The sequence below is a fragment of the Helianthus annuus genome, chromosome 17 (assembly GCF_002127325.2).
Source record: "Helianthus annuus cultivar XRQ/B chromosome 17, HanXRQr2.0-SUNRISE, whole genome shotgun sequence".
NCBI classification, from domain to species: Eukaryota; Viridiplantae; Streptophyta; class Magnoliopsida; order Asterales; family Asteraceae; genus Helianthus; species Helianthus annuus.
This window is the reverse complement of record NC_035449.2, coordinates 57,194,364-57,247,157: the sequence shown is the minus strand read 5'-3', so window position 1 is coordinate 57,247,157 and position 52,794 is coordinate 57,194,364. Positions and strand designations below refer to the sequence as shown.

General features: G+C 38.9%; 2 protein-coding genes and 1 long non-coding RNA gene across 11 annotated transcripts; all 3 read left to right on the top strand.

Annotated features, from left to right (window-relative positions):
- Positions 1 to 24,565: 24,565 nt before the first annotated feature.
- LOC110922161 lies at positions 24,566 to 27,194 on the top strand. Of its 2 annotated transcripts, none has more exons than XM_022166474.2 (5): positions 24,566 to 24,697; positions 25,259 to 25,426; positions 25,557 to 25,797; positions 25,876 to 26,199; positions 26,968 to 27,194. In XM_022166474.2, exons 2-5 carry the CDS (start codon positions 25,261 to 25,263, stop codon positions 27,152 to 27,154), a joined length of 918 nt encoding a protein of 305 aa, XP_022022166.1. In that variant the 5' UTR covers positions 24,566 to 24,697; positions 25,259 to 25,260; the 3' UTR covers positions 27,155 to 27,194. The 2 variants fall into 2 exon arrangements, with proteins under 2 accessions (XP_022022166.1, XP_022022167.1); XM_022166475.2 differs by lacking the exon at positions 26,968 to 27,194 and adding an exon at positions 26,342 to 26,967.
- Positions 27,195 to 30,607: 3,413 nt separating this feature from the next.
- On the top strand, positions 30,608 to 35,694 carry LOC110923415. 8 transcript variants are annotated; one of them, XR_002584068.2, is made up of 5 exons: positions 30,608 to 31,006; positions 31,324 to 31,736; positions 31,845 to 31,930; positions 32,116 to 32,151; positions 35,644 to 35,683. It is a non-coding gene; the product is annotated as an uncharacterized LOC110923415 (long non-coding RNA). The 8 variants fall into 8 exon arrangements; XR_004887118.1 differs by lacking the exon at positions 35,644 to 35,683 and adding an exon at positions 35,027 to 35,054; XR_004887119.1 differs by lacking the exon at positions 35,644 to 35,683 and adding an exon at positions 33,230 to 33,254.
- Positions 35,695 to 46,909: 11,215 nt separating this feature from the next.
- LOC110921969 (miraculin) lies at positions 46,910 to 47,659 on the top strand. The gene has a single exon (XM_022166291.2). It carries the CDS (start codon positions 47,015 to 47,017, stop codon positions 47,609 to 47,611), a length of 597 nt encoding a protein of 198 aa, XP_022021983.1. The 5' UTR covers positions 46,910 to 47,014; the 3' UTR covers positions 47,612 to 47,659.
- The last annotated feature ends 5,135 nt before the right edge of the window (positions 47,660 to 52,794 follow it).

Sequence of the window (52,794 nt, the reverse complement as noted above, 5' to 3'; positions counted from 1 at the left end):
TGGATCCAGATCATCATCGAACTCGTGGTCAAACTCGTACTCGTGTGCGGGAGCAGGTGCAGCTGATAACGCCATGTCTGGGTCTGTTAGGACCGGTTTGACTCCGAAACGATTGCGTATGAACTCGTACGACGTGCGGAATCCGTGTACGAGCAAAACCGAAACACACGAGACGTACTATTAACGTGATTCTTTGATAGATCTGAAAAGATACAAGAACCGTGAATCACCTTTTGCCTTTCTCTCTCTACTTTCTCTCTCTAGCTTCTCTCTCTAACCTCTAAGCTCCAAAGATCAAAAAGGCAAAAAGTTTCTAACTAAAAGCCTAAGGCTTCTATTTATAGGCCAAAGGTGATAAGGAATCTTTCCTTATTTACAATAATGCCACCTTGCCTTTAGTAACAAGATATTACATTGTAAACACTATAGTTCTTCTGTTTCAGCTACGAACTGAGATGACGGAGGCGATAGACATTAATGTACCAACAGACTCCCCCTTGGATATTGCCGTAGTCAATCTCAAATCTTCAGACTTGTAGCTTCTTTTCTTTTCTTTTTCTCACTTTAGCTTGAATAGAATCCCGGTGGATCTGTCTTCAGCTTCAGCTCCCCCTTTCGGTAAACTCTTCAGGCTCCCCCTTTCGTCAAGCTTCCGTGCTTTGGGATCGACACCTGGCTTTCCAGTTACAAGTTCTTCCAGGAACGATACCTGGCTCCTTACACGCTTCCGTTAGCATTGAGCTCGTCTTCAGACTCCCCCTCAGACTCAGCTGTCAGGATCGTAGTCTGGAATAACATCTGCAACACTCATACGTTTATAAGTGACAGTGTTTTGAGATTATCTAGAAATCGTAATCTGGCTCTTTAAACTTTCTAAATCAAGATTCTGGCTTTAAGATATAATAATATGAATATATCCATGATTATCTTGACTCTCTCCCCCTATCAAAATGCTTTATAGATTTGACATCGTTAAAGAATCCAAATCGAAAAACTGACTCTTTTAAGATTTTAACAATATGAGCATCCAAATCCTTCACGGTTGATCATCCAAGTCCAAATTAATGACCTTGGAGATATCACAAACTGTTTTTGAATTTTGATTTTAAATTTAAAAACTTCAAGTTTCAAATTAATGAACTTGATTTATTTTCAGAAACACGATTAGCATACTTCGATCTTGAAACTTAGCACTCAGACATCGGTTGTCGAAAATAAAGCATAAATCAAAATCTTTTTGTATTTTTCTGAAAGTATAAAGCAGTAAAGACATATGTACAAACATATCTACAGACAATATTTTTGTTTGAGTTCGTGTAAGAGGATCATATCAGTTTTTGAAACAAATCACTAGCACCGTTAAGCTTTAATCATTTTAAGTTCTAAACGATTCACCTCGATTGACGATATAGTTGTCCTCTTAAATTTTCACACATATTTCAATCTATTCAGGATACGTTTTAGATATATTAGGAACTTAGCTCGATTTATGTGTCCCACCTCTTGAATATACTCCCGTATCCAGAATCTCAATATTCAGTCTTACAGGCAAGAGTACTACAAAGATGTCTGTACATAAATTAGGGGTTAAATGCGAGAATTGAGGGATCTCAGGTCAGAACTTCCGTTCAGCAGAGAGATATCAATTTCGACTTTGCGGTGTGTCCCCTTTAGAGAATCTTTTAGCTACAACAGATGATTATCAATTTTATTGTCTAATCACTGAGGGCTAGAATGCTATGTTTCAAGCATTTACTGCAAAGCATTATCCAAGGACTAGGTCAGAACTACCGTTCAGCAGAAGTCCCGAATAATACCCCAGACATCATAGAGTATAAACACCTAGTATATCAGAATACGAGACCTTTCAAACGAGATTTCAGGGGTTACCTATATATCCAAGTAGTGTTCCCCACAAATTTCGCAAGTTTGAAATTTTAGGTTTATATCCCAAATAAATCTACTAAATGTACGAAAACCTATCGTCACATCATCAGTGAGACCATTTATCACATTTGACATTACATTTCTTTAGCGTACTGTGATAGTCCACTGATGTACTATCATTTCCTCTTTTATCAACAAAAACTCAAATTTTTGAATTTTATCATGTTTTTGGCTTTTTCAAATTTTCTAATGTTTTTGGATTTTCTGACAATAATATCTCTTACTCCCCCTAAAATTCAAAACCATTTAAAGAAAATTTGACAACCTGATACTGATAGCTTTGTCTCGCCATCCATTTTCTGCATCTCATGCATAGATTTGCAGATGTACCCCCATGATTTACAACACATTGATCTTTTACAGTTTGAAAACCTTTTTTTTTAATCTTGTGAAATTAATCATGTTTGTTCAGCCGTGAGGGTTTCGGCGTATTCAATCAGAACATCCCCTTATAACAAACTATTTTCCCATTATGATTTCAAAACACTTAAGTTTATTTTAATCAAAATGGTTTTTCCGGAAAATAAGTTTTGTTTAATGCACACACGGGGTTTATTCATCACCTTGTTCTTTCATCAAATAATTCGAAAGTTAAATCAAGTACAACTTAATGTCCTTGATAAAACATTTCTCAAGAAAGATGCCGATTCCTACTCCTCAATTACCAACCTGGGAGTTCCGGCAGATTCAAGTAACATATTTTTTTAATTTTTGCATTTTTGACAAATTTAAAAACAAACATATTTTTTATTTTCAAATTTTTGACAAAATGAAAACATATTTTTGGTTTTTTAAATTTTTAAATTTTTAGGGTTTTGAAAATATTGTTTATTTATGTACAGAAATCAAACAAACTCCCTGTTTAACCGTTGCAGGGATCAGCAGCCTCCGGTGCCAGGCTGCTTCGTTTCTCCTTTGGTTGACATTCAGTTTTCTTCAGAAACACCTGCACATTCAAATTTTATCAAATACGACCCAATAATTTTCTTTTCATTAAAGATGGATGCCGATTCATGCTTCGCGATAAAGGAAGCTCCGGCAAATCAAATTGTTCAATCAAACATTGTATCCACCCAAGCCTCATCAGCCTTGGGTGTAACCTTGACTCTAGCAATCTGAATTTTAAAGTTTTCAGCCTTAAGTGGTGGAAAATTTGCATCATAATCAATCGAAATTGACTCCTCAGCCTTTTTCACCTCATAAGTTGAACTTTCTGTTTCTGTTTTCGATTTCCAGATTTGTTTTTGTTTCTCATTTTTAACCAAATCAACATGTTTCTTAACACTCCATGTTTGACCTTTTGGAGTCCCACGTTTGTAAAAATGTGACTCTTTTTGAACATTTGGACTCTGAACAACATCTTTTGGTTTCCAAAATTGGTTTGATTTTGTTGCATCAACAGTTGTTTTCCAACTTTGTGTTGTTCTAAGTTCGGGTGTCACTGGTTTCCAAGTTTGTTGTGAGTCAGCCTTTGACAATTTTGGCTTCCAAGTTTGCTTTGATTCAAACTTGGTTGACTTTTGATTCACAACTTCATATTTCTGTTTTTGAACATAAACAGACTTCTTTTTCTTCTCAACACCAACAGGTTTCAGATTTGGACATTTGTGAGCAAGATGTCCTGTTTGATCACATTTAAAGCATGTTCTCTTTGAAACATCTTTGACCTGTTGTTGTTGCTTTTTCTGGGCCTGAAACTCTTCATTTGACTGTTGTCTAAATTTGAGTTCTTTCTCTTCTTCTGAACTTGTTCCGTGAACGAAGTTCATTTTTGCCTGAAAATTCGGAGTTTTATTTTTATTCCAATTTTGTTTCTTCTTATAACCCAACCCAGCCTTCATGTTTTTCTTCTTGTAACCAGGTTTGTTATAAAAAGTTTTGTGACCTTTACCAGCAAATTTTGGAATTTCAGATTTTTCAATCTCAACCATCTTGAAAACTTTGTCAATCTTTTCTGAAATCACATTCTGAATCGGGAAAACAACGTCTAAGAATAATTTGTCCGATCCAATCATGGTATAAACCAATCCCTTTGAATCATCATTCAAACTTTTCTCAGATTTTGTGTTCTTCAGATATGCATCATGAAGATTTCCTTCATCTTCATCATGTGATTCAGATTTACCTGTATGAACCGACTCTTCGTTCAAGACACTTTCAACGACTTTACCTACCACCTCTGAATCATGAGAATCATCAGATTTGGAATAGGTTATATCAATGTTGTCTGGCAATTGGTCTACCATGTTGAAAGCTTTTTCGACCTTTTCTTTATCATAAAATGCAAACTTTTCCGGTGGTGGAACTTGATGAAACTCTGAGCCAATGCCTTTCTTGTTCTGCTCAGACTCACCATCACCCGGTTTTATATTGAAAATTCGTTCAAGCACATAGGACGACACATGGTAACTTTTTAACTTGTTGTTTTCCTGTTCTAAATCAACAATCTGTTGCTTTAGCTTAGCAACATCCTCAATATAGGAATTAACAACATCTTGTTTTATAGCATACATTCGTTTAAGCTCTTTTGTTGTTTCAGACATATAATTCATTCTTGATTGAGCATATTTCATTTCGTCTTTCACTTTTTCATATGACTCTTTTATAATCTCATATGATAATTTCATTGAATCATATTCCTTTTTCATTTCTTGACAAGCAATTTCTTTTTGTTCACATTCATTTGTTATTTTCAAAACGTTTTCTTTCAAAACTTTATTTTCTTTTTCCAATTTGTTACATCTTTCAGAAAGTTTTTCATCATTTTCTTTAAAAACCTTTTCTTTTTCTAACATTTCTTTGCATTTATTTTTGAAAATGTTTTCGATTTTTGTGAATTCAAGTTCTTTTGTTCTGAATTGCTCATCTTTTTCAGTACAAGCTCTGCACTGTTCCATGCATTTCTTGCACTGTTCAAATGGTTTTAAGAATTCATAATCAGAATGTACCTCAGTGTTTGGCACTTCGGTGTTTTCAGCTTCCTCTGGCTGCTTCATCTCAGCATCATTCAGCTTTTGTTCAATACTGACTTCTTCGCCAACATCACCAACATCTGACTTGACATCCTTCATTTCTTCTTCTTCAATTTGCTGTTCTTCAACTTCTTTCACAGCTTCAACTTTCATAACTTCTGTTTCAACCTCTTCAGCAACTTTCTTCAGATTAACCACCATTTCTTCAACACTCTTCTTCATTTTCTCTTCATCCCTTTTTCTCAAGCATGACAGCATAGCATATCGGATATCTTTCTCGTATTGTTTAACATATGCATCATCTTTCGTCACTCTTCTGTAATATTCAGCTCTCAACGGGACAGCAAGAAGAACATCATCAAAGATTATATCTTTCTTTGGAACAACTGGTTCTCCTTCTCTGTTGTAATAACACTCTCTCTTCTTGTCCCATCGTTTGTTGCTGACAGCATTCTCATATTCTTCCTGCATCTCATCCATTCTTCTGTAAACCACATCTCTTTCTTTATGTGTTTTCTCACTCAAGATCTCTTCTCGAGTTTTCTCTTTGTTCTCAATCTTTTCTTCATGGTTTTTAGCAGGTTCTTTTTCTTCTTTAATTTCAGCAACATTCGCAAACTTTCTTGGTGCTGTCGTAGCTTTCCCATGAGCTGTTTTGCGAACAATATCATTTCGATCTTCTTCTGGACAAATTTGAGACCAATCATATCCTTCATCAGGATATATGACAGGACAAGCTCTTGAAGTTGTTTTTGGTCTATCTTCAATCAACTTTGGCTCTTCTCTGCTTCGATGGTAGATCGCCTTTTGATAATAATCATCATTGAAAGGACGTTCATTTCTTTCAGCAACTTCTGCATTCTTACACTCTCTTTTGAAATGACCCTTTTGCTTGCATTTGAAGCAGGTCACTTTTGACTTGTCAAAACCGAGCTTTGTTGATGGACCACCAAGAGATTGTTTCCCAGTAATTTCCATGTATCTTTGAGCTCTCCGAATGCAGCTTGCTAAACACCAACGAATATCAATAAGTTCCATCTCCTCTGGATCAATCTGGTCGTAGTCTTCTTTCGTCAGTTCAGAATTACCGATTTTTCCAGCTACCAGACCTTCATATGATTCCAGTACAGATGCAAGAAAGCTCATTTGCTGCTTCGCTGCATTGATACTCATTGCTGGAGAATTTTTCAGTTTAAGAGCAATGTTGCATAAAATTTCATCTGTGTCTTCTGAATTTGTTTGTGAAGATGAATGATATCCAGAATGATGACTTGTTGACGTTGTTTGAGATTCATTCATCTTTTCACCAACGAATGCTGTTTTTGGTGAACCAACGCCTTTTTCTGAAAGTACACTACTTTTGTAATACAACCCGACATTCTGTTGACGTGAAGACTCTGTCATCTTGCTTTGCTTCTGCAGCTCTAGATCATGACTCTCAATCTTTTCAAACAATGCATCAAGAGAAATTGTATCATATGAATCATCATTTTTCAAAATAAACACAAACGTTTGCCACTGATCAACTCGTGGTAACGCTTCAATCACTTTATCGATGATTTCTTCTCTTGTTTTAGCAATTTCAAATCTTTCGAGTTCGATTTTTAGGTGACAGAATCTTTCTATCATTTGTCTCACCGATTCTCCTTTTAAACTATCAAAAAGATCAAATTCCTTTTTAATTAACGCGATTTTGTTCTTTTTAATTTGTTTGCCACCCTCAGCTTTAATACGTAAAGCTTCCCAAACCGATTTGGATGTCCCGCTATGATTTAATAATGCAAATATATCGTTTCTAATTGCTGACTGTATCAATGCGATCATCCTTTGTTCGGCGGCAAATTCTGCTCTGTCGTCTCTGGAGAATTTTTTGAACTGTAAATCTTCACCTTTATCATCTTTTGGCTTTTCGTATCCGTACTCAAGACAAAACCAACTTTCATGTGCATACGCTTTTGCCCAATTAATAAATCTTTCTTTCCACCAAGTGTAATCTTCAATGCTTTCAAGCGTTGGTGGTTTAGAATGCGTTCCGTAGAAATTATCATGCTTGATGTTCTCATTGATTGCCTTCGTGATGGTTTTTGGTGTAACAGTTGTAACTTCGGACGATTCGGATGTGAATGCGTTGAAAAACGTGTTATAAAATTCCTCAGCCATAGTTTTGAACTTTGAGTAAACACCTGAATGAATTATGTAAACAACGGATTAGTTCAAAGAATTTTAACAAACTTGATTTTGGAAATTAATCGATTTGATATGATTTTACAGATAATATGCTCCAAATCAAAAACAACCAATTATTCAATTTGATTTTTGTCAACCGATTGGATGGGGATGGTTATTAGCCGATCGAGTAGTAATGGATGCTAGCCGATCGAGTAGGGAGGGATGCTAGCCGATCGAGTGGGAGGTGGTGCTAGCCGATCGAATAGAAAAGGTTACTGTTCGATCGAGTAGGAAGATATTGCTGTTCGAATGGGACTTTGCTAGCCGATCGAACAGCTGTTCGATTGAAGTATTGTAGCAGTGGTGCTAGCCGTTCGGCTAGGAATGCTGTGCTGTTCGATCGAACAGAGTCAAAAAGTCAATATGCTGTTCAAGTGAATGACTTTCTAGCCGATCGAACAGCTGTTCGATTGAAGTGCACTAATATGCTGTTCGATCAAGAGTTTCTAGCCGATCGATTAGCACTTTGCTAGCCGATCGGTTGGGAATGGATGCTGTTCGATCGAACAAAAAGGAGGTGAGTCCTAGTCGTTCGGCTAGGTCAACAAGTCAACGTTTTTAATGAATGTCTGAGGTTTCTATTCGATCGAACAGGAGGTGCTAGCCGTTCGATTAGGCCAACCGATCGAACAGCTGTTCGATTCAAAATTCCTGTTCGATCCAAAATTCCTGTTCGAGTGATAACTTCCTGTTCGAACGGTTAGCACTTTGCTAGCCGTTCGACTAGCCTAACCGAACGGTTGGTCTACTCGATTCAAGTAGGACTTCTGCTGTTCGATCGAACAGAGTTTGACATCAACATGACGAACAGTTTCAGCTCAAACGAACACAAAATCACTGATTTCTCTCAAACGGCTTGGAATTTTGACCTGAAAATTTGTAGGATCATAGATCAGATATAGGCGCACAACATATCAAAATTTCATCCAATTTTAACCGTAAAAACACTGTTAATTTTGCGATTTTCAGATAAAAACGTGAAGAATAAGAAAGTTAAGAAGAATTTGACAAATCTGAGTAAATTTGACTCTGAATCTGAAGGATTTCTGTGCGTATTCGTGCGTTTGATCTGTGCAATCGAGCTCCTGCTCTGATACCACTTGTTAGGACCGGTTTGACTCCGAAACGATTGCGTATGAACTCGTACGACGTGCGGAATCCGTGTACGAGCAAAACCGAAACACACGAGACGTACTATTAACGTGATTCTTTGATAGATCTGAAAAGATACAAGAACCGTGAATCACCTTTTGCCTTTCTCTCTCTACTTTCTCTCTCTAGCTTCTCTCTCTAACCTCTAAGCTCCAAAGATCAAAAAGGCAAAAAGTTTCTAACTAAAAGCCTAAGGCTTCTATTTATAGGCCAAAGGTGATAAGGAATCTTTCCTTATTTACAATAATGCCACCTTGCCTTTAGTAACAAGATATTACATTGTAAACACTATAGTTCTTCTGTTTCAGCTACGAACTGAGATGACGGAGGCGATAGACATTAATGTACCAACAGGGTCGGCGTCATGAGAGTGATGCTGCACTCCCAGGTCGTGCAAAGATGCAGACGCCACAGACTCGAATGAATCTGGGATATGTGAACCACCAGGAAGCTCCTCTATAGGGGCCTCAGCAATGGGAAGAATGACGTCTGCAACAATAGGGGCCTCGCCCTCATGGTCGGCCTCAGGTGGATCCGCCTCGAATAGATCAATGTCGTCGTCAGAAACGACATCGAGTGGCATATCTACGACTGGAAAAGCAGCAAGCAGTATAGGAGCAGGGATCACTGCAAGTGGTAAATCCCCGGCAGGAAGGCCATCAGCAGGCTCAACTCCGACGTCAGAAAGCGCGAAGGGCTGAAAATCGTCGTCATCAGTGCTGGTGGTGTCTGATGTGTAGACCTCTCGCTCTGACGGAATCTCGTCATCTGACATGATCGCTATGGGATCTAGTGTGTCCGATACTCCTGTGTCTGAGGATGATGGCATGATGTTTGTAACACAACCACACATATGCACAAATATCAACATAAAATCAAATAATCATGTAAGTCACCATAAAGCAAACAAATAATTCTCCTAGTCTCTCTAGACTACCCTCCCAGCCTCTCAGACTGAACTTCCTAGTCTCTCAGACTAACTCCCTGGCCTCTAAGACCAATCTCCCAGTCTCTAAGACTAAACCTCCCCAATCTCTAAGATTGAACCCTTCAGTCTCTAAGACCGAACCTCCCTCAGCCTCTAAGGCTGAACCTCCCCAGCCTCTAAGGCTGAACTCCCTTAGTCTCTAAGACTGAACCACAAATTTTTGAAAAAGAGTTTTTGTACCTTTTATTTGTAAAAATGTTTTGTACTCTGGATCTGGACGTTTTAGTGTATGCAATGTAAAAATATTTTCGTGAGAGCCCTAGTGATCATAGTCTAGACTCGAGAAAGAATCCTAGTTCGCTATGATCAATGCTCTGATACCAAGCTGTCACACCCTGGCTTTGCGGAAGCGTGGGTTTATTTGGTGTGACTTCTTAATACCATAGCATAATCACAACAATGCTATATGAAAATAAAACCATGATGTTCATCCATTCATTCAAGTTTAAAAAGTTAACACAACAACATTGTTTTTAAAAGTCGACACAACAAACCAAATACAACTATGACATAATGAGAACATGTTCAACGACATAACGAAAGACATGAAATAAAAACACAGTTTAAGACTTGTGACCCGTCCAGGAAAAGGTCACACTTCCTAAACTCGGATGACATCATTATTCCTACGCAGCTTGACGAGAATGCATACCGTGCCAGATCCACTAATTTCCTGAAATACATGTAGTTTGAAAAATCAACAAAAAGTTGAGCGAGTTCATGTAAAAGTGAGTATGTATAAATCTTTAAAGTATGTATAAAAGCCCCTGGTATGTAGCAATAAGGAAAAAGAGATCACCAATAGGTTGCAAAGCCACTGGTATGTGTGAGAAAGTGTAGGGAAACTCAAACCTAGCAAATTTGTTACCGGGCTTCGGCTCAAACCTAGCAAATTTGGTATTTTTGTAGTAAAATTCATGGCGAAGTTTATTTCGAAAACCAAGTTAAAAATGTATTTGTAAACGCTTGTTAGAAAAATATTTCTAAGTGTCGTAATTCTAGAAAAATTTCGCCAGAGTTTCCTCTTTAAATGGAGGTGTCCATGCTTTTAGCATATCATTTTCTTTTGAGAAATCATTCAAACAATCAATAATCAACAACATACAATCTTTAATCTTGACAAAATAAGCCTAAATCATAAACTCGTGAACTTGAAGGTTTATAAAAATATGTAGTAAATTACTAACATACTTAGTAGGTCTTGTTATCTTTAAAAATATGATTAGTTTCTTGAAAGCTTTATTTTTAAAGAATTTGAAGTTTCACAACTTCTAGTCATGATTTACAAAAATATTTCCTTGTTAAATTTTCTTGTTACACAAGTGTTCACACACATGTTTACTTACTAAAAATGCTTTTAGTTCATACAAGATCCGGGTTTTAACAAAACTAGTATTTTTCACTTGGTTCTTCCGAAAAACCACTTGTGGATCTTTAGATCTACTAGTTTACATCTTTATTTTTCAAGAAAAATTACATTTATTCAAGTTCAAGGTTCATGTATGGATGGTTTCATCATCCCTCATATCTCTAACATTTACATCTTACTAGTTCATGTTCTTGAACATCTCTAGTATGTCTAGATGATGATCCATCCTACTTCTACTAACTAACAACATCCAAATATCATAACTACACAAGATCTACATGATTTAACCATACATCTCTTCTTTATCCACCCTTTATCACTTTATGTTCAAGACTTAGTTTATGTTCATTAGTGTTCTCAACATTTAATCATTCTATCATCTATTAACCACTAAATACAAGAACAAGGTGAAGTTTTAGAACACTTACTACTAGCACAGGGCTAGGGGAGAAACAAGGCGTAAAAGTGGTGGATAAAAGAAAACAAGAGTGGTCCTTGAGCTTCCGAGTGCACCAAGCTTGTTTGTTGAACCTCTTGCACCTTTGTATGTATGGAAATGGCTTGAACAAGACTTGAAGGTGGTTGTAGGGTGGTGTGGTGGTGGCGGTCGTGAGTATGGAAGAGGGGAGATGAGGAGTTGTTTGTTGAAGTGTGGTGTATGAGAGAAGATGATGAACCTTTAGTCTTATTTATAAACCAATTCTCTATTAACCATCATACAACATGTTTCTCTAACCAACAACAATAACAATTTAATATTCAAAAGAAATGGGGGGTTGTCCTACCCCTTGTAACCGTCGGCTAGGGGGGTATGGGGTTGGGTGGTGATGATCTAGTTACAAGTTAGTTATGTTCGAATGATATAGTTAGTATATTATAGTGTGTAGTATAATATAAGGTGTGTTAGGGTGTTCGGGGACCCTAACTAGCTCAGAAAAGTAAAAACAATGTGTTTGGCAATATTTTTATGTTCCAAGTAAAGTCCGGTTGTTCGGTTGGATGCTGATCCGTTAAAGTGTTAAATAAAGCTTTAAATTGTCTTTTATATTGTTTTTAGTGATACAATAAATTCCCAACACTTTGGAAAGTGTCTAGAACTATTTTGCCAAGTTTTTGCACTTTACTAGCATTGTTAAATGCTGAATTTTGTTTATTCAGTGCAGAATTCTGTACTTTAAGTATGTTTTAGGCACTTCCGGGCATTATAACTATCACCTAGTGACGCAGTTTTATGGTTCTCACCTCCCTACACTCCCTACTAGTGTAGTATTCTATCTCTGGCTCATACTGGCCTCAAAAACATTGTCTGTCTAGGTGTTGGCATTGTCAGCATGTTTTCTGGGTTATCCGCTCACTGTGCTAACTGTGCTTTTGTGCATCAAGTTTGTCACTAATGTTTGTGTGTAATAAATAGAGTGACAGTAATAAAGTGTGATGCATGAGTATGTATGTATCAGAAGACAGAAAGCAGTTTAATCATAATTGTAATCAAGCACAGTAATTAAGCACTAATTAAATATTAATCAATTTGTACGGATACCTGGATTTGTGAGGGTTGTCACAGATTATAACATGCTCAACTTGTCCAATTCAGTTTAGGGTCTTAATCTATGTCAAAAGTCAAGCAGTTTGACTATTGATTTAACTTTTGATTATGACTCGTTTGGTCAAGGTTTAGGGCTGTTTTAAAGTTGTTTTAGGACCATGTTATTGTTAAGCATAACTCACTGAAGTTACGCTACATGGTCAGTTCATTTGATAGGTTTATTGACAAGTCGCAATTATATTTTCATAAATAACCACAATGCCCTTATGTGGTCAAATAAGTTAATCAAATGGTTTTGAATCAAACTAAGTTATAATCTGACTTTATATCAGTAGATACTTCAACTTACAATGTATTTTGATACTAAGACTTGTCGTAAGCCCATCCGACCTTCCGAACCCGTTTTTATGCGCGTAACTAGTTATGCGAACCTAGTTCGCATAAACTAGGTGTAATGGGTCAAAATTATTTTAAATCATTCCAATCAGAATGTTGGTCTAAAATACCTTTATCCAATGAGTCCTTACACTCGGATAGGTATAAACCACGTTCTAATCGGTTTACGCTTAATCTAGCGATTAATCTTATTCTTACGTAACGGGTCGTGTCAAAGGAACTAACCTATGACCCATATACATTCTATCAGATAGCTAAATCTGTTCATTCCGGACTATAGAACCCCCCAGATAATCGGATTGAATTTAGTTCTTGTCTATACGACTTTTACTTTATTTGAAAACCGGTAATGGTTGGAAGCTAGCTAAAAGGTAAATATTCTAAACTTATTTTGTTTTTAAACTTGGGGTATGGCGAATATGCCACTTGGTGCGGGTATTACATAAATGGGTCGCATATGATAACCCATAAATGTAAGAACTCGGTTTAATCCGTATTATTTGATAAATGAAATGATTGGGGGTTATTGGTACAGTGTCCGAGCGTCCTGACTCATATACTGTTATGGCCATACCGAATAGTGTGCAAGGGTAGGCATACCGACTGTAAGACACGTTTTATTTAACTTTGGCGAGTACCATATATTATTATAGCACTGAAAATGACCGTCTTTGATATCTGGTTCCCATCATATGACAAATATATAAATCTGGTGACAAGAATAAATCCCAAGAAATATTAAATGATTACCTCTAGGTTTTCTCTATGTATTAAAATCATTTTCGAAAATCTATTTTCAAAAACTCAGCTAATTGTATTTACCAGCGAAAGCTGACGTATTTTCAAAAGACTAAACTGCAGGTACCGAACCTTGACTGTTAGGCTGGGAATCCGGGTCCGATATGATAAAAGCAATGGAATTTGCAACTTCTAGCTTAAAGGCTATGATATCTAAGCTTATTTTCGTCTCGATCCGCCTGTGGGCTTTATTTGAATAATTTGGATAATCTTTGTACTTTGGATAATTAAACATTTTTGAATGAAATGAATGTTTATTTTTACTTTTAATATTTCTGCTGCGTTGTTATTGAATTAACTTGGGATTGTAACTGGTATCCAACCGTCACGGCTAGACCATTCCGGGCCCACCGGAAATCGAAGTGTGGCACATTCTCAAAATATAACACAAAAAGCTAGTGCACATAAAAGTATGTACAAAAAGCAGCCTAAAAAATATAGCACAAAGACTTAGTATAAAAACACAGCATAAAATATTATATAAAATAGATATACAACATATTTTTTGTGTTTTTTATAACAATATAGTACTTAAATTAAAGATAGAAAGATTGATTTTATTATGCAATTTAAAAACAAATAATTTCATTAAAAATATATAAATGCTTAAAAAATAAGAGGAATTAAAATTAAAAAAAGTCTAGTGGATATTCCACAGTATCATTATAACTCTTTTTTTTCCAATTTTATTTTATTACTCTAAACAAGCAACAAAAATATGCATTGGAACTTGTACATTGTGCTTTGGGGGTTTTTTCAAAAAAAAAAAACTTGATTTTTTATTTTTAACCTAAAGGTTTTTACCTTTTGTAATTTTAACCCTACATAATTTGTTTTTTCAACTTTAACCCAAAACTTTTCATTACTTTTAACCCAAAGGTTTTTACCTTTTGCAATTTTAACCCTACATAATTTGTTTTTTAACTTTAACCCAAAACTCTTCATTATTTTCAATTTAACTTCACAACTTTTGTCACTTATACTTTTCATCTTTGTCAAATTTCGGTTTACGTATAGTTCTAAATTTTTCGAGTTAATACGACGCAACGTACGAGTGTGGTTCAACTTTTTTATGTTTTGTTTCAAAATTTGCAAGTTAACACGGCGCAACGTGCATGTGTGGTTCAACTTTTTTACCTATATTTTTTCATGTTTAACAGGTTTGTCGCAACACGCAGATCCTAGGTCGAGTCAGTGTTGGTGGTCGATAACGATTGTGTGACATTAGTACTATTTGACACCGTTTTACGGCCCGCCGCAACACGGGGTGTGCTTTGGGGGTTTTCCAAAGAAAAAATAGTTATGCATATAGTTGTCGTAACCTTGGCTTTGGGGGTTTTCCAAAAAAAATGATTTTTTTTACTTTTCACCTAAAAGTATTTCATAAATTACTTTTAACCCAAAACTATTTGTTTTTTACTTTTAACCCAAAAATTTTTATCTTTTGCAATCTATCCTCACAACTTTTTTTTACTTTCAACTTTGGTCCTTTATAGTTTTCATTTTCCGCAAATTTTTTGCTTTATGGTTGGTTCTAAATTTTGTGACTTAACACATCGCAACGTGCGTCTTTGGTTTAACGTTTTTACGTTTCGTTCTAAATTTGGCGACTTAACACGACGCAACGTGCGTGTGTGGGTGAACGTTTTTACGTCATCTATTTTTTCCCCGTTTGACAGGTTTAACATAACGTGCGGGTCCTAGATCGACTGCGTCTTTGGTTTAACGTTTTTACGTTTCGTTCTAAATTTTGCGAGTTAACACGACCCAACGTGCGTCTGTGGGTGAACGTTTTTGAATCGTCTATTTCTTCCCCGTTTGACAGGTTTAACATAAAGTGCGGGTCCTAAATCGACTTAGTTATAACTAAAGAATCCCCGCCGCATTGCGGCGGGTCTCAATCCTAGTTATTAAAAAAGTGAAAGATTAAGAATATTTTAACTTAACTTTTTATTTGATCATAATTCATTCTTTTCCTGTGTTATACATATAATATAAGTTGTACATAACTTCAATGCCAAATTATGTTAAAGAGGAATTTTATATTAAATTCATCAACGTCAAGTAATCGGTGATCCCATTCAGAAACCAAAAGAATCATGTTAGGATCTGAGTTTGGATTGATTGTGATTTGTGTTTGAATTTAAATGAACAAATGAAAGAGTAGTGCAGCGGAATTTAATGGAACCAAACTTTTCACAATCAAACAGAAGAAATGCTATCAATCATACATTTTCAAACACTGAATCAAATGATTAAATTTATTTTCAAACTCTGATTACAATGTGTGTATGATATGCAAACTCCCCCTCAGCCTGAGCTCAGTGTTTGTTCGTGCAGAAAGAAGATGGTGAATGAGCTAAACAGAACAGTACAGTACAGAGTACTGTTCTATTTATAGGCACTTGCAAACCACTGAGCATCAAAGCTGACGTCACCATGAAAGTGACATCTAACCTCCTAACAAACTCTAACCTCTGATCTATACAAACACTGCTATGCTAACTACTGATATTACATTTCAATGCATAAACCAAATATAAACTGCTGCCGCATCCTTCCACTGCTGTGAACCCAGCAGTACTTGTCATGATCAGCAGTGCTTGATCCAAGGCAGTAGATTGAGCAGCAGAGCTTTAGTTCTTCTATCAGACTTTGTCTTGGTCAGCAGTTGTAGGTCAGCAGATTGCATGATCAACAGGTAGGAGGTCAGCAGATGTTGAAACCACTTTCAAGGGGAGGGACTTGCAACCAAACATCTGCTTATTCTAAATCTACCGCTGTGATCCAGTTTTGGCTTTTATTATCTGTTCCTTTGGTAGGGTTCAATCCCAACAATCTCCCCCTGGAACAGATAATGCCAAAACTCTCCATTATTGTAGATTTTTATTGCCTCAACAACAGTTCCCTTATTTGCCCTTTGAATTGTAGTTCAAAGGTTAAGGCATCTGTATCATCTTCATCCCTGCTAAGTGGAAGATCAAGGAGATCCTGCAAATCTTCAAGTCTCAGGCCAAGAGCTTGTTCCCTTGTAAATTTCTTCACTTCGCCATCTGCCCTGACCATAGTCAATACGTGGTTCTGTTTATCAGTTTTCCACTCTTGTATTTTTAGGCGAGATGGGTTTCTTAGGAGATTTTTATTTGTTGAGGAGTTTGGTGAGGCTGGCCTATTCATAACTGGCTGAGCAGTATGTGCAGATTTTTCCAGGTCAGATTCTTCTTTCAACATTAACAACAAGCCCTTTTTCACAATGGCATTTCCAGTAAGAATCTCTTGAACTGTTTCAGAACCTAACTGGCTTTGTCTCCTTCTTTTGTAGATGGCAGTACCAGCAGGAGCAGTGGTTCTTTTGGGATGTGGCTTTGATGATCCTTTTGAAACCTCTGCTTTGGAGTAGTCAGTTTTTTGTGGAGCTGTTGGATCTTTCTTCCTTAGCTCTTCCAACCTTTTGTAGGTGGCCCTGACTCTCGCTTCTCCCCACTTAGACACAGAGTTCTTTGACCCATAATCAGCAATTATCAGCTCCTCTTTCATTCTCTTCAGCTCTAAAGCTTTATCAGCTTCAACCCTTTTGAATTTTTCAGGGGGAGTCTGCTCGACCTTATTCTTGATCATTTCATGAATCCTGGCTACTTCCTTTTCAAGCTCAGGAATGGTCCAGTTTCTGAACATGTGTTTCTCCCCCTTGTATGTCTTGTAGGTCATTATATTTTCAATGTAGTCTTTTCTCAAGGACTCATCTGCTTTTTCAGAGATTTGCTGACATACATTTTTTGCAAACTGTTCCAAAGCTCTGACCTGTGTAAGTAGAAACTGATAGTTTTGTTGATACTCTCTATCAGATTTCCTTTGTTTGTTTTTGATTGAGATATCCTCTGCTTGCTTGGCCTTGATTTTCAAGTATTCTTCAATATTAGTGGCCTGGGATATTCTTCAATCGATGGCAAGCTCCTTTTGGCAGGGTCATCCTCATAGTAGAAAGACTTAATTTCATCTCTGACTGTTACAAGTTAAGAGGAAATTGAACACCTGCAGGAGGTAAGGGTTTGTACATTTGAGCTGAAAAGAGAGGAATGGGTTTTGAAACCGTGACAAGTGCTTGGGATTTTGAAGCTTTTGGTGGTGGTGATGGAGAATCATCATCTGATATGACAACCCTTCTCCTTTTTATTGTAAGGAGGGCAGATGATATTTTGGGTGGATCAGTGGGAGTGATTTGGATGGCAGTGGTTTGTGACTGACAAACAGCTGTTGAAACAACTGGTGTTTCAACCACTGTTGTCATTACAACAGATGTTTTAACATTTGCTGTCTTCTGCTTTAGGGCAGGAACAGATGGTGGTGGTAAGGCAGTGGTGGTGGTGTGTGTTGAAGTGGTGTGTGTTTGAGTGGGAGCAGTTGTTGTAACAACTATTTGGATGGAGGTTTGATGTTGGTGGCTTTTGGACAGTGGTTTTAGAGTGTGCTTTGGAAGGCTGGATGGTGTGGATTTGGGTTTCCTTACTTTTCTAGTAAGATTTCTTTTTGGAATCAGATTTTGATCATCCTTTTCACCAGAACAACCCTGCGCATTCAGCTTCATGAAAGCTCTTTTCTCCTCATTCCACCTTGCTAGATCCTTTGCCGCTCTATCCTTCTTTACACTTATGACAGCATCATCAAATGCATTTTTGGTAACATCAACCTTTTTACTACCATCTGGCAAAGGAATATCTCTGAGCATTGCACCTGTTGTTGTGTCAAGGTATAGCCCATTATCAATCCCCTTCTTTACCCACTCCTTAATTTTCTCCCCCTTTTTGGCATTATCTGCAGGGAGGTCATCAATGTAAAGCACAGTCGGAGGAGCAGTGCCAGTGGTTGTCAACAAATGGGCCTTAATTGCCTTGATGTCATCGTTTGTATCCCTGAACCTAGACTCCATTGCCTTTTTGAGATTTTGAACATGTTTTTCATGTTGTTGCTCGGCCAACTGAAATTGTTGATGGAGAAAAGGTTGAAAGAGGTTCCAGAGCTCATTTGTAACATCTGCTGGTGGTGGAGCAGGTGTTTGAGATGGAACAGCAGTGGATGGTACCTTTTGAATTGATAACAACTGTTGTAGCATTTCTTTAATATCTGCAACAGATGCGTCCAATTTGTCAACACGTTCCGTCAATTCTTGGTACTTTAAACCATCACCCAATTTAATGGGATCATCTGATTTCCCACTAACAGTGGTTTTATCAGAAGTAGAAGTAGGGAGTGTACTCCAAACATCAACAACTGATGCCTCTTTTTCTTGGTACTGGGGTCTTCTTCCTTCAACACTTGATAATCTTTTGATGTTACCAGTGGTTAGTACAAACTCACTAGCAGATAACAGAGGTGTTATGGAAGGAATTGCCTCCAAGGAAGTCTTATTAATGTAACCACTGTCCAAGTGTAAACCTGTAGGTTCAACACTTTTAGTGGCTGCTTCACTTGGAATACGACCAAGAGTTACGTGTAACTCAAGGGGTGTAACCTCCTCAGGTTGTGTTGGTGGGTTAGCAAAGATTGATACATCAAGCCCAGTCTCTTGTTGAGGTATTTTCTCATGAACAGGTGATTGAGAAGGACTGGTTTGTGCTAGGTTCAAATCAATTTCATCCAACAGCAGTTTGGTGTTTGGTGGAATTGGGGATGTGAAGGTAGGTTTAGAAAGCGGAATTGCCCCGAGTATTGGGCTGTGGAGGATGGAAACGAGTGCTTCCAGAGCCTCATGATGTGGTGACCCTATTTGTACAACCTGTTCTTTTTGTGAAGAGACAGGAGGAGTTTCAGGTATGTGTTGAGATATTTCTACCAACTGCTGTGAGGAAGTAGCAGCAGTGGTTTGTTGTGATTTTTGTACAATCACAGGCAGTTGCTCTGGTATCTCATCCTCCAGAGTTGCCTTTTTGATGGGTTTGGGGGGTTTTTGATTTTTCTTTTTCTGTGGTTTTTTGGTGATTTTAGGTGTGGGTTTCAAGACAGTTGTTTGGCTGCCTTGATCACCTTGAGCAGTGGGCTCAGCAGCAGATACCTGAGGAGCAGTGTTTGCTGCTAAAGTTTGCTCAGGCACCTCTGCTTGTGTTTTACAAGGTGCTAACATTCTTGAAAATGTTTCAGCAGTTAAGTTGTTTATTTGAAAAGATTCACCTTGGTTTATTACCGCAATATCATCCTTACTGAACTTTTTCTCAAAATAATAACTTAAGAATCTTGGAAACAGTAAGAATGATTTTGTTTCAACATTTTTAACCAAATCATTGAAAATTGCCTTGGAATAGTTAAGATTTTCTCCTTGTAAAATAACATACCCCAAGTTTTGAATTTTCATTGGTATTTCATTAAAGGAGGTGGTTTTGTTTGAAACACACATGAGAAGGGTATAAAATAAAAATCTGGTTGCAGAAGGGAAGAAACCTTTTTGTAAGGTGTCCCTCTTCATTGTGTCTGCATACCCTCTCTCAATGAAGTCAGTTTTTAACTCGTTTTTAGGGAAAGAATCTTTACCTTGCAGATCATCGAGTTAAAAGACTTCAGATATGGATTGCGGTGTTATTCGGACTGCTTTCTTCTGCAGAGTGGAGGTAATGGCTATGATATCTTCTCCTTGTTTTTCAAGGATGCAATTTTTCCAAAACTCTCTCTGAGTTTGCAGGTAAATCGGTGCATCGGCGGTTAACAAAGTTTTGTACTTTGAGGCGTTGAGCAGATCGAGGATGGAATCAAATGTGTCGATGGTACCGGGTTTTGTGAGAAGACCCAGTAGATTATGAGATGGTTTGTGTGGGATTTCGGTGGAGGTAGCCTTTTGAGAGGCCCCTTTTGAAGCTTTTACGGATGATTTCGATTTTGTCATTTTGAAGATGAGGATCGAAGATGAGATTGTGGAGAGATTTGACGAAATGTGATGGAAACTGCTTTGAGAGGAGAATTTTTGAGAATTCAATTCGACAGTGAAACCCTGTTTGGGTGTTGAAAAGGGGGTTATATAGAGGAAGAGTGAATGCTGACGTGGCAGCAGTTACAAAAGGTCTGACCCCTAAGTACTTTTAAACAGTACAGGTAGTGAAAACAACTGGTGAAGGCAGTAGTTGTAATGGAAATGGAGGATAGTGGATGCTTTTTACCATCAGTAGATAGCTCAGCAGTGGATGCATCACTGATTTTGACCATCAATGGTTAACCAAAGAAAATGAGAGCAGGGGATGACTTTCAGCAATGGACAGACTTTTGTAGCAGCACAGACTTTTGAACCCATCAGTGGTTATGGAAGACTTTTAGGACTTTAATGAAAAATTCATTTTTAGCTATTTTTAAGGATGGATTTTTGATTTTCTGAAAACATTTTAATGCTTTTATTCATAGAAAAACAGGATTTTGCCTGTTATTCCATGTTGAGCATACCAATCCTAGAGATCAAGCTTTCAAAGGTAGATGTGTCTAATGCTTTAGTTAGCACATCTGCCAGCTGATCCTTAGTTGGAACATGATGCAGAGAAATCAAACCTTTTTCATAGCAATCCCTCACAAAGTGATGTCTGATGTCGATATGTTTGGTGGTTGAATGGGAAACTGGATTTTTGATGATATTTTCTGCTGCCTGGCTGTCCAACATGAGTAGTGTCTTCAAGGCAGTGATACCAAAATCAAGTAACTGATTTTGAAGCCAGAGCAGTTGGGCTGTACAGCTTGCAGCAGCTATGTATTCCGCCTCAGCAGTGGATGTGGAAACAGCTGCTTGCTTTTTGCTTTGCCAAGACACTAAGCAATTGCCTAGGAATTGGCACCCTCCTGAAGTGGACTTCCTTGTTTTATCACATCCAGCAAAATCACTATCTGAGAAACCTAAAAACTCAATTTTACCATCAGCTGGATACCAGATACCTAGTGTGGGAGCACCTTTGAGGTATCTGAATATCCTTTTTACAGCAATAAGGTTTGACTTTCTAGGGGATGATTGGGATCTTGCACAGACACATGTTGCAAATATGATATCTGGTCTAGATGCAGTTAGGTACAATAAAGACCCAATCATGCTTCTATATAAGGTCTGATCAACCAAATCATCCTTTTCTTCAGACATGATCAATTTATTGGTTGCATTGGGTGTACTACATGGCTTACAATCATCCATATCAAATTTCTTTAAAAGTTCTTTTGCATATTTGCCTTGATGGATGAAAGTGCCATTTTGCAGCTGCCTTACTTGGAGACCAAGAAAGCACTAGAGTTCACCCATTGCACTCATTTCAAACTCAACTGTCATGAGTTGCCTGAACTCTTCACACATTTTATTACATGTGCTTCCAAAAATGATGTCATCCACATAAATCTGGACAATCATCAAATCCTTTCCTCTCCATTTTAAAAACAGTGTTTTATCAATCCTGCCTCTGGTGAAACCAATGGAAAGTAAAAAGGTGGAAAGAGTTTCATACCAGGCTCTGGGTGCTTGTTTCAAGCCATACAAAGCTTTGTTTAGCTTGTAGACATGATCTGGATAAAATGGATCCTCAAAACCTGGAGGTTGACAGACATATACCTCTTCTTGAATCTTACCATAGAGGAATGCACATTTTATATCCATTTGGTACACCTTGATATTGTGGTTGACAGCAAAGGCCAGAAAGAGTTTGATTGCTTCAAGTCTTGCAACAGGAGCAAATGTTTCATCATAATCAATTCCCTCTTCTTGTCTGTAGCCTTGAACCACAAGCCTGGCTTTATTCTTGACAACAATGCCCCTTTCATCAGTTTTGTTTTTGAAGACCCACTTTGTGCCAATAGGACTTATATTCTCTGGCAGTGGAACAAGCTCCCATACTTGTTGTCTTCTGAACTGTTGGAGCTCTTCTTGCATGGCCTCTACCCAGCTGTTGTCTTTTAGTGCCTCTTGGTACTTGACTGGCTGATGGAGTGATAGGAAGCCAGTAAAAAGACAAATGTTTTGGGACTACTTTCTTGTGAGCACCCCTTCATTGATGTTGCCAATGATTTGATCTGGTGGATGAGATTTCAAGAAGATTAGCTCTCCTTGGTATGGAATGATGGCATTTTGTGGTGAAGGCTGCAGATGTGTATCATCTGAGCTAACCACTGCTGGTGACTTTGATGACCCAGCAGTGACTTCAAAAGGTGGAGGCATTGGAGGTAAAGGTGTGGACATCTGCTGACTTTGATCCACTATTTGGGGACTTTTGTCAGCAGTGTTTGATGAGGTGGAAGCAGGGGTTAAGGGGCTACTTTGGTCAACAACTGTTGAGGTAGCAGTGGTTGAGCTTTGACAACTGTTTTGAACAACTGATGCTCTCCCTTTTGAAGCAGACTTTTGAGGAATGATGATTTCATATCCATAGTTTGGTGATGAATCCTCTGATTGACCTGCAATGTTAGTCTTGACAGCAGTATTTTGACCTGCAATACAGAGTACTGTTCTATTTATAGGCACTTGCAAACCACTGAGCATCAAAGCTGACGTCACCATGAAAGTGACATATAACCTCCTAACAAACTCTAACCTCTGATCTATACAAACACTGCTATGCTAACTACTGATATTACATTTCAATGCATAAACCAAATATAAACTGCTGCCGCATCCTTCCACTGCTGTGAACCCAGCAGTACTTGTCATGATCAGCAGTGCTTGATCCAAGGCAGTAGATTGAGCAGCAGAGCTTTAGTTCTTCTATCAGACTTTGTCTTGGTCAGCAGTTGTAGGTCAGCAGATTGCATGATCAGCAGGTAGGAGGTCAGCAGATGTTGAAACCACTTTCAAGGGGAGAGACTTGCAACCAAACATCTGCTTATTCTGAATCTACTGCTGTGATCCAGTTTTGGCTTTTATTATCTGTTCCTTTGGTAGGGTTCAATCCCAACAAATCATTTGTGTATCTTGTTTCTATCCGACCCAAAAAAAAACCCATTAATCCATGCCTATTTCGCTGACCAGAAGATCTCCGTCGCTTTATCTCTCCTCGCTCTCATCAGTGGTAGCCTTTTCGTTCCTTCCTTAGCGATGGTGTCGCTAAGACTATCCACTATGGTGATCATTTTTTTCAATTGTTTGCCACGTATCACAAAAAGACAAAACTCATTTGTAAATTAAAAAAATAAATTTAATTGAATTCCTCAACCAATTTGATAGAACAACCATAGGTTGCAACCAGTTGTTTGTTTGATATTAAAATACAATTTTTTGTCTTTTCTAATATTGAATTGTGTTCTTTAAAGAAAACTATAATTATTTAATAAAAAATTGATGTAATTTGGGTTGTGAAAAGTTGAATTGGATTAGGTTGTTTATGTGTAAGAGAGAGTTTTTTTAGTGAAAAGTTGCGTTAGATTAGGCTATGTATGTGTAATTTGGGTTATGTATGTGGAAGAGAGAGAAATTATTTTTTTAATGAAAAGTTGCGTTAGATTAGGCTGTGTATCAGTGTATGTGTTAGAAAGAGTTTGTTTTGTTAGAACCAATGTTTTAAAATCCGGTTTTTAATCATACAGGACTAGGCACAAAAATGGATTAACCAGTTGAACCGGTTGGGACGGGCGGTTCTACCGGGTCGACTAGTAAATTGTTTAATTTCATAAATTACAACATTAACTCAAAAAATAATCCAAAATTGGATTAAAATGGAAATCTGGAACGAACAATGGGGTGATGGAAGTCTGGAACAAGTCACTAATGATGGAGTGATGAAGCAAGTTTTGAATTTTGATCGATGGAGATAAAATATTAAATGGAACAAGTCACGAATGATGGAGTGATAAAGCAAGTTTTGCATTTTGATCGATAGAGATAAAATATTAAAAGTTGTTAGGTTAAAGCTAAGAGTAAACATGGAGGTGGGACGATAAAAAGTAAAATCTCAACCCAAAAACATATCTGAGACGGTACCGGTATAATCGTTCAAACCGGTATACCGGATTTTACCGGCGGTACAAAGTCTACGTCGTTTCTCCTACTTACCGGGGTATTTCGGACCGGATTTACATCTGAAAACAGTAATACCAGTATAACCGGCCGGTATTTACCGGTTTTAAAAACATTGGTTAGAACCGATATAACACGAATGGTTTAGACTTTTTATCAACCAACCCGAACCGGTTTAAAGTTTGAACCCGATCTATTCAGCAAATACGGAGTGAGTAAAAAATAAAAGCAAAAGACCTAAATACCCATCCCCGTTAAATCTCTGTGAAATCTTGTTCGTTGCCGGTTGCCCCCTCTGCATACCCTCGCTTCCGGCCACCGTTATTAACTCGCTATTTCTTCCTTTCAGGTAATCTATCTATCTATTCCTCTCTGTTTATCATCCTACTTTTCTATTCTTATATAAAGTCCAAAAGATCTTAGCAATTAGGGTTTACAAAACACATCGTTTTTTATCCTCTATAATCGATGTTTTACTTGATAAATCTAACACAAATTTGTTACGAATTTGATTGAAAAGTATTTCAGTAGTTGCGTCATGCGTGTGGATTAGGGTTAGGTGGTAGTTTGTTGATTATTATTATTATTATTGTTATTAGCTGATAGGGTGTTTCTGCTTTATATTCTCTGTTACTGTTGTTAATCTTCAATTGATCAATTGAATGAGTTTTGTTGATTATATTTATAATAACAAGATGAAATATATTGATGCAAGATGAATGCTTGACCTAAAAGTTAAATTTATATGCCTGGATCGTTTTTATTACGCGCACAATGTCTGTTTTACATGTGATAGATAAACCGTTAGGCTTTGTGATGCGTACGTATATCCCTGATGGCGTGTGTCTGTATGCTACATTGTGTTGTAAGCTGATAACTGTATGGTCCTTGATGTAATATACATGATCAGAGATGGATCTGGAGACGGAAAATAGAATTGCTGCTATTCTGATGAAAGAGGCAGCGGAATTGAGGCGGGAAGCTGCAAGAGATGGAATAGATGCGTATCTTCGTCCTAATGTAAGGGGCAGGCCGAATTCACGGTTTCTCACTGCAACGGTTCTTGGTGTGCAACAGTGTAAGTTATATTGATGATGTTATAGATCACTTGCTGTTTTGGTTGGCTTACGTTGTTTATTTCTATGTTATATGATACATTTGTGATTTGTGCATCTATTTGTGGTCTGAATTTGAATGATTCTTTCCAGCGAATCGAGCAGTGGAAGTAAATGAGATGTGGCGAGCACGCGAAAAGGAAAAAGAATTGGATAACAGGTTTAAGAAATACGAGAAACGAGGTGCATATAATGGTGTTAGTGACTCCAAAAGGAGCACAAGTTCTAGGATTGAGGATTATGAAAGGAAACATACGTCTGTATGCTCATCAAGCAAAAGTGCAATTGAAGGCGAACTAAAGGATGATGAGATTGAAGAATTCTTGCACTCAAGGTACTATCTCTTGTGCTCTGCACGTCTGTGTGTGTGTGTATCAACGTATTGACCAATCAACTTGTTTGATTATGGCAGGGCGAAACGGGGTAGGGGTACCGTTGGGTCCAGGATGGATGAGACGGGCCCATACCTCCCTGATTCTAAAGGGAAAACGCATCTTGAAAGCCCTAACGACACGGGGTACAGAGAAAATGGCGATAACAATCGTGCCATTCTTGGTCCCGAAAAGCCTCGTAATCTCAAGTCAAAGTCAAACTCATCTTCAGACGAGGAGTCTTGTGAAGAAAGAGAGAAAAGGGCCAAAAGAAGCAAGCATCGTTGCAGTAAGCACAAATCAAGAGACAAGTCTGTTGATAAAAAGAGGAAAAGGGAGAAGAAAAGAAGCAAACATCATAACTAGTAAGACCATCTATGTATACTTTTTGGGGGATTTGTAAAATCAAGAAAGCTTGCAAGGGCTTTATGGATATCTGAAATCCAAAGTGTCTACATTTTGAAATGCTTTAATGTTGTGTAACCCTAATCTATTTATTATATATAGATGGTGGGCCTTTGGAACTCTGTGTGAGCTTGTGAGCACCTTGGTTTTGAAAAGCGATAGGCACACAAAAGCGACAAGGTCTAAAATTGAGGCGCAAAGCGCAAAAGCGGAGGGCTTTTCGTACCCGAGGCGCAAGGTGTTTATATAATTTATTTATATATATCCCATAGGTTTCTAGCTTCCTTTAACCAAAATATAGCAGCTATAAATAAGGCTTTTATACCATTTTACTTGCATGTACAAGTCAAAAAACCCAAGGTACAACATTTTTCTGCATTAAAACGCCTCAGATACATGAGGCGCGCGCCTCAGGCCAAAAAGCCCCCAAAAAACCCCTAAAATCTGCGCTTCTTGTAATTACACAAGGCGCTGAGCGAAAAAGCCCCAGAAGCTGCGCCTCACGCCTCAGCCTGACTGATCCTTGTAATGACACAAGGCGCTGAGCGAAAAAGCCTCAGACGCGCTTTTTAAAACCAAGGTGAGCACTGAATAATAGAAATACCCACTAGTTGCATCGTTGACATAGGTCAGATTAGATTGAGCCACGTAAAATACTTGTGTTCGTTTTCTTATCTGATTATCTATGCGTGAGAAAGTGTTTGTTGGTGTGCATCATTTCCGGTTAGCAATCCCAGAACCGCTACCAAAGTCAACACTGCCAGCAGCTTTGCGCCGCTGTTGACCGCCGCAGCCCTTAACAGCAGTAGCCGCTGCAATGTCCGTGTATTGGTGTATGGCCTGTACTCCAACCCCAGTACGGCCCGTACCATAGTGTTCTCAGTTCCAGTTCACCATCGTGATACCCAACAGTGAGAACCCAACCGGAACTCTCAAGGAACCACATTGTGATGATAAAATGGAGAGAATTGAAAAAAAAAAAATTTCAATAACAGAGTCTAGTCTTCAACATGCCATGTGTTCTTGTTATCATTTATTCCTTCTCACTTTGAAACCCATCTTCACAACCATGATTGCTATCATACAGTACTATCAAAAGCCATAAGCTATCAACAAACTCCGATTTTAAGCATGTTTAACTTAGAGCAATTTTAGCAATATGGGTTAGTTGGGGGTAAATTTCGATACGTTCTAGGTGTGATGGGTTCACGACTAAATCAGTGAACTAATCCACATGAGACACTAAAAATGAAGAAACGGTCATAAATCATAAGGCTCGTAAACAGGAGTAAAATGGATGGACTTGCATGCCAGTCATGACCACCATGAACCCATCACTGAAAATGTGTCATCACCACCACTTGGCGGCCAGTGTCGGTGTTGTCACAACTATCTTCCGACCATCGCATTCACTGCCGCACAAAAACTACTAAGACGGTGAAACAAGAGTGTTGGTTATTTGCTATCACATTTATTATTTACGATAAAGAAGAAATAAACAGTTTTCTTTGAAGATGACTAGCAAATAATAATCGGAAGCAAAGTAAATAAATAAGAACGTTTCTTGTTTTTTTATAAGATGGTCATTAAGAGGCTACCTCTTAATGGAACCATTAAGAATTTTACCAATGAGAAGGTAGAAGAATGTGACATGTGATGATTTACCATTCAGAGGTTACCTCTTAACCATTCAGACTTGAGGTTACCTCTTATTCATTCAGAGGTTTTAAACCATTAAGAGGTAGCATCTGAATGGTCATTAAGAGGCTACCAAACAGCCCCATAGTTTTTAATGAAAAATAACATTTTCTAATTATACATGTAAACTTAATATACTGTTTATTATGGAACATAAAAATGTTTTAGGCCGGCCCATACCATTCAGAACCATTTTGACGTACTTGTAATTACCCAACTTTCGGTCCTGGCCGTTTGGAAACGTTTTGACCTAGAGGCTAGAGCTAGAGGTGCACAAATCGTGTTGTGTCTCAAACCCAAACCGGTTTCAAACCAATTTGGGCCTCCACTGGTTTGTGGTGGAACTGTTTTGGGGAAGAAACCCGTTTGGGCCCGCACCTAATTACTGTTTTCGTCCCTGTGGTTTGTCAAAAATCATTATTTCAGTCCATTAGTTTAAAAATTGCGAGTTCAGACCTTGTGGTTTCACTTTCGTAACAATTTCAGTCCCTGTGGTTTCACTTTCGTAACCATTTCAGTCCCTGTGGTCTGTTAAGTACATGGACTGAAATGGTTACGAGGTGGACTGAAATAGTTACGAAAGTGAAACCACAGGGACTGCAATCGTAATTTTTAAACTAATGGACTGAAATAGTTATTTTTGGCAAACCACAGGGACGAAAACAGTAATTAACTCTTTCCTATTTTATTCATTATTAAAGAAAACAATGTAAATTAAATGACTTTAAAAATAAGGCAATTTTAAAAATAGATTTTGCAGAGTTTTTTAAGCATGAGAAATCTAACTTATAATAAAAGATTTCAAATAATGCCACATGTCATTCTCTCCTTTAACCTCATAAATTTTATTTATATTTGTTTAATAAATTTTTTTTAATATTAATATTAATTAATAACTAATATATAAATATCTTATTTTTATCCTTATTTTTATCTAAAATTAATAAATAACTTCAATTTTGCAATTTAGACCCTTTGTTTTTTTACTTTTAAACCAAAGTTTTTCATCTTTTGCAATTTAATCCCAACTCTTTTTTATTTTCAATTTTGACCCACCATACTTTTCATCTTTCCCAAGTTTTTCGTTTCGTTCTAAATTTTGCGAGTTAACGCACCGCAACGTGCGTGTAGGGTTCTAACATTTTTTTGTATATTTTTTCCGCGTTTGACTGGCCCATCGCATCACATCTATTTTTCTGCGTTTGACAAGTTCGTCCAACACAAGAGTCCTGTATGGACTTAGTTATTTTTTTCTATGTTTTACGTTTCGGTTTAATTTCTCAGCAACAAGCGTGCGTGATTCAGAGATTTTACGTCTGCCATTCGCTCGGCGTTATTTTTTCCCGTTTTTATTTATTTTGTTTTTACGAGCTTTTCCGGTGTTGGTGGTCGCTGACAATGGTATAGTATTGCTATTACTCAACACAGTTTTATAACAAGCGCTGCAACGCAATGAATTTTTACTATATGTTTAAAACGTCTATTAAATAAATTATAATTTAATATTATAATAATAAAAATGGTAAAGAATGGGTTAATCCGATATTTGAAAACCGGTTTACTTCCGTGCTTTGAAAACACTTATAATGTTATTAGACTCGTGTAATAAACTGGTTTAAGGATAGAATATCTTCATAAGAATTTTGATACAAGTCTATACTCACCGGATATCCTAAATGGAGTTATATTTTTAGGCTTGCCAAATCATTGGTAATTACCAAAGTTCAGTGTTCCAGTGACATTATCAAGAAATATTGATCAAAAGAATGGTTTATGTAATGGAACTCGACAACAGGTCCTATCACTGGGTGACCAGGTTATTGAGACACTCGTATTATCCGGAACTAATACTGGCACTTGAACGTTTATCCCTAGATTTCGTTTAATAAAAACGCCAATTAAAATGGTTGGGAAGATACTAAAAACTAATTTAAACACTAGGACAATTGATTTAAGTTGGTTTACATCATTAACAATTATGGTTAAGTGATTCTTTAATTAAGGGAAACTGATTAATCCTAACTCTGGAAATGTTTACAGATAATCCCAACTTTTAACGTATTTTCCTTTAGTGATCTGATACTAACTTAACCCCGTTAGCTTTTTTTTTTAAAAATTACAAGTTTTGTCATTTATCTTGATACCCTTTTTCATGCGGTGTTCTTTTCAACGTATTTGACAGGTTTTCCCTTTATAGGGAAAATTGTTGCACGCCTTGTCATTTAAGCCTAACCCAGTCAAATTTTTTTTTCTTAAATCTGGTCATGTGAGAGCATATTTGTCATTTCACCTGAAATGACTAAATTAATAAATCAAAAATGAAAATATTTAGTTAAAATATTTAAACTAATAAATCAAAATTAAAATTTAAAAATTTATAATCAATAATCTTGTAAAAGGAGACTAGAGCTGACCTAAGAAAAGCTGAGTTGGCAGCTATAGAGGCTGTCCAACAATGTTTTTCTTATATTATTATTGCATCATAAAGCTTAATATATAAAATCACTTTAATTTTCAAACCTCTGCTTCACATTCAAATTCAAAGCTCTGGCCTACATCTATACTTTCAAAGCTCTGCCCATATACAAAAGGGCAAAGCTCTGCCCACATCTATACTTTCAAAGCTCTGCCCATATACAAAAGGGCAAAGCTCTGCCCACATACAAGTTTCAAAGCTCTGCCCCACATTCAAAATTCAAAACCTCTATCACATTCAAAATTCAAAATTCTGTCTCCACATATATAAGATAAATCATTCAGGCTCCACATTCAAAATTCAAACCATATATTCAATGCATCTCTCCCTCAAATCTAGATCCCTCAAATCCCCTCTTCCAGGTATGACATCATCCACGTCGGTGAAAAATGGAGAAGAAGACGCCAGTGAGAAAACCTAGAGTTTGATTCAAATATCCCCACCCTATTTATCATCCTTTCACCATCACAACAACAACATTCGACACAAAATCTCTCTCAAATTTCAAACCTGCTCTCTCTCTCTCTCTCTCTCAAAGCTATATTTGAACAAGCGATCCATTCATTTCATTCTCAACATCTCAATTCATCAAGGTATCTTTCTGCTACTTTTTCTTCCTCAATTTCATATGAATTTCGTAATGTTTACATACAAAATCACGTTTGTAGATCTGAAATTATTTCACAAATCACGGCGGTTATTACGATCTAACTTCGGAATAATATTAACTGTTTATTAGTTTGATTTCAAGTGTTTGTATAGAATTTCGATCTGGTTATTTGAGGATCTGAATATCTGATTCTGCATTTTCATCAACTGAAGTATTGATGACTTTTTCTCATATAATCTCTACAATTCATCTTTGCATATTTGCTTAAATTTAATGGTGTTTGTTGTTGTATTCCAATAGGTGGATTTAATATGTTACTACATTGGATTTAATATGTGCATACCACATGCTCGATGAAATGCCTTTGGGTATCTAAGGTGATTCTGGTACTTGTGAGTTGTGATCATATGCCTACATGTTGATAGCTAACACGACATAGGTTACAATATGCTATTACACATATTCAAGTGATTAATTTTATGTTTAAGTCTTCCATTGAAATGTATGTTTCTGGGAAATGGATTTATGATTAACTACTCTATATTTGAGTTCTTAATAATTAGTTTTTGTCATATATTATTTGTTTTTTATGCATTTGTTTCATGAGTTACCTCAAGATACCGGAGAAGCTCTATGTGATGATGTGGATATTGGCAGCGATGATTCTTCGATTTATGATAGGTGGGATATGTTTGTAGAAAGAAGCCGACATGGTAATGTTGTTAGTAATGATGATATTCTTGATTTGGTATCTTTTTATTCTTTGTTTATTAGTATAAACATGCTCAAATGAGCTCATTTTTACATTTTATTTTATGCAGACACATGAAGAGTACCTTGAAAGCCCGTGGCAGAGGCAACTGAATTTCACATCAATCGGCCAGTAAGCTTCTTTAAGTTTATTTGGGTATAATCTTAACTTTGGGAACTTAATTGCATGTATTATGTATAAATTACGTTTTATGTTTACAATCTTCTTATTTGATATTATAAGAAAACTGATCATGGGTTTGTCGCTTGGCTATTATGAGTTCAATTAACTCTAAAGAGATGAAGGTCCTTTACTAATCCGCTGGTTTGTATTCTTGTCAGGTCCAAAGCAAATATGGAGCATCTCTTAAATAATAAGTAAGCACTGTACACATTTATGTAACTATATTAATAACATGCATTATTATGGTCCTACGGCGTATAACTTCTGATTCTTTTCTCAAACCCATGGCTAATCGTAGGTTACAGAACTCCCACCGTAGCCTACGGCGGGATTCTTGCAATCCTTTCCTTTACTTCTTTAACTTACACAAAAGGACTAAGAGGCCCACGAACTTTATTCTTTCGCGTTTCCCTTGCCTCTAAACTACCTTCCGACCCGAAACAAATCCCGATGAACATATTTTACCTTGATTATCATCCTCGGGTGTTCAACTCACCTCCAAGCACTTTAACTTTACCGATTTAAGCGATTAACCTGTAAAACCACAATTTCTCATAGTTATCACATTCAAAACATATAACCGCCTAAAACGCAACATAAACCCATAATATAAACACTTTAATGCTAGGGTTTCACCCTCTCCATCAGTATATAAAATAATATAATTTTTTTCATTAAAGAAGACCAGTTTACCTAAAACCTCAATTGCCACCTAATCCAAGTTTTTTAGGGGAGTGGGGGCGGTCCGTTATGGACGTCCCACCACGCGTGAAACAACAATAGCACACCGCCACCACCCCTATTATAACGCGTGGAAGGAATCACGCGTTGAACTTGATGAATTCGAACGTTGGTTTGATGCTTTTTGACCGTTGTTTGATGCCTTTTTCTAACGGTAAACTTATTAAAAAAAACCTTTAAACCTTTTATCTATATATATCCCCATTTTTAACCATTTCACACACACCAAAACATAAACACATTTCACACAATCTACATCTTTCTCAAATGGAGTTTCCTACGGATTCGACGTTTCCGATGTCTAGCGATAGCGATACCGAGTCGTCTTCCGACAATGAGATGCTAAAATATTTTGTGTCGGTGTATAACGAACTTGATACTAGTTCGTCCCGCCCAAAGAAGAAGATGGTAGACCGTGATTATATACGTGCCAACGAAGTGTTAATGAATGATTATTTTGTGGAAAATCCGCTCTAAAATGCCGAAACGTTTAGAGATTTGTTTTGTTTACCCAAAGAATTATTTTTAAAGATTGCTGGAGACATCGAAGCAAGCGAGGAATGGTTTCAAGAACCTTACAATGCGAGGGGCAAACCAAGTTTCACGCCGATACAAAAATGCACGTCCGCCATTCGCCAACTAGCGACAGGTAACCCTCCCGATCAATATGATGAATACCTAGCTATGGCGTCCAGAACTTAACGTGAATTTTTTCAACGCGGTCATTAACTTGTATGGTAAAGAGTTTTTACGTAAACCGACGAGCCACGACATCTCACGTATTTACGCCACACATGAGTCTAGATGGCATTTTCTCGGGATGCTCGGTAGTATCGATTGTACACATATCGAGTGGAAAAATTGTCCAAGAGAGTTGCGAGAGGCGTATGTTAGGGGTGATATCAAAAGACCAACCATCATACTTGTGACACCCCAGGAAAACCAGTGAACGCTATAACTTACCTAGCTTCCTCAGTGAGTGCATACCAAATTTCGGGACGAAATTTCCAATTAGTTGGGGATAATGTGACAACTCGAACTTTACCGTCTCGTACATTACGTGTAACCATTGAACTAATGTGAATTATGTGATTAAGTTGTGTGATCGAATGTTATGTGCTATATAATTTCATAAGAATGTGTATGTTACTACTAGAACCGAATGCCCAACCGAACACAAACCCACTCGGTCCATTTAGTGGACTCGAGACCATGAGATAGCCCAAGTGGGGTTTCGGCCCACTTCCTTTCCATACGTACATGTATCTCATTAGGGTTTTGTTTTCACAATCTTGGCAACCAAGAACACACACAAACACCAAGCTCTCTCTCTCTCTCGGCTCGGAACCGAAGACTGCCGAACACCCTTCGAAGCTTTTGAATCTGAATTCCTCTCTTCCCATCTCGGTTAGTATGATGTTCATGATGACGTGTTTATATGATTTTGTTAGTAACCGGATCACATGCTAGTTGGATCGATTGATGATATTTTGTATTTGGTTATATGTTGTATGAATGCATGATAACCGAATGGTATGTTTCTAATTGTTCTTGTTGTAACCCTGGATCGGTTTGTATACTTGTGCTTGTAATCGGCTGTGATGATTCTAATGTGCAAACATGTTTAGGGGAAGGCATGGTTGATCTAGAATTCGGGTATATAATTAGATTACGGGTTAGGTTTATGTAATTATTGTGAACTAAGGTCGAATATATGAACTGATGATATGAACATGCTTGAAAGATGTTATGAAATTGTTAAAAACTGTTAATTGATCTGAATTGTGAAACTGCCTTAGATGTTTGCTAGAATCACGGATGAGTCAATGCAGGAATTATGGAAACCAGTTACACACACACGACACACGGTTGCGACTCAGATTGCGAGTCAAAACCTCGTGGTCACGACTCGAAACCACAACAGCACCAGCCGAGACCATGGTTGCGAGTCCCGTTGCGACTCGTAACCGGACCATGATGAACCGAGACCAGCCATTGCGACTCGCAACCTACTGTTGCGACTCGTAATCTCCTGATATGACTCGTAATCCTCGGTTGCGACTCGAGATCGCCGGTTGCGACTCGAGACCACCATTTACACGCACACTGTTTGGGCCTTCACTGCCACGGGCCCAATAATTTGATTTGTGGACTGTTTGCTATTGGACTTTTACTATTACAGGCCCAACTGATTGGGCCGGACACTTGGCTATTTGTTTAACTGTTTGCTTTGGGCTGCTATTGGAATACGTGTTCGTTGCCATGATCAATACGTGTTAGTAACCTACGTGTTTTATACGAACCTGACTTGTGTGGTAACCCTGTTAGGACGTGGTTGACCACCCTTAGTTCAAGAGTCTTTTATTTGTGTATCTGCCGAGCAAACCAAGGTGAGTTCACACAGCCGAGGCATGGGATTCCCGGGTTGGGAATTGGGTTGGATATGTTATTATTGAAAGAGTTACTCGTACTTACGCATTCTCTAGACTATAGACCATCGTCCTCAGGTTAGTCAGGACACGTTACGTAAAGCCTACGTAACCCAGTAAAATTGCCATATGTCTCCCGGGTCGGGAGGACACGTTACGTAAAGCCTACGTAACCCAATACCATCTACTGGCTTCCAGGTCGGAAGGCCACGCTGCGTAAAGCCTACGTAGCCCCCACGCGTACCACTGTCCTCGGGGAAGGGCACGTCACGTAAAGCCTACGTGACCCTGTACGTTTTCCTGTTCTCGGTAAAGAAGAACACATGGTCGGAAGTTAGTCTAGTAAGTACCGTTAATGAGAAGCCCTCATTAGCCAGGATAAATATGGGAAGCCCCCACCTTTAGTACACACTAGTATGGGAAGCCCCCACTAGTCATATTTATACACTATGCTATGAACTTACTTTCTGTGAACTCGCTCAACTAGTTGTTGATTATTTGCTGCATGCCTTGCAGGACCTTAGGTATTTTATGGAGCTTGCACAGGGAGGAGCAGGTCGTTGTGGGATTTGGATTCATGAACGTTATTCGAACTTATAATTATTTTGAGATTACATACTATGCTTCCGCTACTTAAACGATGTGTGGTTTTGAAACATCAATCATGTCGTGATGATTTACATTATTTACTTTTATATTAAATGCTATGTTTGATATGATTGATGGCTTGATCCTGGTCAGTCACGCTCCCAAGCGGTGGTACTCCGCGGGTGGGTTTTGGGGGTGTGACAGATTGGTATCAGAGCCATTGGTTATAGAGAACTTGGTTTTAATATGGGAAAACGTTTTTATTAAAACCGGACTATAACCAGAACAGTGCTCTCAACGATCCACAACGACGCTTCGCTCCACGTGCAAGACTCGACATCCTAGGTAATAAGGTTTATGTTTATTGCCTGTTTGCTAGAACTGTTTAGAACTTTGCTCGCATTACGTTTAGATACACATGATACTATAGCATGAGAAACCCTACGTGCATACACTTTTCTGTCATCGCCCTATTCGCGAACCATTCTTACGTATGCTACTTGTTACAATGAAGATCATGTCTGGACGAATCAACATGACACAAGCCCAGCTAGAGGCTCTTGTTCAAGCTCAAGTTGCTGCGGCAGTTGCAGCAGCTCAAGCAGGTAGTATATCCTGCAGTATAGGCACACACTAGGATCTTTAGATCCTACATTAACTCTAGTATTTAACTTCGTCCTATTCGTACACAATAGGTCAACACGCGCAGCAGCCAGTTTGCACTTTTAAGAACTTCATGGACTGTCGTCCAAACTCCTTCAGTGGCACAGAGGGGGCAGTGGGACTCCTCCATTGGTTTGAAAAGCTAGAATCTGTATTCGAAATGTGCGAGTGCCCTGAGGCTCGCAAGGTCAAGTTTGCCACCGATACGTTGGAAGGAATAGCATTGACTTGGTGGAACGCCCAAGTCCAGATCTTAGGGTTGGCAGCTGCTAACGCCACCCCATGGAACGATTTTAAGGAACTCATCAAGCGTGAGTACTGCACGCATGAAGACATTCACAAGCTGGAAGACGAGCTGTATAATCTGAAGATGGTTGGGTCAGAGATCGAAGCGTATACTAAACGGTCGAACGAGCTGGCCGTTCTGTGTCCCACTATGGTGGACCCTCCATACAAGCGCATTGAGTTGTATCTCAAGGGATTGGCGCCAGAAATTCAGAGCCACGTGACGTCGGCTAACCTCGAAAACATCCAGGAAATCCAACGCCTCGCTCACCGTATCACTGATCAGGCAGTGGACCAGAATAAACTGCCCAAGCGTGTTAATGCTACTGCTAACGTCACCACCTCAGTTATTCCTGCTACCTCTGGTGACAGTAAAAGAAAATGGGATGGAGATTCTAGTAAAGGTTCAGCATCCGTTCAGTCTCAAGCTCAGCAACAGAAGACTGACCACTTCCAGAGTCCTGGTCAGCAATCCTCTGGTAGTCATAGACGGGGAAGATATCAGGGTAGTCAACCCAGGTGCCACAACTGCAACAGGCATCACCACGGCCCGTGTAACAAGGGTCGTTGTCAAAGGTGTCTTAAGATGGGCCACGAGGCCAAAGATTGTAGGAGCCCTCGTCCTGCGAATCAGAATCAGCAGCCTCAGCAACCAGCTCCACAGAACCAGCAGCAGCAACAGCAGCCACAGCGTGGAAACCGGGGATGTTTCCAGTGTGGGGCTGAAGGTCACTTCAAACGCGATTGCCCTCAATTGAACCAGAATCGCAACAACAATAACCAGGGCAACGGGAACAACAACGGCGGGAACAACAACAATAATGGCAACGAGGCAAGAGGTCGAGCTTTCGTTTTGGGAAGAGGAGACGCAGTGAACGATCCCAACGTTGTCATGGGTAAGTTTCTCCTTGACAATATATACGTTACTGTTTTGTTTGATTCGGGTGCGGATACAAGCTATATGTCTGTGAAAATGTGTCAACTGCTAAAACGTGCACCAACACTTTTACCCACCAAACATGTAGTAGAATTAGCTAACGGTAAAAGTCTAGAAGCCACGCACGTAGTTCAGGGTTGTGATCTTATCCTTGCTGGTCAAGCCTTCTCTATCGATCTCATTCCCATAGTTTTGGGTAGCTTCGACGTCGTGATTGGGATGGACTGGTTATCCCAACACCAGGCAGAAATCTTATGCAGCGAGAAGATTATTCGCATTCCTCGTTCGGGTCAGGAACCTCTCGAAGTTCAAGGTGACAAGAGTGGTGCAGTGGTCGGCATCATCTCTTTCTTGAAGGCTCAGAAATGCTTACGTAAGGGGCACACTGCCATTCTGGCACTCGTTACAGACGCCTCAGCAAAGGAAAAGAAATTGGAAGACATTCCAATTGTACGTGATTACCCTCAGGTGTTCCCTGAAGACTTACCTGGCTTACCGCCTCATCGTCAGGTCGAATTTCAGATCGAGCTCGCTCCAAGAGCAGCACCCATAGCTCGCGCACCATATCGTCTAGCTCCATCGGAATTGGAGGAATTGTCAAAGCAACTGCAGGAACTCTTGGAAAAGGGTTTCATTCGTCCAAGCTTTTCGCCTTGGGGAGCTCCAGTACTTTTCGTGAAAAAGAAAGACGGTACGTTCAGGATGTGCATCGACTACCGTGAACTCAACAAGGTGACGGTGAAGAACCGTTATCCTCTTCCGCGCATCGACGACTTATTCGACCAGTTGCAAGGGTCGTGTTACTATTCGAAGATAGACTTAAGGTCAGGGTATCATCAGCTGAGAGTCCGGGATGAGGACGTCTCCAAGACAGCCTTCAGAACTCGTTACGGTCACTACGAGTTTCTCGTCATGCCATTCGGGTTAACGAACGCGCCTGCTGTATTTATGGATCTTATGAACAGGGTGTGCAAACCCTATCTCGACAAGTTCGTCATAGTATTCATCGACGACATCCTGATTTACTCCAAGAGTCAGGAGGAACACGAGCAGCATCTTCGCCTGATATTGGAACTTCTTCGGAAGGAACAGCTGTACGCTAAGCTTTCTAAATGCGACTTCTGGCTTCGTGAAGTCCATTTTCTAGGCCACGTAGTGAACAAGGATGGGATCCATGTCGATCCATCCAAGGTAGACTCGATCAGAAACTGGCCTGCGCCACGAACGCCAACGGAAATACGCCAATTCTTGGGTTTGGCAGGATATTACAGACGGTTTATCAAGGATTTCTCGAAGATTGCTCAGCCGCTTACGCTACTGACACAGAAGGGTGTCACCTATCGCTGGGGAGAGCCCCAGGAGACTGCTTTTCAGCACTTAAAGGATAGGCTTTGCAGCGCACCTATTCTCTCATTGCCAGAGGGCACAGACGACTTCGTGGTTTATTGTGATGCATCCATTCGGGGACTTGGATGTGTGTTAATGCAGCGCGACAAGGTTATTGCTTATGCCTCTCGTCAACTCAAGATTCATGAAAGGAACTACACGACGCACGATTTAGAGCTGGGAGCTGTCGTTTTCGCGCTTAAGATATGGTGACACTACCTGTACGGTACCAGGTGCACGATTTACACCGATCACAGGAGTCTCGAGCATATTCTTAAGCAGAAGGATTTGAATATGCGTCAACGACGATGGGTCGAGTTACTAAACGATTATGAATGCGCTATCAAGTACCATCCAGGCAAAGCCAATGTTGTGGCTGATGCCCTCAGTCGGAAAGACACTTTACCTCGGCGCGTGCGAGCGCTACAGCTTACGATTCAGTCTAGCCTTCCTGCACAGATACGAGCTGCTCAGACAGGAGCACTGAAGCCCGAAAACGTCAAGGCTGAAGCCTTACGCAGCTCACGACAACAGATGGAACAAAAGGCAGACGGCGCCTACTATGTAACGGGCCGGATTTGGGTCCCTCTTTATGGCGGTCTACGCGAACTTGTGATGGACGAAGCACACAAGTCCCGCTATTCGGTACATCCAGGGTCGGATAAAATGTACCACGACATCAGCACTACTTATTGGTGGCCTAGTATGAAGGCCCACATTGCTACGTACGTTGGAAAATGCTTGACCTGTGCGAGGGTCAAGGTTGAATATCAGAAACCAGCTGGCCTACTTCAACAGCCTAAGATACCTCAATGGAAATGGGAAGAAATTTCCATGGATTTCGTTACAGGCTTACCCAGATCCCAGCGGGGAAATGATACCATATGGGTGATCGTGGATCGACTCACCAAGTCTGCACACTTCCTACCTATAAAGGAAACGGATAAGTTCTCCACTCTTGCAGACGTCTATCTTAAAGAAGTTGTTTCGAGGCACGGGGTGCCCACATCTATCATTTCGGATCGCGACGCACGATTCACGTCAGAACTATGGCAAGCAATGCATAAATCTTTCGGCTCAAGGTTAGACATGAGCACAGCATACCACCCTCAGACGGATGGGCAGTCTGAGCGAACGATTCAAACACTCGAAGACATGCTTCGGGCATGCGTTATAGATTTCGGCAACGGCTGGGAAAAGCACCTCCCTTTGGTGGAGTTCTCGTATAATAATAGTTATCACACCAGCATTCAAGCCGCTCCATTCGAGGCATTGTACGGGCGTAAATGCCGGTCACCCCTCTGCTGGGCAGAGGTGGGGGATAGCCAGATTACGGGTCCAGAGATTGTAGTGGACGCCACAGAAAAGATCGCACAGATACGACAACGCATGGCGGCAGCACGCGACCGTCAGAAAGCCTACGCGGACAAGCGTAGAAAGCCATTGGAATTTGAGGTCGGGGACCGGGTTTTATTGAAAGTTTCACCCTGGAAGGGTGTGGTTCGTTTTGGCAAACGGGGCAAACTAAATCCGCGATATGTCGGACCATTTGAAATCATAGAAAAGATTGGCAAGGTAGCCTACAAGTTGAACCTACCAACTGAACTCGGGGCAGTTCACAATGTCTTTCATGTATCGAACTTAAAGAAGTGCCTATCAGATGAAAACCTCATCATTCCTTTTAAGGAACTCACTATCGACGAGCGGTTGCAGTTCGTCGAGGAACCAGTGGAAATCACGGACCGGGATGTGAAGGTCCTCAAACACAAGAGAATCCCTCTTGTCCGAGTTCGTTGGAACTCCAAACGTGGCCCAGAGTACACCTGGGAACGCGAAGACAGGATGACAGAAAAGTACCCCCAGTTATTCGAAACCAATGCTACCACTACTGAGGCTGAAGCTACTACTTCGGAATTTCGGGACGAAATTCCAGATCAACGGGGGGAGGATGTGACACCCCAGGAAAACCAGTGAACGCTATAACTTACCTAGCTTCCTCAGTGAGTGCATACCAAATTTCGGGACGAAATTTCCAATTAGTTGGGGATAATGTGACAACTCGAACTTTACCGTCTTGTACATTACGTGTAACCATTGAACTAATGTGAATTATGTGATTAAGTTGTGTGATCGAATGTTATGTGCTATATAATTTCATAAGAATGTGTATGTTACTACTAGAACCGAATGCCCAACCGAACACAAACCCACTCGGTCCATTTAGTGGACTCGAGACCATGAGATAGCCCAAGTGGGGTTTCGGCCCACTTCCTTTCCATACGTACATGTATCTCATTAGGGTTTTGTTTTCACAATCTTGGCAACCAAGAACACACACAAACACCAAGCTCTCTCTCTCTCTCTCGGCTCGGAACCGAAGACTGCCGAACACCCTTCGAAGCTTTTGAATCTGAATTCCTCTCTTCCCATCTCGGTTAGTATGATGTTCATGATGACGTGTTTATATGATTTTGTTAGTAACCGGATCACATGCTAGTTGGATCGATTGATGATATTTTGTATTTGGTTATATGTTGTATGAATGCATGATAACCGAATGGTATGTTTCTAATTGTTCTTGTTGTAACCCTGGATCGGTTTGTATACTTGTGCTTGTAATCGGCTGTGATGATTCTAATGTGCAAACATGTTTAGGGGAAGGCATGGTTGATCTAGAATTCGGGTATATAATTAGATTACGGGTTAGGTTTATGTAATTATTGTGAACTAAGGTCGAATATATGAACTGATGATATGAACATGCTTGAAAGATGTTATGAAATTGTTAAAAACTGTTAATTGATCTGAATTGTGAAACTGCCTTAGATGTTTGCTAGAATCACGGATGAGTCAATGCAGGAATTATGGAAACCAGTTACACACACACGACACACGGTTGCGACTCAGATTGCGAGTCGAAACCTCGTGGTCACGACTCGAAACCACAACAGCACCAGCCGAGACCATGGTTGCGAGTCCCGTTGCGACTCGTAACCGGACCATGATGAACCGAGACCAGCCATTGCGACTCGCAACCTACTGTTGCGACTCGTAATCTCCTGATATGACTCGTAATCCTCGGTTGCGACTCGAGATCGCCGGTTGCGACTCGAGACCACCATTTACACGCACACTGTTTGGGCCTTCACTGCCACGGGCCCAATAATTTGATTTGTGGACTGTTTGCTATTGGACTTTTACTATTACAGGCCCAACTGATTGGGCCGGACACTTGGCTATTTGTTTAACTGTTTGCTTTGGGCTGCTATTGGAATACGTGTTCGTTGCCATGATCAATACGTGTTAGTAACCTACGTGTTTTATACGAACCTGACTTGTGTGGTAACCCTGTTAGGACGTGGTTGACCACCCTTAGTTCAAGAGTCTTTTATTTGTGTATCTGCCGAGCAAACCAAGGTGAGTTCACACAGCCAAGGCATGGGATTCCCGGGTTGGGAATTGGGTTGGATATGTTATTATTGAAAGAGTTACTCGTACTTACGCATTCTCTAGACTATAGACCATCGTCCTCAGGTTAGTCAGGACACGTTACGTAAAGCCTACGTAACCCAGTAAAATTGCCATATGTCTCCCGGGTCGGGAGGACACGTTACGTAAAGCCTACGTAACCCAATACCATCTACTGGCTTCCAGGTCGGAAGGCCACGCTGCGTAAAGCCTACGTAGCCCCCACGCGTACCACTGTCCTCGGGGAAGGGCACGTCACGTAAAGCCTACGTGACCCTGTACGTTTTCCTGTTCTCGGTAAAGAAGAACACATGGTCGGAAGTTAGTCTAGTAAGTACCGTTAATGAGAAGCCCTCATTAGCCAGGATAAATATGGGAAGCCCCCACCTTTAGTACACACTAGTATGGGAAGCCCCCACTAGTCATATTTATACACTATGCTATGAACTTACTTTCTGTGAACTCGCTCAACTAGTTGTTGATTATTTGCTGCATGCCTTGCAGGACCTTAGGTATTTTATGGAGCTTGCACAGGGAGGAGCAGGTCGTTGTGGGATTTGGATTCATGAACGTTATTCGAACTTATAATTATTTTGAGATTACATACTATGCTTCCGCTACTTAAACGATGTGTGGTTTTGAAACATCAATCATGTCGTGATGATTTACATTATTTACTTTTATATTAAATGCTATGTTTGATATGATTGATGGCTGGATCCTGGTCAGTCACGTTCCCAAGCGGTGGTACTCCGCGGGTGGGTTTTGGGGGTGTGACAATACTAGAAGCGGTGGCGTCGAATGATTTATGGATTTGGCATTCGTATTTCGGTGTTCCAGGTTCAAACAACGACATCAATGTGTTGCACACGTCGCCGTTGTTTCAAACCGTAACGGATGGTACCGCACCTTCCTTTCCTTTCTATGTTAACGGACGACATTACAAACGAGACTTTTTTTCTTGTGGATGGTATCTACCCGTCATGGTCTGTTTTTGTGAAAGCTCCCTCATTTCCTGTCGAGGCTAAAGAAACCGTGTTCAAAAAATTGCAAGAATCAGCAAGAAAAGATGTTGAGAGGGCATTTGATGTTTTAAAAGGTAGATGGGGTATACTACACCGACCGGTTCGTGCGATGAACAAGAAAGCAATACATAGCATAGTGTATGCATGTATCATATTGCACAATATGATAATCAAAGAAGACGGATGTGCAATATCCCCGGATTGGGTGCTAGATCCTCCTACACAAGTTCAAGTTCCACAAAATATCCAACAAGAATTGCGTAACGAAGAAACTCACTTTCGGTTGAGATACGATTTAATCGAACTAGTAGGTTCTTTAGGTTTGCAGTTTCATGAGTCGGACGAGGAGTAGTTTTTTTTTTTTTTTTTTAAATTGTAGCCTAAAATATTTCTAGTATGTTAAATTGAACTAGTATGTTTTAAATTTAAAGAAATTTATAATTTTAGTGTTTTATTGTTAATTTCTAATTTAAAATAAAAATTAAAAAAATTTGTGAGTGATGGAATTCTATCACTAGTGATGACCACCGCCACTACAAAATGCTTGTGAGTGATAGAATAGTGGCTGATGACATGGCAGGAGTTGATTGGATATTGTAAGTGATAGAATTCTATCACTAGTGACCACCCCCACTCCCCTTATACATCAAATACTTGTTACGTCAACCCACTCTATATCATTGTTTTGCATGAATTCCATGATGGTCTTTCTTACCGTATTACTTTTGTGTTTCAATGATTAACACTTGACAAAGAGGTCGGGAACATCCAATATTGGGATATGATCTACATGGTTATTGATTAAGATATGTTTGTATAACTAGTGTAGTTAAAAGATAAAAGTGGTAAAATGTCAAAAAAGAATATTGAAATGTGTTTTACATCTATTTATATAGTTTGAGTACCGGTAGTGCAAATATACTAGCAAATACTGAAAGCGACTCCTATCAAAACTAAAAACAATAAAAATATATGCATGTACGTGTATCAAAGCACGTGCGAAAATCATTTACGATACTAAAAGTTAATATATATTAGGAAGTGGGGAGAAATAATTAAACATAACTTCGTCTTTAGAATCTTTCTTAAAATAATGAAGAAAAGTTATTAGTGAAAAATAAAGTTAAATGATAAATAAAATATTTTTGAAAATTACCATGTTAAGCATGTACAGTATCATGTGTTAAGCATGTATAACATTATGTAATGAACTATCGAAGTAAGAAGTTATCGAACGTTCAAGAACATAAATGAACAGACACCACTTTTGTTCATATTCGTTCATTTAGCTAAACGAACTTTCCATCGAACGATTCATGAAGTGTTCACTGAACGTTTGATTCCTTCGTAGCCCTACCTATGGTCCATCTATATGTGCGCCTAGCTTACAGAATTTGAATAATTCATCTCTTAAAAGAAGTAACACATCTTATGACCAGGATGACTCTTATATATATTTAGTATATTACAATGTAGGGGAGGGTTCATAAGGGAAAACTGAAAAAGTGAGTAATCAGAAAACACTTTAAAAAAAATCAACTTAACATGTTAAAAATATTTTTTTTTAAATTCGACGCTTTTCCTTATAAATACACGTAGAATAATTTTTATTAAAAAGTCAAAAACTAAAAACATAAAATAAAATGTTGAAAAAAACGTTTAAAAAATATATCTTATAAGATTAACTTAGTATGTTAAAAGTCATTTTTTAAAAAAGTTTTTCAGCGTTTTTCCTTATAAAAATGGGTAGAAACAATTCAAAAAAAAAAAAATCATTTTTGTAAAAAAAAAAAAGTTTTTTTAACTGTTTTTTTATATTTTTAGTTTTTGAGTTTTTTTATTAAAAATGCTTTTACAATTATTTAAATAGAAAAGCGCCGTTTTTTTTTTTAAATTGATTTTTAACATGTTAAGTTAAATTTTGAAGAGTGTTCCTTGATTTCCCACTTTTTTTTAGTGTTTCCCAATAAACGTCACACTTCCATTGTATTTGTAATTATTCATACGATTTTTTATACATTTAGTTAAAAACAGCTAAGACAACTTTTTCTTTTAATTTAGCGAAGGACGTGACAGATATCTTATTTTTTTTTAAATTTAGTCGATAACATTCATTAGTAATGGCCAATAAAACTATTACCCAATTGATTGTTTAGGATTTATTCAACGATCTTATCGGTAAAGAAAAAACAATTTATTTATAAAAGGTTGGTAACATCCATCGAAAAAAAGTTCGATGGTAACGGCCAATAAAACTATTACCAATGCCAGAGACGGACTTGGAGTCCTGGGTGACGCGTGCGACCCATGCCCTTTTTCCAATTGATAGGTTAGATCATCCGTAGTGAGATTTTATGGGCGTTTTTCTCCTAAAAAACACCTCACAACGCCATTTTGCCATCCCTGGGGGCGCTTTTTTCAGCCAAATTGTTTTTGGCGTGCTTTTTTCCACGCCTTGCTTCCTTGCTTTTGGCCAATCACCCTTCATCTTCCTTTTGTTTGTCCAATAAGATTTTTTGATGGTTTTTTTTTAATTTTATTATAATTTACAAACATAATGCCCCACAATGCTCACATCCCCATTACACCCATTTTAGAAAATGTCTTATAATGCCCCATTGCTGACACATGGCGCAAAACGCCCAAGGGTAGACGCATTACCACTACACATGGTCTTAGGCTGGAGGGTGTGGGATAAAGCCCATAGGGGCTTTATCACACCACGTCGGATCCACGTCAGCCAGGGGGCTTTATCACGCCTTCCCTTAACTTGCAGGGTGTGGGATAAAGCCCCCGTCATCATTACCTAATTATTTACAAAGTCCTATAAAACGCAAAGTTAAAAAACAAAGTACTGGAAAATGAAAACTACATATATTTCGCTCGAATATTTCTTGCTCGTTGTTTGGCGCACTTTGTCAAAATGGATTGGTCGGTTCCCACGGGTTTTGGTTGTTGGGAAAAATTGTATGATTATATAAAAAAAGTGTAGAGATTTTGTATAAAGATTGAGATAGAAGGGATGAAAATTATGGAAAAAAGTGAGGCATTTATAGGTGTAATAATTTATAAAATTTGAAATTAATTTTTTTAAATGTTATCAACGGTAACATTTGACCAAACAATCGAAAATGCCAATTCTGGCTTGTAACCATGCTAGCGACACATCCATGGCGCCCCGGTTTAACATGGTGGGTATGGGTGGTGGCGCCCCTATGGTGCGATCGGTGGTAAGGTGACAGGAATAATGCCCTTCACACCCTCTGGCCTTAGGATTTATTCAATGGAAAAAAGATGAGATGGCGGCGATAAATTTTCATTAAAAAAAACACATTTCAAAATGCTTGTCTCACTAGTCCGTTACAAGTCATAAACTACATCCAAATTCACCTGTTTATTTTTCCATTTAAAAACTACGAAAACTCTAAACCAACAACATTCATGTTCATCAGGTTTTTGAATTCACAACTCCCCACCATCTATAAAAGGCTCCATACACACACAATCTACATCATTCATCATCAATTCTTCAACAATGAAAACAACCATCTTCTTCTCACTTGCATTCATCCTGTGCATCTTCAAGGCCAATTCAGCTCCCGATCCTGTGCTCGATGATCTCGGAAAACCCCTTCGCTCAGGGGTTCAATACTACGTAATCCTGACCAACATAAAAAATTATACCAGCACCATCTGGCCAGCAGCAGTGGGCAACAACAACACTTGTCCAGCTGGTGTTGTAGAACACCAAACCAAAGGGTGGGTCAACGCGTTTACTATCGCTCCAGTCGATCCTAAAAAAGGGGTGATCCGTCTTTACACAGATGTAAACATAAAGTTCTTGGGTTCCACCCTTTGCGACGAGTCAAATGTCTGGAAGTTGAAATACGATAAAGATATGAAACAATATGCTGTGATGATGGGAGGTGTTGAGGGAAACCCGGGACCGGAAACATTGGATAACTGGTTTAAGATTGAGAAAACTACAGATGGTTATAAGTTTGTTTACTGCCCGAGTGTGTGCAGCTACTGTAAGGTTATGTGCGGGGATATTGGAACAACTATAGACAATAATGGAGTGTCACGTTTGGTACTCGGTGGTGATCCTATTTATTTCAACTTCTACATCTAATTTAATCGATTAGTCTAGTTGTTGTATAGATGTTTGAATAAGTATGTAACGAACATGTTTTTCTATCTATTTTTGAATAATTAATATCTATGTTTTCTTTATCAAACAAGACCCATTCGCTTCTCACCAAGCTCCAAATCTTGTTGGATCAGATATTGACCGTTGATAATAAACATGATATATAGATACATGATAATATATTAGATCACCTAAGGAAACCCATATCCCAATAACAAGTAAAGTATCTACTTATAAATCGTCCATATCTAAGTTTGGTCCTCATTCAAGATTCGATTTTTTTTTTTTTTTTTTTTTGAACGGCCGACAAAATTTTATTAATTGTAGCAAGAAGCTACCCGCCAAATTTACAACTAGAGTACTGTCACCAAAATAAAATTACACCGATTACGTACAATTACATATGTTAACCAACGATATCAAACCAGCACCATCTTTCCCATGTTAGCTCCATCATTTTCGATCGGTTCTTGACCCATAAGTACGCCATTGTTTTTATTTCATCCAGGATTTTTGTAGTATTCGGACAGGCTTGTCTGAATACCACCTCGTTTCGTATTTTCCAAATGCACCAAATTGCTACAAGAACAACTGCATGCAACGCTTTCTTTTTCTTCCTCGCCATTCCCGCACCACCATGTATTTCAAGAAGATCATTCACAGCAAATGTAATAATTGGTGGAATCCTACACCAAACTGCAATATTTTGCCATATCACCTGTGCAAACTGGCATGTTGCAAAGATGTGCTCGCACGTCTCCGCAAAATCCCCACAGAGAACACATAGATTGTTTTGAACCGTGATATTCCGATGCCTCAACGCACATTTTGTTGGGAGTCTTTCCATTTCCGCCCTCCACGCTACGATAGCGACTTTTTTTGGAACCCAATTATTCCATTCAAAAGTTCTTGCAGGAATTTCTCTATTTGCCGCACACAACAAGTTCTTAATTGATGCAACACTAAAGGTGCTATTCGGCCCATATTTCCAATACCAACAGTCCACACCCAGATTCATGATTTGCCCACCCACAATAGCCATTAGCTGCTGCACTTGATCTGCTTCAACATTACTCAGGTTAGGCCGGTTCCAGGCCCACCCAAAGATCGGCCCAGAATCATCGAATGATATACGGTCCATCACAAGACAATCCTTTAGGCTTTCAAGTCTGAAAAGGACAGGGAATTTCAGATATAAGGGCAATGGGTCAGCCCACACATCCAACCAGAACTGAAAGTTTAATACAAAGTGTCATAAAGTTTAATACATTGAAAGTTTCCATAAGTAAATTTAATATTCCCACAGCTTAAGTGTCAAGTAGTTTTCTATTTCCTAGTTTAAGTATGCTTTAGGGTCTGTTTGGTATGGCGTAATGGAATAGACCGATGAATGGAATGTACGAGTTAATGGAATGGACGATGTAATGGAATGGATCATTACCATTCCATGTCTTGTTTGGTTACCACGTGAGAATGAAATGAATCATTACTTTATGTTGTTTGGTAGGAAATAATAGACAAAGGAATAAAATCGGTGATGAGTGACGGTAGTCGGTGGTGGTGGGTGGTGATAGGTGGCAATGGTAGCGATGGTCGGAGGTGGCAGCGGTGGGTGGTGGCGGGGGCAGGTAGGTGGTGGCGACGACAATGGTGGTGGGTGACGGGGACAGTGGTGGGTGACGGTGACGGTGGTGGTCGGTGGTGGAGGTGGGTGGCGGCTGACGGCGGAGGCGGGGTGGGTGGCAGCTGCGGCGCGGTGGTGTCGGGGGTTGTCGGTGGTGGCGAGTGACGCCAGGGCCGAAGGTGTGGATGGTGGGTGACGGTTGGTAGCGGCGGAGGTGGGTGACGACTAGGGTGGAGGTGGGTGGTGGCGAGAGACAGCTGGAGTGGAGGTCGGTGATGGTGGTGGTGGCGAGGGAAGTCGGTGACGGCGGCGACGGTAGTCACGACGACAGCTATGGCAGTAGTGGTGTCGCCCGTGAGTGAGTTATTAAAACCAATAATAATAATAATAATAATAATAATAATAATAATAATAATAATTAGGTGCCCCTTATTCCCACACCCCTTAGATCTTATTTTCACATCCCTAGTGTATACGGGCCGTATACAAAATATATGGCCCGTATAGAATGTTTTTGAATAGGAAAAAGCGCAGAGAATGTTTTTTTGTTTTATTATATACGGGCCGTATATAGTTATATGAGTCGTATACAAGTGTATACGATTTATAAAAAGTATACGGCTCAAAGGATTTATTTCTGAGGTTTTTGATGTTTACCAAATGTATAGGGGCCGTATAGATTGATGTTTTTCAATTATCACGTTTTTTCCCGTGAAAACACCATCATTCTAGGGTTTCTAAACTCTTCATCACCTTTAAACAACGTTGATCGGAACACGCCGCTTAAATCGGAGCACAAGTAGAGTAACGTTACCGATCAGTCCGTTGATCAAGTAACTAGCAGAAGAACCCGACACAAACAAGTTCTCCACAGTTTGTTATTCAGATCTCTATTCGGTCATCTTTCCAAACTACAACACACGATAACTTTAAAATTTATAGTGTGTGATTTGACCAGGAAATGATTGGAGGTGATTGCTACTTTTAATAACCTGTCATAGTTGTCAAATTCGATTTCAACAAATCTTTTCCTTTTCCTTCAATTTCTAGAACATTCTCCGTAACATGAAGACGTCTCGGGCTCTTCTACTAGTGGTATTTTAATGAAGTATTGAAGATTGAATGTGCAAACCCAACCGTTTTTTACTACGGAAACAGTGGCTATGCGAAATACAAAACGCAATCTTTTGTGACTATGGGAAACACAAGTTTTCTTTTTGAGCTTGATGGATGTCCGTTATCTCAGTTGAGGCAGACATTGTTTAAATCTGAATATAAGTAGATGTTACGTGTAACTTCATTAAACCAAGAACAAAGCCTATTTCGAAACACATATGTTCGTATCAGCGTTGTTTATCACTCTGTGTGAGCATTGGAAACCCGACAAACAGTCTTGACAACTGTGACAGCTTATCTATCTGTGTGTGTCACATCCATCCTGTTATAGCAATCGATATGATTAATTTTACAGATTTTTTTCTAATTAGCGTTGTTAACTACCAAAAGAATGCATACACAAATAGTTCTAGTGGACGAAGCAAATAGACCGTTGTGTATATGAATCACGTTTTTTTCTAATTAGCGTTGTTAACTACCTAGAAATTGATATGGTGAGTTGGTAATCAAAATGAAGATGTCCGACAACGTGCCTTTCGAGATCCAAGAGGAAATAATCAAACGGCTTCCAGTAAAATCACCGATCAGTCTCCAAATCATGGAAAGCTGTTGTTGTTATTGTGCCTATCTCGGCTGTTCAGTACTTTCATGATAATAAAACAAGCAGACATTGATTTTGCCAAGATTGAAGGAAAGAATCTGGCCATAAGCGTTGTGGATTCTCAGCATTATTCGAATGTAAGTGGATCGGGTTTTGCTAGTTATTCGGAATGTTTCGAATCATCACAGAAGACGTGTCGGGTTCAACTCTCCTATATCAACATACTCTTCTCCAGACGCTTAGTTGTTACGAATGACAACTTGAGGGGTTCTTCGTTGAGGAAACCAAACGTAGACGGAAATAATAGGCCTGGTAACCGGAAGAGAAAAAACCCTAGTGCGTATTCAATCTTCATTGCTTCATTAAAATTACAACACACGATAAAATGCTTGGAACTCACCTGATAACAAATAATCAGGTGGTTTGAGTATCTTTCATCCTCGTTTGGCTAATCTCACACAATGAAGAACAGATGATGTCAGATAATACTTCATTTGTCAAGAAACCATACTGTCAAGAAACTAACATCTTTTAATACTTCATTGCGTATGTGCTTGTGCTGTAGAAACCGGTGATGAATTTGTGTATCTAAATCAGATTCTCTGCCTTAGATCGGTCATTCCTTGTGATACATGAACGTTGTATTCTTATCTTTCAGAAGAGTTTGTATTGAACCAAGAATACTTCAACCATTCTAAACCCTACCTGGAAACAAACCAACAAAATCCTTATACTCTTCTAGCAGAACCCGACACGTCTTCTATCATGTGACGAACACAGGTGCAAGAGAATGGCGAGTTATTTTCAGTTATTTCTGTTTCCACAAATTCCATTGGTTTAAATCAGAATCAGGTTCTCAAAACAAGGATCGTTCTAATAGATTAAAGAGAATAAACCAATTTTTACCCATAGTATACGGGCCGTATAACAATATACGACCCGTATACATCGTTCGTATACATTGTATACGATCGGTAAAAAAATTTTTTACCGAGAGTATACAGCCGTATAAACCGTATACGACCCGTATGCATATGGTAAAAATCTCTGTAATCTTTATATAGTGTGTGATTTGACCGATTGTATTAAGTTATCTCTGTTGAATTTGATTTCAACAAATCTTTTCCTTTTCCTTCAATTTCTAGAACATTCTCCGTAACATGAAGAGAAACCAATTGTATTTTTTTAGTTGCTTCTCTTGTTAAGTTTCTGAACCAACCGAAATCCACAAATTCCAACAGTTACTTCGTTTTTACCGTCCGGTTTCCAAACTCTTTCACTCAAAGTTAATATTCACTGTGGTGGATGCAAGCATAAAGTTAGAAAAATACTCAAGAAGATTGAAGAGTACACAACTGAAGGTTCAGTGCACAAAAAGTTTCTTACGAACGATATGTATCAGGAAGCTCAGTATCAACAATTTGTGAGTGGGAATATGGCTATGAAGAATAGTATGGATAAACAATCACCGGTACGGATTTTGGTGTTTTGGTAGGTTGAAAGAGGTGAATGGTCCTTGTTTTTCCATGTATCAACAATCACCGGACGTGTCGGGTTCAACTCTCCTATATCAACATACTCTTCTCCAGGCGCTTAGTTGTTACGAATGACAACTTGAGGGGTTCTTCGTTGACTTTCAGATTCAGATTCAGGAAACAGATGATTTGTAAAAAAAACTGGTTGATGAAACCGAAGCTGTTATTTCTGTTGTTCAGTACTTCCGAGATCTGATCCAACCGAAATCCACAAATTACAACAAATTGCATCAGGAAGCTCAACTTGAACGGACGATATGTATCTTCTATCATGTGACGGACCCAATTA

What these genes read in the sequence shown, in the direction of transcription:
- LOC110922161 (XM_022166474.2), top strand. Translation starts at nt 25,261, where the DNA reads ATGGATCTGGAGACGGAAAATAGAATTGCTGCTATTCTGATGAAAGAG. An exon ending in GAAGAATTCTTGCACTCAAG is followed by an intron (nt 25,798 to 25,875) that starts GTACTATCTCTT and finishes TGATTATGGCAG; the next exon opens with GGCGAAACGGGGTAGGGGTA. An exon ending in AGAAGCAAACATCATAACTA is followed by an intron (nt 26,200 to 26,967) that starts GTAAGACCATCT and finishes ATTTCCGGTTAG; the next exon opens with CAATCCCAGAACCGCTACCA.
- LOC110921969 (XM_022166291.2), top strand. Translation starts at nt 47,015, where the DNA reads ATGAAAACAACCATCTTCTTCTCACTTGCATTCATCCTGTGCATCTTC.